At 42.0% G+C, this 72,089-nt stretch overlaps 1 protein-coding gene across 2 annotated transcripts; it reads left to right on the forward strand.

Annotated features, from left to right (window-relative positions):
- The first annotated feature begins 976 nt into the window (after positions 1-976).
- Positions 977-52,172, forward strand: NUAK1 (NUAK family kinase 1). 2 transcript variants are annotated; one of them, XM_026117954.2, is made up of 8 exons: positions 1,319-1,439; positions 13,220-13,281; positions 26,737-26,857; positions 37,711-37,862; positions 39,135-39,200; positions 46,449-46,568; positions 46,850-46,982; positions 48,075-52,172. In XM_026117954.2, the coding sequence occupies exons 3-8, from the start codon at positions 26,785-26,787 to the stop codon at positions 49,226-49,228; spliced, it is 1,698 nt and encodes a 565-aa protein (XP_025973739.1). In that variant the 5' UTR covers positions 1,319-1,439; positions 13,220-13,281; positions 26,737-26,784; the 3' UTR covers positions 49,229-52,172. The 2 variants fall into 2 exon arrangements, with proteins under 2 accessions (XP_025973740.2, XP_025973739.1); XM_026117955.2 differs by lacking the exon at positions 13,220-13,281 and having other exon boundaries at positions 977-1,439.
- The last annotated feature ends 19,917 nt before the right edge of the window (positions 52,173-72,089 follow it).

The raw sequence follows: 72,089 nt of genomic DNA on the forward strand, positions 1-72,089 counted from the left end.
AAACTACACATGTCGAAAAATGGCGAAGTGATTTCACTCCACATAAAAAATTTCCCACTTCTGCTAAAACAGAGACCATCAATCTTCCAGTCACAGATTTGGGAAGGGCGCCTTTTCTAAAGGAAACATCTGATACATTTTAACCCTGGCAATAATTTATATGCCTGCATTGGTTTAAGTTTTCAAGATGCCTTTGCAAGAGAAATAACCAGCTTACTTTAAAACGAGGAAAAGTGTAAAATTGACACTCATTTGCATTTCAAAGTCCCTGGAAGCAGAGGTGAGGGCTCCGTCTGCCCCAGATCTTGGCACTGGGCTGTGTGAAGGTAAATCACAGCAGGGTTTGGGCCCAGGGAGGTTTCTTGCTGGTGAAAAACTCCCGGAGCGGGTAACAGTGCCCGCTCCCTGCCAAGGGCTGGGTGCGCCTGTGTTTTCCTAGCAGGCCTAATCACACGGCAACCCTACAGGAAACCCTCGCCCGCTCGGCTACTGGGGAAAACCAGCGTTTTCTGGAAAAGCAACTTTCTGGCCCTCAACTGCATAGAGTTTCACTCGGGCCTCCATCCAGCCGGGGGGGGGGGGCGGGGGCAGGCGGGTGGCTGCACGCACACACCCGTCCATGGCCATGCACCGCAGGTGTGAGCATGGTGCCATACGGGGCCGAGCCCCGGTGGATGGGTGGGTGGGTGCCCACCTGCAGGTGGGCTTCCCCACTGCGGGACAACCCGGCCGGGCCCAGGAGAGCGCGAGGCCGGCGCGGCGGCACGGCGAGGGGCCGTTGGGCTCCGCCGCCCGGGGCAACGGCCGCCCGGCGGCGCGAGGAGGGCAGGAGGCGGCGGCAGGGCCCCGTCCGCTGGCAACGCCGCCGCCTCAGCGCTGCCGCCGCACAAAGGAGGCCCCGACCCGGCCGCTGCCGCCGGGGCGCGGCCGCCGGCACCGCCCCTCCCCGCCCCCCTCCGCTGGCCGCCGGCGGGGGCAACGGTGGCGGCGCGGGCTCCCCGCGGAGAGCGCCGCCGGGGCGGGGAGCCGGGGCGCCGCCCCCCGCCCGCCCCGCCCCGCGGTGGCGGCGCGGGGCTGAGGCAGAGGCTGCGAGGCCGGCGGGGCGCGCACACCCGCGCCCGCCGCCGCGGGGCATGGAGGGCGCCGAGCCGGCCGCCCGCGGCTGCGGCAGCGGCAGCGGCAGCAGTGGCAGCAGCAGTCCCGCGCAGCCCTGCCGCATCGCCGGCGGCTCCGGGGCGGCGGCGGCCATGGAGGAGCCGCTCGCGGAGGCTCCGCGCCCGCAGGCGGCGGCGGCAGCCCCGGAGCCGAGGAAGCAGCAGGGGGTGAAGCGGCATCACCACAAGCACAACCTAAAGCACCGCTACGAGCTGCAGGAGACGCTGGGCAAAGGCACCTACGGCAAAGTCAAGCGGGCCATCGAGAGGTTTTCCGGCAGAGTGGTAAGGCGGGCTGCTCCCTTCGGCTTGGGGATTTTTTTTTAAACACTTATTTCAGAATAAAGCCGATTTGGGGCATCCCGGTAGAGCCCCGAGAGAGCAATTTTATTTTTTTATTTTTTGGGAGGGGGGAGAGGTATTGTAGTCACACACCAGTGCTTTTAAAAATGGTGTATTATTATTGGAAAAATCGGGTGGCTCATTGTTTTTATTTTTACACATGGGCGCACCACTGCTAGTTATTCTTTCCCACCTGGAAATTAACGCTCTAGCGAAACCTGTCACGTTCCCCGGCAGCTCATAAAGCACCGCCGGCATGCTCACGGTTGCTCCTTAAATTAAAAACGCTGTGATTCAGTCATACTTTTGTGACCTGAACTTTGCTGACACCTAAAAAAGCTGCAGGGACTGCAGCCCAGCCCCGGTGGTTTTTACGATCTGCTTCACCGCTCGGTTGTGCCGGCAGGCTCGGGAATTAAAGCAGCCTGAGACTGTCCTGTAATAACTCAGCCTCGGCGTTTCCTCGTCAGTGCAGTGCTCCAGCAGAGCACAAAAATGCGATTGAAGAAGTGTACATATTAGTCAGAGTTATTGTCATTTTCCCTTCGCTGAAATATGTAACCGGTCACAGTGGACAGGCGAGTGAGAGGCAGGGATTGCTTTAAAGCCCGCCCGGAGAAATAGATGCTTTTCTAAAGAGCTCTTAATGCAGCCTTTCAGACGAAGCAGACTAATTGATTCTTCACTAGACTTCATATAAAAGCAAGGCATTTCCCCAGTGACGTTACAGGTTTTGTTTCATTTATCTTTTTCTTGTTTCGGCTGTCTGCGAGCTCAACATGCACCGAGAGGCAGAAGCAACTGTAAAACAGCAAAAGAAATTGGAGATGCAATGGCTTTAATAAGGGACGTTTACTTTGCAACTGAATATCTTTGTGTCGACAGTGAAAATGAGAGTTTCAGCCAAGCTGTAGAGTCATATCATGTATGCTTGCAGTTTATTAGCTCATTTGGAGGCTGGCTAAAGAGAAACCAGAGATGGACATCTTTGCACATGCTCACTCCAAGTGTATGATTTTTAAAGTTTGCTGTCTTGGCTATTTTACAGTTTTAGGCTAAAAAAGCTTCTAAGGCTGTATTACTTGCGAAGTATCATTTTATAGGTAGATAACTTTGAGGTGGATTACACAATCTAGCAAATGAACAAATAGGTTGAAAACACCTCTTTTAAAGATTTGATCAATTGAAAAAAATGGTCTGTAGTTTAAACCAGATATGGTTTTGGGAAGGGTCCTCTCAGAGGAAAGGATGTAGTGTAGACCTATCTCTACTCCAAGCTAACAACGTATCAGGTCTTTCCATGTTTTGTTAGCTGTCAAGCACTTAAGCTATACAGCAAATGACGCTTAGACGATACGGTCTGAGCAGAAATGGAGAGAGTGAAAATAAAAATACTCATAGAATCTTAAGTGCAATAAAAATGTAACACCCACGCTATCAACTGGTATGTAGAAACTAAAGAAATCCTTACGGGGGTGTTAGTTTTATATTGTAGTAATATAACCCTTGGCGTATGGCACTTCATAATTATTAACTAGTCTATGGCTGAGTTTGGGTGTAATGTTTCTATCTGAACTTCCACATCTGTGAGTATACGTAAAATATCCACATTTCGTCTGTCTACAGAATAAAAGCCAGTTGTCAGGAATCCAGCCAGACCAAAGTGAATAGAAAACACTTCTTGTTTTCTGACGGTTTCCTTGTCTGACTGTCACAGTGAACATTAATTTGTCCCCTGCAGATGGCTTTCTGTCGATGACCAGTCTGCCTGTCAGGGTTCCCTGCTCAGAGAGAGACAGTTTTCCTTCAGGTTTTGTCCTTCCCTTCCCCTTCTTCTCCTCTGTTCTTATTAGTCACCAGCATTTACAGCGTGAAAAAGCTTGCCTGGATGCTGCGGTGTGTCCAGCAGGGGATGCACAGAGAGAGCAATGTGGTAGGCACCGTTCCTGCCGGGACTTCCAATGCAAAGTGTCTAAAACCAGAAGCTAGGTAGCAAGAGTCCCAAGGTCACTCTAGTTTAGTCTGTTTGCTTCCCATTCTGTTACTGGTTTAGCTAATCATCTTTTTCTTTACTCAGTGGTAAGCAGGTATTTGAAGCTGGATGGTAACAGATTGCAAACCTGGACCTTGGAAGCAACATTGTGTTCCCAGTAGTCAGCCCTGTCCAAGTTATACTCATATTTGGCCTTTCCGCTTTTTGTGCGCTAACAACCTCTTCAGCTGTACAGCGTTTCATAGAGATATTTGCATGATCAGCCAGGCTTTAATATGAAACATTAACTTTGGATTTGCTGCCATCTGTGTGGCTGCAATAAACAGCTCAAGCGTGAAGCAGAAATTGGCAAATTTGAATTAATGAAATAAAAGGGTGAGAAGACAGTTCAGTCTGAGGTATATACATGCTTTAGTCTTGGGCCATTCAAAATCAATAGCAAGATCCCTGTTGACTTGGATGGAAGTAATATTTGGCACTTTTCAACACGTTATGTTTGTTCAAACTGGTATAGTATCTTTATCTTTCCTTTTATCTCCCTGAAATGTGATCATAAAGTTTCCTGCAGTAAAGCTCCAGGCTAGATTGTATGATATATTTAGTTTGTTATTGGAAACAACTTATGTGAATTTGTGTATTAGTTACCACAGTGACTACAGACAGTATTGTGTGCTGCACGAAGCAGTTAAAGTAATGCCCACCACATGACGTATGAGGTGCCTGATTTTGCCAGCAAGATTTCCTTCATTATTACTGGCTCAGTGTACGCTGTGTAACTTACGATATTTTAAATTAATGCACCTGTTAGTAAGTGTAAGAATGAAGAGATGATATTGCAAGCCTGTGAAGTAGCACTCATGTTGACATTTCTGTGGCTGCTTTCTCCACTTGTCATCTTGCACATGTTAAACTAAAGAACTGAACTTTTGTTCATGTTACACATTCGGTATTTGTTAGCCAAGAAATCCAGTTACCCTTATGTCAGCATAAGATTTGCTGGATATCGAAGATTTGAGGGATATCGACTGTCTCTTGCCGTTGGCATGCAACGTACGCAGAGAAGGTAGATGCTGCTCGGTTCTGTTGCAAGCAAAGGGTCCCACTGGAGTACGTACTCCTTGCAATGCAGCTCTAAGTAACAGATAGGCATTTCCAGTCTGTTTGTCTGTCTTTTTTCAGTTCTGAAATTGTACAGAAGGCACTGCCTAGTGTTGCATGGATACATTTTTGTTAATCTTAGTAAAGCAGTATGTTGCTCTGTAAAACAGGGAAGACAGCAGATGAAAGAAAGCCCGTTGTGCTGCCTAAAGCACTCGCAGCAGAGCTGAGCTCAGTAGTTTAATACCCTGGCATCTTTGGGAGTCTTGCGTTCTCCCTTCCAGCACTGGACGGGGAGCTTGCTGGCGTTGCCTGTCGTTCTTTATAACCTCTCATGAAGCAGCCAGCGTTACCTACATTTCCTTTCAGTTATCATCTGTCTGCAACACAGATATTCCTCTCTGCAAAAGCAAGGAGCTTTTCTCCCTTTCCTTCCTGAGGCTGCACATGGGAGGCAATAGGGAATAGCTGTGGGGGCCTCTGCACAAGCCCCCCCCCCCCCCGCCGCAGAGCCGGGACATCTTTTCTTCCTCCTCACCAGCAGGTGGAGGAAGCACTATTCTTCTCTAGCCATTCCTCTAGCAAGTTAATTATTTGGGGAAATGATGACAAGCTGCAGCCTAATATGAAAACCAGGCATGTGGTGCATATTTGTGCAGGCGTGTTATGGTTAGTGGTGCGTGTTATTTATCTTTTTTGTGTAGAAATGCAGGTGGAAAGATGTTGCCAGGTGAAATTGGTTTCCAAATTCAAATTTTGTTAAAAAAAAAAAAAAAACCCTTAATCAACAGAACTATTTTCATATGCTATTCCAGTGAAAACCTTTCACTTTGAAATAACTCTTCTTTGTGATGATTCTGGAAATCCACACAGGGTTTTTGAAACTCTGAAACAGAAACATTATATATTGAAGGAAGACTTTGGTTTGCAGATTGTATTTCTCTGTATTTTGGCAAAACCAAAGCGTGAATACCAGCAATGACAGCTCTGTCATGTCAGGAATTAAGGCCTTCTTCGCCACACAGCCGTTCATTTGTTTGCAGTGTGGTTTTTTACAATTCCAAGTGACAAGATAAAAGTGTGCCCATGGGTCACCAGGGACAGTGAAAGCCAGGTAGGACATTTGTCCCAATTCTCTTGTCTGCTTTGCTGGTGCCATAAGGCAGAAGGTGGCTGTCTGTGGCTTTCAAGTGCCTCAGCCAGGAGCCTCAAGCCTGGTTAGCGGTCAATGTGCTGTGATTCAGTGGCTCACTACTGACTGCCTGGACACACAAATTCTCCTTTGTTTTCTCAGCGTATCTTCCGTACGAGGAACTGGAAGCATTCTGGCAGCCTTCAAGAACTGGACTCTCCCAGTTAATAAAAAAAGTTATGTTGAAAGCATGTTAACGTTGCAAAGTCAAACATTCCACAAATAGAAAGTGTCAGTATCCCGCTCTTCCCTCTTACGCATGTGAATTATCATATGATTGTAATGGCATGATATACTTCCATTTTTCCCTCAGACCTTCTGCTTCATTTAGCACATGGGCCACTACTTCATATTTATTTTTATCTTGGTCATTCAGTATGCATCTTTTGCAGAATAATGTCCAAATGTGGCACAGAACTGTTTATTCTTTGGAGATTTTCTTTGTTTTTATTAAAATATCTCCCTTTATTGCAGACACTAGTGGAAGTATCTACTCAACACTGCTGTGATGTGAAGCGCCTGTACAGTGCTTTGCACAGCAGGATCTTGATTCCTGAATGTGGCTTCTACAGCTATGATAATACACATGAATAACAGTAATAATGACTTGTATCACTAACCCCATTTTATACATGAGAAAGAAAAATTTGTAGATTAAAGCCAAAATCATCAGAAGTGTCTGCTAGTTTTGAGTGCACAACCTAATACCTGATTTTCCAGGCATGCGGAGTAGGTAACATCAGAGTCTGGCAGATGACAGCTGAGCAGCAGAGCTCAGTCTCTCCTTCTTTTGGCATTCTGCTCGCTCTCTTTGCCTGGAGCTTTTGTCCCTGCATGACATTCAGCTTCGCTCTTCGTTGCTGACCCCTCTGCGCTTGTGCTGCTGCCTCTGCCTTTGTTCTGCATGCCAGCGCCGTGACCCGCGCGGAAGGCGCTGCTTTGCTCGCCGCTGCTCGTAGCTGCCTGCAGGCTGCAGTGGGTCCTGCATGCACCTCTCCAGCCGCCTGACAGCTATGCAGGGCCAGAGATTCCTCAGTGGAAGAGGGGTTCTTGCAAAACATGGGTGCCAAAACCTAACTCTTTTTTTTTTTTTTCCCTGAAGATGTGCAGACTGTGTTCTTTTAGAGACTCATAACGTGGCTAAGTTTGGACACGTTTTCACAGTGCTGGTAAAGGCATGTTCCTGAAACTTCAGTCGTCTTCTGTACAATTTGTACCAAAGCATGGAAATTCTGGATCTGGAATGCATGGAAATTGGAAAGGGCATAGGGGCTTGCATATAGTTTGTTGTTAATTTGTTATTTGTTCCATCCCTAATTATTAGCTATGTTCTGAGACCCTGAATTAAAGGTAACAGAGAAAAAAAACACCAAATTTAATCTCATGTGATTTGTAGTGAATATTGTAGGCTTACTACAGTAGGAGTTACCATCAGGTTGTAAAAAATTACTTCATTCAGTCTTCACATACATGCTTGTGTAACTGAAATGTCAAGGAAGAACTGAACTTCAAGGGCTGCAAACAGAAATTACTGATTACAGCAGGTTATTAGGTGAAAAACAGTAGTCCAAAATAATTGTATTCTGTGCTCAAAAGTCCTGTTAGAGAAGCAGTTTGGTTCAGAGGAGTACAGTTAAGTGGTATAAAAGTCTGAATTAATGACTAGCCAGTAAGGGGTCATCAAATATATTAGTTTGTCAAATCCTTTACCAAAGTAAAGAACAACATGTTCTTCCTCAGCCTTGACTGAGCAGCAAGTAATATTCCTTCAGAAATGTTGGAGTCTTATAGACGTAAACAAATTAGAAGGTTTTGAGGGTATGTTGCTTCTTTTTTCATTAGATTGAGCAATTTTCGACAGGTCAGTTAACTTTCCTGTGTCTCAGTATATCCCTATGTGAAGGGGTACTACTTAATGTAGGGAAGCTAGATTAATTAATGGGCAAATTTTGGCCTGGTATATGTACACCGTGATCTCACTAAATCTGAAATTCACAGCAGAGTTTGAACCAATGTTTATAATGCAGTCCTCAGCTTAAAACACTGTAAAAATACCTAAGCATTTTTACAAATGGTTTCAAAGCACCATATACGAGAGAACTCAACAGAATGGAAATTGCTTGCACAATGTCTTTTGTTAGATAGAGATAAAATATATTGAGTTTTTGGTGGCATATGTTTTAAAAATTATTATTATTTTTTAAGAACCACAATGCGGATTTGACATGTGGAGACAATTATTGTATATATTGTCGTTCGGGGTCATACATATTGAATAAAACCATTTGGAATGTGCAGTTCTTGCTAGCAGTTGTTTATCCTTTATAGAACTGTAATCGCAGTTAGTCTGTGTTTTGTCTGGTAAATAAATAACTAGAGTTTTTGCTGGATTGAAGAATTGGGAAGAGGCACATGGTGGCCACAGCAGTGCCAGGGAAGAATGCTGTATGTGGGTTAAAAAACAGTCCCAGGTATATCAGTCATGAACACAGGCAGGTCAACATGGGTAAAGGTATGATAATCAAAATGCAGAGCATAAGGGGCACATTTCCAATGCCACGTGCCAGGGATTCATCAACACAGTCTGCCTGACAGCTGACTTTGCCTTTATGTGGGCAGCTCCCTGGCTGGTGGCAGCAACAGGAGCCTCAGTCTCTGGTCTCCTGGACCACAACCAGGAGGCTTGTATCGTAGCATCCCCTCCTACTGTACAAGCAGGTTCTTCATGCTAGGACACTGTTGTTTTACTTGCTGTCCCCTTGCATCCTCTACCTATGCAAAGTGGGACCAAAACCATGTTTTCTGCCTCAGCCCTAGTTGATGCTTCTGAGCCAGAAGTGCAGGTGTGCCTGCAGGCGTGGGGTGGGAGGAAGAAGTGGCGGTGGCCGCTGCCAGCTCCTCCTCTGTGCAGAGTGCCTGGAGCATCCACAGCTCCTGATGTGGGCAGTGGCTGCTGCCAGTGCCCAGCTCTGATGTACAGTTTTACTGGTTTGCTTGCCACCGGGGACGTGCATATTATGGCATGGGAATCTTCGACCTACACAAGGCGCTGATCTCTTCTCTTCCTTGCCTCCTTTCTAAGTCAGGCTTTGTCTCAACTGCCCAGGTGTGCACCTGACACTTTATAGAAAACGTTCTTCTTGTTACCCCTGATGGGTCAATGAGCTTGGAATAGCTGGTATTTCAGAGGAAATGTGTCTCAGATGAAAAGGTCTGTTACTAAATATGCAAATGATATTTGTCAGTGTTTCCCTCAAATATCTTCCAACAGATGTGAGTACCATGTGTGTCCACTTAATAAACTAAACTCAAAATAATTTCCACTTCGCTAGATATATGGGGAAAGCTGGGGGGGGGGGGCAGGGAGTGAACTACAAAGCAAGGTAAAAACTGCGTATGTGTGTTGTTATATTTGATGACCAATTCATTAAAGCCATAAGTGTATCCAGGCTTTCAATAGTGTTCTCCTGCTGTTGCTTCCTGTACTCCCTGGCTACAAAATCAGTTTCTATGGCTCTCATTTGTCTTACCCACATGAAAGACTTCGAGCATCTGCAAGTTATGATTTGAGAAGTATCTGCTTTTAAACAGAATATATTTATCACCATGTCTTCGCAGACAACATGGTACATTGTATAGAGGATCCCAGACCTTTGAACACTAGGGGGCTGGGTGAGATATTGCATGAGGCTATGGTGTCTGGCCATCCTGATTAAACAGCCTGGACCCACACCAAAAATGCCAGATGTTGCATAGATGTAGAGGCCCTCCTGTAACCTTTACTACATGCTACAATGGGAGATGGGTGGAGGGTGCCAGACTGTAGCCATCTATTGCTGATACACTGTTTAATGCTCTCATTTTAGCTCAGTATTTTTCATATTTTAAACTAATCACCATGGATGTCAATCATCCTGAACTAATCACCTCAGTTCATTCTTTTAAACTAATAAATAGTATTAATACTTAACTCTCCAAAGGCAGATAGCATTTGCCACTAGCTTTGATGGTTTATAAGATGTCAGCCCTTAAAACTGTCACTGGCCCACTATTGGATGCAACTCCTGGATCTTTCTCAAGTGTTATTTTTTCAGGCTCTGCTCTTACACATGGAGGAAAATAATAAAATATTGTAATGGTTAGTTCCTCTTACACTTTAAAAAAAAAAAAGATATTCAACAATGAAGCAGCTGTGGGAAAAGGACATGACTGGAATGCTTGAAGTAGTCCTGGCCAGTTGTAGGTAAAGGCAAAATCACAAAATAAATGCAGGTTATTTAGTGGTTTATAACTTATTTCATGGCTGCAGAATCTATTCCAGTGACCTCTACTAACCAGACCAAAAAATGACAGTTGAAGGTGGTCAAGTTAATATTAGACCAATACAGCTGATTTCAGGGTGACTCCTCAGCCTTCCCTTCTAGCTCACTAGCTTTCTCACCTCACCTCAGCCCCAACTATAACAGAAAACCCTTCTCTTCACAACCCTGCTCGCTTCATGTTCCTGCTCAGCCCAGGTCTTTTCTTGCAACTCTACTCAACCCTGTTCAGGCCACTTGCAACCCTCCTTGTTCCCACTATGTCATTTCAGAGTAGATCAAGGACAGTTTTGGATGCTGCAGAAGGGGAGAGGTCCTGCACACTATGCAGAGCTGTCTCTAACACAGCATTAATACTGGAAAGGCAACTCCATCCTTATCGCCTTGCCTTCCTCAGGGACATCCGCTTGTGGTGAGCCCTAGATATTATGTTAAGCCCAGAGCCCCATAGCTACTCTGGCCCCACTGCTGTCATATGGGACAACTTAAGTAGAAATGGTGGAGGAGCCAAATGTCTTCGCTCTGAGGTCTGGCTGCTTGAGGGACCTGCAATTATGCTAATGTCTCGCTGTGATGGAGAGCTGAGTCAGCATGTTTGGGTTTAAGCACTAGTGCCTTGGAATAGGGACAGTAGTTAGGGGATATTAGACTTAAAAAAGAAAAGAAATTCATTGTTCCTGTGAAAAGACACTATTCCAAGTTTGGAGACTAAATTTAGCCATTCATGGATAGATCAGAAAGATTTAGGTCTTGGAAATTACAAAGCCTCCATATCATGTTTCCCATACACAAAAAAGGGATTTCATCTCTGTTACAATTTCTAATCTCCACAAAACCCCTGATGATGAATGATATCTCCCTTTTCTTGAGATACCAATGTTATTTTAAAAGTGAGTATGAATATTTTTTATGGTGCTGATAACAAAAGGTAGCAACAAGGATTGGATAAAAATATCTGTTTGATCTTTCTGGTACTAAACAGATGTTCGTTTTTGTTAAACACAGTGTTCTGTTGTCATTGATACCAAAAGATTAAGCCTTTTGCACATAAGTTTAATGGAGAAAGATTGCTAAGCATTTGTTAAAAAAAACCAACTCCTATGGCATATGTTTGGAATTTTCATTTATTTGTTTATTTTTGCCTTTGCATTCTACATAAATCAAATCAAGTTACTTCTAGAATGGAGTTTAATTATGTCTGTTGCAAGGCATGAATGCCTGTTAGCCCATTGGGTAGTCCTGGAAGCTAGAGCACCTGAAGATGTCCTTAAACTTGAAACAACGTCATTCTTAGCAGTGATTTCAGCAGTGCCATGCTGCAGTTCATTGTTCCTGCTGAAACATTTTGGCACAGGAAAAAGGGAAATACAGAAGAGTGAAACCTCCCTGGTTGTTGAATGCTCTAACCCTGCACAGCCTAGAGCATGAAATAGCTGCATAGTAATATAAGACAAGAATGCTGGTAAAATATCTGCTAGAAGGCAATACTACTATTTGAGCACAAGGGTATTTCAGATACAGTAGTAAGCAGGACATTTGGACCTATACTTGACAACCGTAATGTGATAGTTAGGATTAGCTGGATTTTTTGGGGAGGCTTAATTGGACTCTATACATATTTTTATAATTCACTTGGTTCGGACGCCAAGAATAGATTTGGCATGGGCTTAGCTGACCTGCATAGGGGTACAGTTGAGAAACATCCACATTACCCTCTCAGGAAGATAAATTTTTAACCAGGCTTATACATGAGTCATGCAGTGTCCTTTATGCTAAGCTGCCTCTTCCTTTTGTACAGTTCAACTTTCCCTCATTTGTATTTATTTATAGGCTTTATGTGTCATTCATCCCCCTAGTATCAGAGCACCTCACAAACTCTTTCATAGCCTCACAGTTCTTTTGTTTAGTAAGTAGAATTATTCCCTCCATTTTTCTGAAGAGGAATTGAGGCAGTATCTATACTTAAATGTTGTATCAGCTTAGCTGGGTCAGCTAGTCAGGTGAAAAAGTTGCACCCTGGGCCAGCCCAGGATGAGCAGGAGCTGAACGGTGGGAGCAGTTCTGGCAAGCACAGATATCCTTTTCTGGTAATATTTATTTTCTTTGGGGTGCCAAAGTAAGGTGAAGTAGAGAAACACTCTTCTGTGGGTTTAAGCTCTGTCCCCTGTTGTTACAGCTGTAGTTTGAGTGCCGAGGGGGTAAGTGGTTTCCCTAAGGTCATCCAGAGCATCTGTGGCAGAGCCACAAAGAGGATGATCTACGATGGCTTCAGCGCTTCACTGAGTCTAGCCTTGTCTCATACGTGTGTAACCATCTCAGTCTTAGGAAGATAACTGGTAAAGTAACATCCTCTTTCGTGGGTCTAGGCACATGCTAGAAGCGATGGTGCCACCTTTTCCATAGCCCCCAGGCTGTTGTATCTCCTTCACATTTGGTCACTACTCCATACTGCTTCAAGTCCTTAGGTCCTGGAAAGAACAAGGGCCTTCAGCTAGACTGCGTGGTGTATTTACATCAAGGCCATGCACTAGCCCTCTTTTTCCACAGCAGGTTTATTCTGTGTACAATATGAGGATTTTCTCTCCGTCTCTTTATTTCTGTGAAACAAATGTGTTCTCTCAGTTCATCCTGTCTGACATTTCATTATGAAAGTGTGTTCTAATGGGACCTATGAAATGCTTCATTGTGGATTGCGTATTACTAGAGAGGAATTCATCAGGGAAAAGAATTTCATTCTGTACTTTAACCTCCTTCCAGCCTTTCTCAGATGAAAAGAAAACTCTGTAGCCATGAATGTGACTGGTTATCATTATTAGATATCATTATTCACTCACTTTGAGTGTAAAACTAAAAAAAAAATCACATCTCTTGTGATGTCTGTGGATAAAATGCTGCTCACAGTTACATTAACACTGTTGTAAACTGAAGAGTAGAATTTGGCCCGTTATTTCAATTGAAATATTTGGTTAACACAGGCAAGGACTAAACAATACACTTGAAAGCAATTTGTGTTATTGTCTGTAGAGCAAAGCTTGTATTTTATGAACTGGCTGATCATAAAGACAGCGTAAATCATGTAAAGCATTCTCATTTACTTTTTCTTTCTTTTTTCTTTTTGCAGGTGGGGCTTGTAGAGTAGAGTTGCAGTCAAATGTCTGCTCCAGGATGTTTTAGTTGAACTGTGTGAGTCCATTAAACAAATGTAATGGCTTTTTGGAAAGAAGTGCTGCGTGTTTCAAACCAAATGTTTTACATAGAGAACATCTGGGTAGTTCTGGGTGTTTGTATGTAGAACGCATCAGACAGCAGCCTTAGTGAGCTCAGCTGGGAGGTTGCCTGGGATGTAGTCGTAGGATATGACAGTTCAGTTGTTACAGAGAATAATTCCTATGAAGTATTGCCATGAACTGAATGCTTGGCACAAACAGCTGTATCTTTGTTTCGCTGTACACACAAGTTATTCTTCTTATCTGCCCAGCAAAACTCTAAACGGTGCTTAAACAACCCAGTAAACGTTGACACCTCTAGGCCGCGACGTGCACGTTAAAGCAGGCTTCACAAAGCAGTTGTTGTTAAGGGGGAACTAAGCTTGCTCTATTGGCAGCAAGGCGCTTGTGTAGTTCTGTTGATTCCTGCCCTGGGCAACGGGGTGCGAGGGAGTGAGTTACGTGGTATGTGCAAGCGCTATGGCAGGACCAAGTTGGAAATGATCAGCGCTACAGTGATGTGATGTGTTGCTGTTTTGAGGAATGTGAAAATTTTGTTTGCAAGGCGAGTGAAATCCAAGTAGTTAGCTTGACATTTGAGTTTATTGGGGCTACTAAAAGAATTTTAACTCACCTAAATTAGTACATCTCCTTTTAGTTTGCAACATCAGAGGTAATATATTTCCAGGAAACGCAGGAAATGTTGAAAGGGGTCTTATTTGGGAGTTGGTCTTAAATTATTTCTGCAGTTTAGCTGAGGAATACGTGGCTCAAATGAGATGAAGGTGGTAATTTCCAGAGTAGCAATGCAGCTTCCCCTTTCAGGCTTGTTTAAGGAAAAGTTAAACAAAATGGGTTAGGCAGTCTCTCGCTCCGGTCCCTTGTGGACAGCAATTCACATTGCACAGCACCACTTTAATAGTCCTCCTCGGCATGACATGATTTGTGGTATTTGCTGAGATGAATTTCTGGACTGAGCAGTGTGAGAGGGAATTGTTCCTCACCCTGAGGAAGGTGATATATCCAAGTCTGTGCGAAGGTCACTGGCAGGGTGAAGTGGGAAGCCTGTGCTGCTGCTGTAGCACTACCTAACATCTTAGCTTTTGGCAAAGGGAGCCCAGAAATCTGAGTGCTAATTCTCCCTTGTTCGACTGACCCTGGCCAAAGTGCGTGCCAAAAGAGGTGTTTGTGCATGCTGAAGAAGGTGGCAGCAGTCCTGGAGATCACACAGTCTGGGGGAGTCCTTTGCCAAAAGCTTTTTCCTCTAGAAAAAAGAAAATTGGTTTGCCGTTTCTCCCCTCCAAAGTTAACTCTCCCCGTAACTACTTGTAACAACAGCCAGTATCCATGAGCTTCTCTCGTAGCAGGGAAAGCAAGAATTATACTTTTAAGGCTGCAAAATTGCTTGATAGCCAACCACTTCATTGTAGGAAAGCATAATTCATTCTTCACCCTGTCACAGCGCTCTCTATTCCAAGCCCAACTGGCCGCAGGGAGCCAGAGTGTTCCTGTTTCTATATTACTCTCTCCACTGAGCCGTTGGGGTGGCCCTGGTAATTTACTTTTGATAAATACAAAGGAACAACAGGAGGTTCCTTTACCTTCAGGAGTATAAATATTTCTTAGAAATCAGAGATGGATGGGGAAGAAATATTAGCAAAGTCTTTTCCTCCCTCTGTAGCAATTCTACCATATTCTGCCATAAATTCGAGGACAGTCCCTTCCAAAAAGGTAATGTTAAATAGGTAACGTCCAGGCTGGACAATGTGATGCTGAAGTAGTGCTTTTACAAAAACAAATTTAATATTACAAAGCAATCCGCAAGCCCTGGAGCAAAATAACCTGGGTGAGGCTTCATACACACAGTTGCCAATCTTTTTGTTTTTGAAAGTATTTTTCCAGATAGGATGTGGGACTATGGTTCACTAGATTCCCACCAGGAAGCAGCGTTTATCTTTTGACCCATTTGAGACTAATTTAGAGAATTATACTGGTTATAGTTGCTTCTGAGTTTCTAGTCCTGTGTCATTAACCCCTCCGACTATCCCATTTGCATACATCTGTGTATATTCTGTCATATGATCTCTGTGGTCCACCATCCTTGCATAATGAATGCCAACTCATGAATGTTAACCCAAAAGCCTGAACTCTAAACTTGACTTTAAAATCTTGGCAGACTTAAAAGTCTCGCTAAGTTAATTAGGAATTTGAAGTGGTCAGGCAGCATGGTACTAGATTTTAATTACTGTTGTTGTGCCCAAAAGTATGGAAATTCTCTGAAAAGAAGGAATCTTCCCAAGTTTTCCAAGTTCTGCTGTAATTCTCACAGTGAAACAATACTTTCTCTCTCAGTTGAATTAACTCTTAATCTGCTTTGAAGGGCTGCAGAACCAGGAGAGCAAAATTAAAATGTTCATACAAGACTTACCACTTGTGACAGAAGAGATGTTGTAAAGATGTACAAACCTCTCAGTGATTCTGAGGCTTCTCTGAACTCATAAAATGCTCTAGTGAAAGAGAGAATAAGCTGACTTACATTTATTTACCCAGTTTCCTTCAGTAGGACTTACTAATGAATGAAAATGTGCTGTCAGGTGGCTTGCTGGAAAAAAACAGTTGTAAGAAAGACTTTAAACAGTGTCCAACCCCCTCCTTTGTTTAATGTGAATTGCAGTCTTGCATTGATATAGCACCTTTCACCTAAACATATGCAAAATCACTTTAGAGACTCTGGTAACTGGTGAGGTTACCATTATTTGGCAATTATTTAGCAGCACATTGCAATAGTTTGCAACAGTTGCTTAGAGGGTGTGAATAACTCCATTTCCAATTTAAATTATTGGGAGGAATTGCAGGACACTTATTTTCCACCTGGAACTAGATCCAGGCTGCTTAAGAAAGTCATAAAGGGCTTTTTCTAAGAAAGTAGTCAGAATCTTGGTTTTGCATTTCATCCCCAAATCAGTGCCTTGAACAGTGTGCACTCCCACTTCAGGGGATTACTTCAGTGTGGTTCACTGCTTATTCACAATGAAAAAAACAACATTGAATTAAAATCCCTCACTGCTGCCCCAGGTTAGCATTTTTCATTACATCAGCAGCTATGGTAGTTGTGAGATCAAGCCTCAAATTAATGTGAAATCTATCTTCCAGTTTTTGGAAGAGGAATCTGTAATACCTATATAACACTGGGAACAGTAAACTTGGGGCTTGTGAATTCTTTCACTCCTCTTTAACCTGACTTCCCAGTAATTTAATTAGTGCTAAACAGTTTGCACATAGACTTGCAGAAGTTAAAAGACTGACACATGATTCACTTCCAGTGACTTTTCCTCTTTTGCACATGTGCTGGATGTAGTTGTGCTGCAGTTGGAAGTTGATCAATAATAATTGCACAATTCTAACCTTATTTAAACTATGATATAAACAGACATGATAGAAACGGATGCTACCAGATTTTTTTCCAATTTATAAGTGAAGTCAGCTTTTCTTTTTCTTTTGTTCCAATGAAATTGTAACCTGGAAGAAAAGCAGTTAGACTTTGTGAAATTCCAATACAGTGTAGCATTTGGCTTTAGTAGATGTGGAAGCCAAAAATAAACATCTGCTTGGCAACTTCACCAGAAATTAACTATAAATGCAGTTTTCATCTTTTCAGTGAATGTGGCATTCTGTCCTGGTTAACATCTATTAAGGAGTGATCCACAGTTGAGGTTGTAAAACATTTTTTTCTTTTAATTACAATTATGAACCTCCATTGTCTCAGGGAAATCCCCTACCCCAGTTTCTTTCCAGATATAATTTCTAATGTGCCAAGACATGAACTTCCCTTGAAAGCTTGAAGGTAGTTGGATGGGATATTTGTGTGTTATTAGACTCTGGAATATAGATGGTGTTCCATCAATCTGTGAGTGACAACCCCAAAACTTCAACTTGGCCATTTTTTTCTCTCTTCTTTAGTCCTTCTTCAGGCTTAGATCATTAGACTGGTTTTTTTTTGCAGACTAGGTTATGAATATTTTAAAGTACTAGATATTGCATCTTGGATATTCAGACAGGTCTGGCCAGTAGTTCCAGGTTTCTTTCCACTTCATTTAGAAGTAAATTAGGAAAAAAGTAAGTACTCTTGATCTTTTTGCCAGGAACCCTATCTTGTCAGATCCCTGCTTTTCAGCAGATCCTTTGTAACCTTTGCTGCTACCAGGGCAAATTTGTTTCAGTGTATATCATGCAAGATTGAAGTGGATGTAGCCATGCAGTAGCATGCCTTTGGGACAGTGGGAAGGGGTGAGAGGAGGGAACTTGATTTAGCACCATGGGAGACACTTTGTTATTACAGAGAGTAGTGATGACCTGCAAGATCTTTCTTCTAAAACTGAACATTTCTACAACTTGGGACTTCATTAATGCCATGCTAAAAATTTCTGTTTTGGAAAGAGAAAGGTGTTTTTCAGTAGAGTCCTGACATACATCAGTAGAAGTGTTGGTTTGAGGGGTACATTCTTGTCCTTTGGGAATGCAGTTAACACTAAAATTCAAAAGTCATCAAATGATGGCTAAGTTGATCTGGGCTGGAACCACTGACAATCTAGAAAGAAAGGGATGGACTTCCTTTTCGAATTCTGCAGCCCTCCCTTCTTCTCACTGTTTTGAAGAATCACTACCACAAAATGAAAAATCAATAGCCGTGTTGTTGACCTACATTTTTAAATGCTATTGGACAGAAGATCTCTGCTAAAACAGATGAACAATTTATTTTTACTCTTAAGGGTAATTCAGTCCTGAAATGATTACTACAGAGCTGTCAGATCCATCTGGAAGTAAGGACGAATCAAGGCCAAGCTTCTCAGCATTAAAAGAAAAAAGGCCTGCCAGGTAAATTTGTCAGAGGATGCATGGGGTAAATAAGCCAGGCTTCATATACACAGCTGAGGATAGCCGGTACCAAACAATGAAGGGATATAAATTTTCCAGTCAGGCAGTAGTTACTCAGGAAATGTGCACACAAATTTTGTTAACAGGCACTGTATGCCAGGGTGAGGAAAGAAGTGGAGGAAGGGTGTTGTACATGTTCCTCCTGGCACCCACTTTGTATATGTACAGCATAAATGTGTTAATCTGGTACCTTCCACTGCTCATTAAAACTTGGTTCCACAGGCAGTTTTCTTTGTGAATAAAGGTGGAACTAGAAAGAAGATATAAACCCCTTGCCTGTTGTTTATGATTAATAAATTCCTCCTCACTTGCTGAATCACCATTTGTGATATGGTAACAGCAACTGCATGCAGCACAGTTGGAAAAGGAGGATTAAAATAGAGATAAAAGTATCCTGGCTCTTACCAGCAGCCCTGGCACATTGTGCCTCAGCTTATGTAAATAAAATTTTGATTTAACATTTATCACATAGACTTGAGACGTCTAGTTCCTTGAGTGAGTTTCTCTACAGGTCATGATACAGTAGTGGCTTCAGTTTTCAGAAATAAAATCTTTTTTAGGTGATACACTGGAAGAGAGAGATGAAGCAGAGAACTCCTGCTGTTTGCTATATGCTTTTGCCATATAGAATGAGGCAGTTGTGAAAGATACCTTTGCCTCTTGAAAGCAACTGGTGCATTGTGGCACCTGCACCCTCACCCTTTATGTGCTTGCAGATGCAGCTGCTGGCTTTTGAACAACAGCGTTTTGTCTTTGGTAACATCCATGTAATGACATGAAAAAGCATGCAGTGGAAAAGAGAAACGTGCAGAAGCCCTGAGGTTTAAGCCAGCAGGGTCTTATTAGGTGCAGATGGCACCGTTTACTGCTTAGAGCAACTTGCCTGATTATTAGGTAGTTTGCCAACCTACCAGACAATAGAGTTGGGTTGTTTATAAATAATTAATTAGGATTTTGCTGCATGCTTGTCTCCCAGGCAGTATCACCATGGAGATGATCTGGCTTTCAGGATCTGAAAAGTAACAGTCTCCAAAACAATAGCATTGTGCTGACCTTACTCTTTCTCTCCGAAAGAGAGAGCTCTTGGAGACATGTTAGCCAAATGCACAAGGCCAGGCACTAACTTTGCATCGGCTCACAATGCTCTTTTGTCCAACTTTTCAGTCAGTGCATGAAGTGTTTTCTATGACTGTGCAGAAGCTGGTTCTTAGACTTGCACAGTCTGCATGCTGCTGTTTATTATTGAATTTGGCCTGGGATTGGATTCTCAAGATTGCCTTTTTCCTGCACCTCAGGGAACACAGTAAAGAAATACTTACGGGGGAAAGAGGCTTATGAGAAGAAGTCTGCATGAGGGTAGCCTTGCAGCACCCTCTGGGTGCTTGACTTCCCTGTAGAAATATCCATGGCTCCCATTCGCAACCTGGAAGGTCCAGACACCTGGTCAGCACTTTTTCAGCCCATCCCCTGCCTTTCCTTGCCCAGCCTCTGGCAGTGCCATTTCAGTGCAACTGCGTTATCAGCATCCTCTTCCTTATCATCCGATAGCAGGGACCTCAGGGACCACCCAGTTTCAGAGCTTTGTTTCTTTTCCTCTTGCATTGATGATGTCTGGGCCAAGAACCGTAGGCAGAGACTCCCCTAAAAAAACCTAACACAATGCCAGGCTTTATTCTTCCTTGCTAAGCTCCGTGGAGGTGGAGAAGGAACAATGTGCCCTTTCTCTCCCCACCCCCAAACATCCTCCGCTCTCCCCTTCTCTTCCCCCCTGCTACTCGATCCACCTATTCTTTACCTCCCCACCCTTGTTGGCACTTGCCCCATTGCACTTCCCACCTAGGAGTCTCAAAGAAAGGAAACAGAGCTGTGAAACTGGCTGGGCTCACCCATTTCCCATTGCTGGGTGGGGATGGCCTCAATTCACAGCTTTAGGGAAGTAGAGGTTTATATATATTTAACCCAACCCCAGCAAGAAAATTGCTTCCAATAATTTGCTTTAAGCTGCTTTTCTGATATGTCTCACAGTGACAGTGAGTTGGTTTCCGGATCTCGGGGGACTGCATTCCCTTTCCTGACGTCGTTTTCCCTGCGCTCCAGAGCACCATTGCAATAACCCGTTGGAATTTGCTCCAGAGCATGACTGGTATGCACAAGAGCTGGAACCAGCTTAAAATTCACAGCCCCCGCAGTGGAAAAAAGCAGTTTGTTAATATCTAGACACGGTCCTAAAAATAGCGTTGATAGATAATAGAGTGAAAGATTGTTTTCGATGAAACTGAATGTGCTGCGTGCAGAAACTGCTGGGGCAGGGTCCCTAGCTTGTGTCATCCAGGTGCTCAGTCTAGGTTACAGCACTAGCTGACTTTAAAAATCTGTAGGTTTATGCAGTGTGGCTATTTCTACCTTTGTTTCTATTCACACATCTCATGCGGAAGACATAGGTTCATTACATTAAAACAAAGAAACACGTGAACCAAATTCCTGAAAACAAGAGAAATAACTTTATGCTTTGATGAAAATATGATTTTGTTGCTCATCCCGTGATGCTTCAGCCATGCAGCTACACTGGTGAAATCGCAATGCCAGCAATGACTGTGTGGACGTAGAGTTTTGGTATGGAAATGGCCACATGCTGGCTGCTGTGTCCTTTGATGGATGTTTAAAGTTTGAGATATTTTGCTGTACATGATGGTCTTGATCTGCCTCTGTAAAGGAAAATTCCAACCATTTTGCTTTGCCCAGCAGCCTAGAAGCCTGTGAAGGAGGAGAGACATTTCTCGTACAGATAGAACTGAATGTGCAGAGACCGTTGCAACTGTCATGTTTTTGAAGTATTTATAGCTCAGTTCAAGTTATTTGTACCAAAGAAAAGCAAAGAAGCATGAAGTGTATTGGAAAATACTTCATAATCTCTCTACACCAGTTCAGAGAGTAAGTATAAATCCTCTTTCCAGCAAATGGAGACAGGTAATTTATTGCAGCCTTGAAGAGAGCAGCTTATTTCTCCACGCTTCCTGTCCAGCAAGCTCTGCAAGCTGACTCATGGAGGGTTAGGAAGCCAAAAATTGCGCTCCCTCTTTCCTTTCTGCTTATTGACGGCAGAGCAATGGCTGAGCAGGAGCTGTGCTCTTGCAGAGCCATCTGGAAACGCCTGGCGATAGTAGAGAACCACGGCCCCCACTTTCTCTCTGCTGCACCATACATTTTGGACAGGATGTTCTCTCTGCCTGCTCTTGAGCTGAAGCTGGAGCCAAAACTGGCAGCACAGGTGAAGGTGCTTTGGTCCGTCTCTGGTGCTGTCCTTCCCTGTGGTCCTTTCCCCTCTCTAATCCTGTGTGTAGCTGGGGGACCAGAATACCGTCAGGGTTGCCAAGGCAGTACCGAGGGTGTTGGTTACCTCCAGCCAGATAGGGAGTTTGATACAGTCATTTTGTTCTTTTGCTCTCAGGCTTCAGGCTTATTGCTTGTCCGAAAGTTTAATTTCCAGGTCTCTTACAGGGATGGCTGCCCTGCAGAACCCTCTCACCTCCCAAGTTCCTATTCTGAGTCTGTGATTTGAGACATATTTTCTTTTCTTGTCAGTGGGCAAGCAGCCCTCTTCCAAACTCTTACCACTGGAAGTGTCAAGCTTATTTTCGTGAGAGTGGGTAACCACTGCTAGATGGTTTTGCTTTAATTTTCATTCATGTTTGGAGTGAATGTAGCTGTTCTGGAAGGTGTGCAGGATTTATGCTAGTTACACCTCTTTCCCTTTCTTGGAGAGAGAAGGGTATGGGGTTGAATCTTCCTCAGACCCACCAGACGAATGTGATTTGATTCTGACCAGTTCAGCGTTGAAGGGGTAGTCCACATGGTCTATCCATATAAACCTTTGTTTAATATGTATCTATCTCACAAGGGTTCTCCTAGTGTTAACTGGGAAAGCGTGTACGTGTACTGGCATGCATGCATGTAGGCAGCAAACTCTAGCAGCTAGATCAAGGCCATCAAATCATTCAGTATCGATCCCCGTAGGGACCATCACGTGGTCTAGTTCTGAGCTGTGACCTTGATGCTTATGCACATATTTAATTTTGTGTGTGTGAGCTATCCCACAAAAGTCAATGGTCCGCTCACATATGTGAAGTTAGGCATGTGCTAAAGTGCTTTGCCAGACTGGATCCTTTGTCTGTAGGGACTATGGGTGAACTTGAACCTGTTTTGCTGGGGTAAGAGGCCTTAGATTTCATTATTAAGAATCTGATATGTAACTCTGTCTGAAAGCAAGGCCTTGGAGTTATCTGAAATTCTCATCAGGACAAGAAGCTAGGAAAAAATACAAATTGCTCTACTAGTAAAGTTACTAAAAATACAGTAATTAAATAATCTAAGTCTTAAAACCAGTAAAGTGCAGGCAGAGAGTATGATAGAGGTGTAAGTACAGTGTTCTGAGAATACTAGAGTGACTAATAGCACTTTCTCTGCAGCTCTTGAATGGGAATATTTCGAGTAGTTAATGTAGCTGATGTAAAAAAGCATATTGTGTTTGTCCTACTGCTGATTCATATACTGTGATGCTTAATAAATTGTCATGGTGAACACAGTGGAGCTGTTGCTTTCAGAGAAAGCAAGGAAAGCGAGCAAGCAAGCAAGCAAGAACAGGACCCAAAGAATGAACAAACAAGTTCTTTCACAATGTTTTTCTCAATTGAGATTATTTCTCCTTAGGCTTAAGTTGTTCAGGTTCATCATGTACCGTATCTGGCACCAGTCCTGTAAGTGAGGTTTTGAAAAATGGAGCCAGCTCTGTCTGGTGTTAAAAGCATAAGCCTATGCTGAACATATTTTTTTCCAGAATATATTTCTGAGTAAAATACAGTTCATAAAAGAAATTCTATTATTGATCTTTTAGACTATTTAGAAGAGAGACGTGTTTTACAAGCTGATGTCATAACAAACAGACAGGGATCTTATTTTGCTCAAAGAGATGAAAACAATGAATTTATTATATAAATAAATATCTAAAATGTGACCTTGACATGTAATGCTTCTGTGAAATATTAAAAAAAAAGCACCGGACTGCACTCTTGTTTGTATTATTCTTTCAAATCAATAGACTTAAGCCCGCATACCCCTGCTGACACAGTCTAGGTAGATTGATGCAGGCGAAAGACACTTGGCTGGCAGAAATCTCTTACAGAGGAAGAGCTGAAACGAATGCCAGTATAAACTGCTGTGCACTGTTCTGCAGCTCTGCTAATCCCGTTTTGGGAAGCCACCTCTGCCAGTGAAAGTCTGCTGACAGTGATCACTCACTGCTCGGCCTTTGGGTAAGGGTCGCCCACAAGGCTGTTTGCTATTGATAGCATTTGCGATGGGGAACCTGTCCATCTGGGAAGCGAGGCAGAGGAACGGGCAGGCCACCAGGCAGACGTCGCAGGATAAAAATGTTTATCGAGCTGTATTTGAACCTAGAAGTGGAAGACTCCTTATTCTGTCTGAGCCACAGAGATGCACCTTTCACTTCCCTGCAGCTCTTTTTGAGGGGAAAAATTAGCAACTGAGCAGGGGAAAGATATTGGAAACTAGCCTTTAATAATTCTATGATTTGCTGAGCAGGGCAAAAAAAGTTTGGGAGGGAGAGGCAGACAACTATTTCTGAGATGCTACTGTCCTTGTTTCCTTTAGGAATGACATCAGCTTTCTGTTTCAGTTTCCCCATCTCCAAAAGTGAATGGTGCTGCTTCACCACTTGCCTCCTAAGTTTTAAATAATTCATGGCTGTACTGCACTTTGAGCGTAGTAATGTGCTATGCATGTATAAAACACTATTATGTGCAAGTGTCTAGAGTCTTCCTTCAATACAGAAAGCTCATACTGGCAAGTTACTGTATCTCAGTTAAGGGGCATTACCTGCTGGTTGTCACTCCCTGTTTCTAAATGGCAGTCACTGCTGTCTGAAGCAGTGCAGGGAGAGAAGAGAAGTCAAACTGTTTGTTAGCGCCTTGAATATTAAACCCCAGTGGTATATTTGACATCTTTCTTTCTCTGTGGTGGGAGGAAGTATTGGACCTTGGGTGTCACCAACAAAATCCCAAGTACTTCAACTACGTTGGTAAATCCCCCTCCTAGATTTTAAGTCTTGGAGTTCAAGATGAGAAGTAGCATTTTCAGGAGAGCTTAAGTACCATTTTCAAAATGCATTTAAACTTTTAGAAATAGCCTTTATAAATTAAGACTCCTAGGTGTCTTAATCACTTTTGAAACTCTCTGGCCCATTTGAAATATATGTTCCCAGGCAACACATCTGTTTGCATTTGAAGATACATTCAAACATATATTACAACATTTATAGCACTGCCACTCTTTGAATCATATTTGCATTTTTTTAATCTAAAAAAATGTTTTCACACATAAAATTATTCCAGAGAGACTATTTGCAGTAATTATATATAGACTTACAAAAAATGCTGTCTGTGAAGCTCAGCATCAAGTTAGTGGGAGACTGGCATGCCCTCCTGGATGCCGTTATTACTTTACCAGCCGTGAATGGTGAAGAATTTGCTCCCCGTTGTATATTTGACAATGAAAGCCTTCTTAAATTCTTCCTCAGAGCCAAGTACAAGGCTGTCTTTTAATAAAAAAATGTGTTTTTACCCATGTCTATATTTACTTCTTGCAGGAATGCACATGCTGCTCCAAGAGCCACCCACATCCTTCTTGTATACAGGGTTTATTTGCATTCACAGCCTGTCCCAGTGCAAGCATGGGATGGGGAAAAAAATCCAACTTTGTCTGTACTGTTAGCTGCTTTATCCATCTCTAGAACTGTTTGGTGATTATCCTGATCACTCAGTCAATTAAGATCTGTTGTATTACCTTTGCTAGAAATATGTACACTGTAGATAAGAACAAAGCTATGTTGTTACTTTTAAAATCTGTATACCAAATGTTTGGGCCAAGAGGAAGAAAAGAATTGTTTTGGTTTTGACATACAAATATGTTTGTCCCTTATGCTCTGCTTTTGGTTCTGTTGTCTGCATGGGTCCCAAAGCAGGGTAGCGCTTGAGCATGTGCTTTATTTTAAGCATGTGCTGAAATCTTTGGGAGTTCAAGGGGATCGGGCATGTGCTTAATGTTTTTCTTGAACAATGTTGCTTTTCAGAGTTGAAGCCTTTGTAGGAAACCTGATCCTTTAAACTAGCTCCTGTTTATGTACATTTCAATTTTATAATATTGTAAGTTTTCCCCTTCTTTCTTCAATATCCTTGATGCTACATCATATAATGAAAACAATACTGGTCATGCCACTTGCAATTACTGAAGTAGGCAGTGAAATTATTTTTGCGCAGGAACCAGGGAAATCACATAAATGACAGACTTACAAATGTTTTCCCAGGAGAGGTCCACAGTAGTTGGCTGCAGAGAATGACAAAAGTGTTGTTTACTCATAAAAGGGTGGTCATCTCAGCAGGTCAGTGATGTTTTTCAAAGGCTTACTGTTGATTTTAAACTAGCTGGTAATTTATTCCTTGAACTCTGGCTTACGCAAATAAAATAGGGTAAATATTTATTACAGTGAAGGCTGTGCTGCCACTCAGAATGCGCATTACCTCTCACACTAGCTCCTCTCCTTTGTTGGGTTGGGCATTTCTTGTGGGGCATGATCTGACCCCTGCAATTATTTATGGGGTTGTTCAGATAAGCTCTTTTTTCACAGGCGACACATACACACATTCACAAGGGCTGTTATAATTTGAATTTATACTGCAAGTTCAGCTATCACTTCCTCTGTTCCCACCCTGCCTTTTGGAAAGATACCCAGTCACACGATGTGCTTGTAAAAAGGTTGCTGATTGAGGAAGGATGCAGGAAGGATATGGTTTTGCAGTGATTGCATAAGTGCTCTGCAGGACATGAAAGTCTAGGGTTTATATGAGGACGAGTTTAGATGTGAATTTCAAAGAATCATTTTTTCTGACTCCTGAGCCTGCTTTAGAGAACAGTGGAGCAACCTGTATTAATGTGGTCCTCATTCTATAAACATGGCCAAATAATTTGTAATCATCACCCAAGATCATCTGCCTGCTTTCCATCAGAGATCTTAACTCTACTTCAGAGAAGTTGTCTCCAAAGCTTCTGTTTGAAATTGTCAGATGTAATCATGTCTAACCAAATGCTGTTCCCATCAGTCTTTGGGGATTGTTACCATTTACGTCAGCTGAAGAAGATTTAGGCTAACACAAAGCTCCTTTTCAAAAATCCTGCATTCCCCCTCAATGAAGCCCTAATACCTAAAGACCTTAAAACTTCATGTCACCCATTACTGTAATGAGAGTGTACTTACTACTATAAAATGAAGGAGCTGGGGCATGGAGGTTTGTATTTTAAAGCCTTGTTTTGGTCATTCCACATTCTGCCAACATCTAACATCTGTATTTGTTTTTTGAACTCTCCTTAATGGATTATGTGCATCTGTTCAGTTCCAAGAGTAATGCTTGATTTCCTGAATTTATAGGTTGCAATAAAATCCATTCGTAAGGACAAAATTAAGGATGAACAAGATATGGTTCACATCAGACGGGAGATTGAGATCATGTCATCCCTCAGCCACCCTCATATCATCACCATATACGAAGGTTAGTGAATGTGATTCTCTTCCCCAACTGCTCTATTATGTTCTTGCAGACCTAATGTTTGTATTTCTTGAGAACATGCACCAAACTCTTACTCCTAATGTAACCCATCTTTTACCAAAGAGATTGTTTCGAGCACTACCTTCCTTCTAAACCATAATCTTTCGCAATGGTGTAAGCCCTTGCCTGCAGGAACTTGTTTATAAGTGACTTAAGAGCTGTATCCATGGAGGATGGGAAAGTATTGCATGTACCATCTAATTTTCTTGCTCCCACTGGAAAGTTCAGTTTAATTTCACCCTCACTCACACACCAGCCTGATGTCATCTTGTGTTCCCCAACTCCAGAACTGATCCTCATATATTTTATGGGACTAAGACCAGTCACAAGAGCAGTCTTGTTTGGTCTAGGTCTTTGGTCCTTCCTTGCCTGCCTGTTTGTCTTGCTGGTTCTGTTATAGCTGCTTTTCTCACATGAATCTGAGCATCTGCTTCCTATCCATCTCTGTACTATTTCCTGTCAGTCTGGTTGCTGGCTTAGCATTCCTGTTTCCTAATCCTGCCTTTGCTCTCTAACTGCTTTCTTCCTGGGACATGGCAGCGAAGCTGGTAATTCCTGGCTCCAGAGTTGCTCCCTAATTTGGAGACAAGAGCAGGAAGCCAGAGACATTCTTCATTTATTTGCTTGTTTGTTTGTTTATATATTTATAGAATATCACCATGTAGTAAAATCTCCTCCTCCTCCTTCCTTCCTTCCTTAAGTCTGTAACATCCCAACTAGAGCTAAATATTCAGGCTGGGTACGTGCTAAAAGATGCTGGCCAAGAGGTCTGCTCCCAGGGCCCCAGCTAGGTTCTCAGTTGCACAGAGGACACCGGGTGTGAATTCCAGAGACTCTGAAGGATGTGAGCCTAACGGCTTCATCTCAGGGGATCACATCCTTCCTTATATGCAGAAGAGGCAGCCTGCATTTAGCCCTTCATATTTACATACCCATAAGGTAAATGCACAAGGTGATGATATGTATATGGCAGCTCGTTTCTGAGACTTGATATGACTGATTAAAACAAGAACTGGCGTGGAATACTGTTACAGTATCACATATTGAGTTATTCAAAAGCATGTTCTTTTACTTGAAAAGAGAAGAATATCTGTCTTTTTATTGAATAAACTCAAAACAGGATCTGGGAACAGAAAAGGGGAGGGATGCTGTGTCAGCATGTGGGTTGCAAATGGAACAAAAATTATTTCAAATGTGCACGGGAACTCAGAAAGAAAAAAGATTAAGCATGCTGCAGTCATTTGACCAATTGTCCTTCTCATCCTTACTTTATATAGTTTTTACTGAGTTAAAACATTTGTAAAAGTTAAAAAGATTACAGAATTTTTAAGAAGCAGACAGTGAAATCCTGTGGGAGCAAAACTTTCCCCTCCAGCCCTGGGGAGGGAGGCGCATTGCTTCCACAGCCCAACCAGTCAAGTTTTGCAATGGAGGTTTCATCCAGTCTCCAGTAGGGCAAGTGCAGATGGCAAGTGACATTGTTTCCTTCCACGAACTTCAGCAGCCTGGTGCTTTTGTGATCCATTAGCCAGCAGCAACACTTTGCAGTGGCAGACCTGGAGGCAGCTTTTCTCTAATTTCTGGGAAGCTTTTTGTTCTGCTTTGTTTCTGGTTTGTTTTCTTTTAGAATGATCTCTGAGGAAAAAGCTATTCTTTTACTGTAACACAATAGTTATCTAGAAAGCAGAGCAGCCTTTCATGGCTCTTTATGTTTAATTCATGGCCTGAAGGGATGAGCAGCAGAAGTCAGCTTATTGGTTTGACAGTAGTCCAATGGAACAAGGAATTATGTATAACAGAGGCAGAGCTGCTATATAGCTCATCAAGTCTTTCCAGGCAGTCAGAATTGATGTTCTGCCTTTAGCAGCCAATATTGTCACGTATATATATATTCTAGTACTGGGAAGACGTGTGGATGCACAGCCAAATCCAGAGGTGAGGTTACATACTGCCCAGAGATTAGGATGTAAGTTCAGTGACCCTTAAGCATGTGCTTCATTTTAAGCCTAAAAGTACTTGTGGTGAAGCTGTGGAACTACATTTATGACTGAAATATTTGTATCCTATTGAAGCTGTATTTTGAATGTGTGGCCATTCCTCTGGAATGATGCATAAAAAAATGATGATATTGCTCTCCTCTGGCACTAAATATTGAAGTTACTCAGTCCTCAGGAGTGGGCTTCATCTCAACAGGTTTAAGTCATCCAACATGTAGGCAGTTGGTGTACATTAGAGGTCTAGTTTCCCTCTGTAGTCAAGAGAGATCAACATCAGCAAAAGGTGGTTTGCTCTCTCCTGGGACAGACTTTCCAGATAGGAGGGAGAAATGACATGCTGGAACTGCTTCTCTCTCTCTGTTGGCTATAGATGGAGTCTAGCTAATTAACTTAGATCAGATGCTTAACTTTTAGACTGGAGTAGCCCCACAGATATTTTTCTCATCTCTCACTATTTTTTAATGTAGGTATTCAGACTACCATTACACTCCTGACGGTGTTTGCTGTAGGTGCCAGGTTGCAGTGAGTCTATCTAGCATGGGCAGTGCTTCATCTCTCTCGAATATCTTTGTAAGCTCTTTGTATTGCATTTACAAACATGTTTTCCTTAAGTGGGATCCTTGTTTAGGTATCCTTTTGACCTGCCTGGTTAAAGGCAATTAACCTCTGAATTTGTCAACTTGATGCAAACACAAGCTTATCTTTTTTTTGCTACTGAGCAAATCCAAATGTATGGATACAAAGCTTTCCAGTTTAATGATATTTTTTGTAACCTAACCAAAAGGAAGACATCTTGCCCATTACTGCAAGGGTAGACATACAATTCTGAGCCCAAAGGAATTCCATCTTCTCAGCAGGGCTGTAATTGGCAATCTGTTGAGTGCGGCTGCAAGAGAAGTGCTCTTTCAAATGACTTTAAACTCCTTGAAAGGGATTGGATAAATGAAGCTGGCTTTGCTAGAACTGTTCTGATTTCAGAGCATAAATTTTAATTTATAGAATAATGCCTCTGTCCATTCGTCTGCCCATCTGCCCCCCCCCCCCCCACTCCTTACCCTATTTCTTTTTCCTCACGAAAACTCCAGGATTCAATAATAAAGCCTTTGAGAGCTAACATATTTTTCCAGGGGTAGCCTGAGTGCAAATTCTATCCCATCTGGCAATACTTTATAAAAGTTAAACCAGGGGAAGAGCATAGGGCCTGATCCTGCAAACACTTAAACATGTGTTGGACCAATCATGAGAGTAAAGTTATGCTTGGGACCTGCAGGGGTGAGCTTTTGTGTCTTTGTAGTATGAAATACAGTGCCTGCCTGAGAGTTTCTGTGCATAGGAAGACCTATGCTGGCCTTTTTCAGCGTAACCATACAGAAAAGTCCATCCATTTGCAAAATACACTTACAAAATAAACAGATTTTTTTGCTAACAGGTTTGTAGAAGTAGTTTAATGAAGATATTCTCTGATGAATTAATAAATATTAGGATCACAATTCAGTGCCCATGAAAGGTGATGGCATTAACAGGAACAAGTAACTAAAGGAAAGCACGTGCTTAAGTGCTTTGCTGGATTGGGGCCAGGCTGCTCAGCACTCTGCTGGACTCTTTACAACAGCAAAGCTCTAAAAATGAACTTCCCATGTAAAAGGGACTTCTTATTTTTGTAGGTTGCACTTTTGGAATTCATAGGAAAAAGAAATTAAAAAAAAAGAACACACAGATTCTCCATCATGTATCTATAAGTACAGAGTGACTTGAGCTAGTTCACATGTTTTGGTTAATCAGGAATTTATTTCAGCGCTCATACTTTTGAAGCCCAAAGACAATTAAAGAAAACCTGACAGTATATAACAGTGGATGTGCAGTATTACGCTATACTAATTTTACTTGCGAGATGCGTGTTCACTCTTACACTCCAAAACATACTTCTGTGAAACAAAAAGAAAATCAACATTTGACATTTCAGATGCACACAGGCCTGTCGTCAATGCAGTATTGTTTGATTCTTGTCTGCCAGCTCGCCGTGTTGTGAGTGAAAGCAGCCACATTGCAAAAAAAGGGCACACGAGTGCCTGGGTAGCAGCTGGCAAGGTGCGCTGTCCTGAGCCACTGCTTGCAACCCGCCTCCCCACAGCAGTGCTGCCTCCGGCAAGTACTGCCAGCACGTCAGCTGCAGCGCATATCCTCGGATGAGCCAGGCAGCTCAAGACTGAAATTGTGGTTTGCTAACTCTAGAGATTTTTGTGTGTGTATAACAGTCTGGCTAAGTGCAGCACTTAAGTTATGTGTCTCAGGCTAACAATACTGTCAAGGCAGTGCCAACCTTTGCTATCTTGTATTTTTCAGACATAATCAAAACAAAGTTTAGTGCCTAATTGTGCGATCCCTTCTGTGTACAAAACACCTGAAAAGGTCACTAAAAGTCCCTTGCAATGTCACACGAAGGACTGGGCTTTTAACAAGAATGATGAAAGTTGGAAAGCTGGAATGACTTTTTGACGTTTAGCCAAAAGAAAGTATTTCAGCAGTGACACTATTTAACTGCATTTCTAATTGGCTTCCTCTAATTATGTAAGTTTTTGACCTTAGAGGGTGTTAGCTCCATTGTTTTCAGTTGATAACAAGAACATAAAGTAGTATTTCTAGAGTCTGCTGAGAGTAATGAAACAAGTATAAACAAACTTAACTCTTTAGTTACCATACGCCACCTTTATGAATTTCCTTTCATTCAGGACGATCCCCTAAACAATTCTTCTTCTGACATGGTATGAACCCAAATGTGTGAGGACACTGGCAAGCTCAGTTCAGATGTCTACATGATTCCAAGCAATGATAAAATTTGTTTCCATCCCTTCACTTAAACAGGCCTCCCACTGCAATGTAAATGTTTGCTTGTTTGAGGTTCCTCAGCAGTTTGTAATCATAATTAAAAATAAAAGGGGAATTAGCTCTTGTATTCTTTGCTGAAACAAAAGGCAATTAGTGTAACATGTAGTATTGTGGCTGAATTAGCAAGTCTCATTTTTCCTTTTTAAATAGTAGACCATCAAAATCTGTGTATCCTCATTCTCTGAGAAACAAAATTGGCAAGGATAATGGTTCTCATTTTGGTTTAATCTCCTCACTGGGGATTAATTCTAGCATGCTGTCTGATTTAAAATGATTATTGCAGGATCTTAACTGCATTCCTTTAATTTAAGAACAGAACTGAATAAGGCCATCATTCAAGAAAGCAATTTAGCACATGCTTGACTTTAAAACATATACTTTGTACCTCGCTAACTTGTAATTAAGCGTATGCATAATTGTGAGCATATGCACACAAGTGGTTTACTAAATTGGACATTGGAGGGAGAAAACCTGCTTGACATTTTCATGCCTGCTGTATGCTCTATTTAAAAACAGTCATAAATGAATAATAATGCTAAATAAAATTACAAAAAATACGGTTCTGAAGTATCTTGACATTAAGGGGCTACAAAGCTTTCCAAGTATTTATGAACACAGAAGAAGCATAGGACTGAAATTCTAACATAAAAAAATGCTTTTCAGCATTCAGATATCTTTTTGAGGAGTAATTTGTGCATTATTACACAAGTGAGGTAATTGGGTCATACATGACTTTTCTGAATGAAAAGATTATTCTAGTCTGCATCTCTAAAATTAAAAACAAACTTGCTTGTTCTTTTGATTTGGCTGACCTTTAATAAAAGAGCATTTTGTAGCAATGGAAAGGTACTTCTGTCTGCGGCTGTTAGGAGAGTAATAAAAATACCGCTGAATGGAAAGACACCAGATGGAAGGAATGTCAACATACTGGAACTAATTTAGGAGATTGCTCTGATAGAGAGCAAAGGCATGAGGAGAATTCAAATGGTTCCAATGCAAAGAGATTGGCCACCCCTCTTAAACTAACAAACTAAAATTCTTACCCCAGGGTTACATGTAAACCAAATGGAATCAGCCCACGAGGAGGTCGTCCATTGAGGGGAAAAAAAAATCCACCCCCCCCACCCCCCCGCCCTCAGTCTGCCTTTAGCATCCTGTGTGCTTGGAGGAAGGGAACAAGAATTTCATTTTGCCTTTTAAATTTGATGGTAAATGAGTCCAAAGTGAACTATGCTAATAGAGGGATGTCCAATGTACCATGAAATCTTTCTGATTGATCTTTGCACCATGTCTCTGTGTGTTTTCAACACTTTGGCCTAAATTTCATCTTCAGGAGCATTTAAGACAAATACTGAATATGTTCATCCAGTGTGAAATTTGTCCTGTGGAGTTTCAGCGGAGCTGACTCCTGTGTAGCTAATGGGAAGAATTTAGCAACAGAGTTGAAAAGAAGAGTGCTGATGAAAGAGAGGTCTCTACACTACCACTGCTATTTGGAATATGTAAAGCTGTAGATAGAAACTGAGCTCATCATTTCATGGCCTCTAAATATAGATAAGTGGAGAGATTATATCCAAAAATTATTACCGTAGTAGAACAGACTGTGAAAGAGATTGATTGTTGATGTTACAAGATGTACTTTGTCTCAGATATGTCTTTGGTAGCAAGAAGTTAAGTTCCTTCCCAGTTTCACATTTGTGTTCTTCAATGAGCTCTGAAGCCAAACAGATTTGGTTTCAATTATCTGTTTCTTTAAATAAACAAATCATGTTACAGTTAAGGGGAGAAATTAAAGGAAAGCTGTAAGAAATTTTTACTTGACCACTGGAACTTAAGCGCCCTTTACTGATTTTGCAAAGCCCTGTTCTTAGCTTCTGCTAAGGCTCTTTGGGATGGACAGAGATTTGAAGCAAGTTCATAGCCCATGGGAAAATACTCTTTTTCTGCGATGCCTTGAGCCATGTCTTCATACATTAACACGGTACTCTTGCTCATGTCCTGGGGATACAGTCACGTTATTCCTCATACCCTGTGGTACGTCCTGTTACTGCTCCCTGTTCCCCAATTTCTGATGTGCCTTCACGTGCTGTCCCTCCCTCCTCATCAAGGGTCAGGTGGAAGTGTAGCAGTCTCAGAAGTCAGTCTTTCATCCTGTCTGAAAAGGAGTACTAACATACTGCAACCACTGCATTACACCACTTGAACACTACAGCTCAGGTGGTACAGCTTCCCTCCCACCGCACCAAGGTCCTGCTGCAGCTCTCTTAGCATAATGCAGCTTGCAGAGTGGCACGAAGTAAACACAGGCGGTGTGACACACAGCTTGGAGCAAGTATTTCTTCTGTTGCTTTCTCCTCTAATATGTGGAGCCTGTCTCATATCTAGGCAACCCTCAGCTTTTGATTTTTGATTGACAGAGCATCTCTCCTCCTACCACCTGGCTGGGTGTTGATGCTGGCAGTTCTCCATTTATTTTATTTGGTCAGCTCTGTTTGCAGAGTACTGATGCTTTGAAAGAAGCAAGAGCAGCCCCACCTTTCTTATAAATAACGTCCCTCATTCCCTTGACCTTAATCAGGGGTTGAGATCTGTTGAAGGCAGACTTTTATGACGTCCCACCACTAGCAAGCTGTGGAGCATTCCTGGAGTGTGATATCCTGCCTAAATCATGCTGCTCTGTAATCGGTGGCTGCAGCCAGGGCTCAGGCGTGCTTCTAGATGGAAGCGAGTTGCGGTATGAATATGCACTAGGATGGCAGATAATAAATCATATGCAATGAAAACAAAGAGTGAACCAAGCAGTCCCAGAAGCTATATAGAGGCAATCCGTCCGTCATCAGCCTGCAGGTTACAACCCAGGTGTTAACAGGGCAGTATATTTATTACCTCATTATTATTTGCAGTAAGTAAATCCAGCCTTTAATGAATGCCCTCCTCTCTTCCCCCAACCACTGGCCACAATGCTTTCTTGGAGCATATGGTTATAAAACTACATACTGTGCTCAGAAGGGAAATCTAGAAGTGTCTGTATGAAACCTGTCTGGCATCCTATTGCCTTTCCACTCCCTACTCCTTCGGTGGCAGCTCCCATTTAAAGCATTTTTGTCCACTGTTCAGTTCCCTTTCAGGAGAAAAGTAGCCACACACCTTCTCATGAAATTCAGCTAATTGGATGGGTGTCCTCTCATTCCTAATTTCTGAATTCCTCCCACCTCTTTGAAAAGAAAGATTCTCCCTCCACCGTTTTTCCTTGGTGAAGAGTTGGATGGGTGTTCAATTCTGTAATCATTCAGCTATGATTATACTGAGGCTACCTGTGTAGAGTTATTTAGGGTATCTATCCAAGGGTAGTGTCCTTGTCACAATGCTACCTCACAAAGAAAGAGGACATGTCTGTACTGAGGTGCTTGTATTCTCGTTGATTCTATTGTATTTTTGTGAAAAAAGTTCAAAATTCAGAACAGTGATTTATCATTTCCTAAATTCAATCTTTAGAGTATGAATTATCTGAGTTTGCTCGAGGGCCATAAAAGAGCATTTGAAATGGGAAATATCTTTAAATGCATGTTCCTTCAACCAAGTGCTCCCTGCTTCATTTCTGTATACATGTAGGAAAATATTTCTTGATCAGGACTGTTATTGATATGGCACATTGTAGTCCAGAGAAATTTGATATCAGAATATAACAATTTGGAATATCAAGGATGATTTGAGGAGACTCACCTGACTGAGCAATGAAGGCAAAACTTGAAGAAAAACATGCACTGGAAAAATGCCCTGTTGTAGGAGAATGTCATTCTCATATGCAACAGTAAACACTTTCTAGGGCACCAGCAGTCAGGACATGGTGTTGGGAAGGGTTGAGGACCCCCTTTCCCTGATCAGGGAAAAGCAAATGTCCTCCTGAGCACAGGATGGTCCTTGCCTGGTATCGCTTGGAGTATGTGCTCCTGTGAGATACCATTGAGATCAGTATGGCTAGTTTTCTTATCCATGAATGATGCAATAATCCCTAACTCATTAAATCAGCTGCTTTTTTTTTTAATTAAATCTCTTGAATAAAAACATTTTTAGCGATTTGTCTCAGCTTAATGAAACTACTTCTTTTTCCCTTTCTAAGCAACTCTGTAGTTCGCAACCCTTTCCAAGCTTAGACATGAGAGTATGCACATTACTGCTGCACTGGTAACACATCACTTCTGTACATGACACAGGGTATGTTCAGTTTTTCCCAGGGAATATCAATCTATCATTCTTGGAGAGGATACTGTAAATATAATCCATCCAGAGACAACTCTTCCAGTTTCCGAAGTTTATTGTTAATGAGGATGCACATAGGATGTAATCACTGGCAGGAGTCTATGCTTCAGGGTACAGTAAGGCCAGCAGACGAGTAAGCGGCCAATTTTATCTGGCTTTTCACTCTCCCTTTTATCAGAGCTGTTTGGCTGGGGTTCAGGGGTGTCAGAGGGAACTGCGGAGGCTTTGGCTTGTAGAATGGAGCAACAAGGTGTGAGAGGACATGAGACAAAGCCTGCGAGCAGCAAATATCTCTGTGTTGAGAGGGGCGGCTTTGCATTTCACTGCAAAAGCTAAAGTGTTCTTTCTTTCTTTTTAAACACTAAGGACTACTGGCTGAGGTGTGCTAAAGAGATATTGGAAGGCATCGCTCCAGTATGGCTGGTTAAAACTAGCATCCGTTTGTAATAACCTCTATAATCTCATTAATTTGCAGAAGCGTTGTTGCCAGTGCGACCTGGCTTCAGCAGGCTGCTGCCATAGAAAAAAAGAGAAAGAAAATCTCTATATTTTAATGTGAACAGTGTTTATTTATGGCAGGTGCAGGAACTTCCCAGTGAGTTGCAGAGAATTTTCAGTGTCAGAAAGGAAAAATAATATTTAGCAGCCAGTGCATTATGGCAATCTGAGACTACTCGCAGCCTGTTTTACTAGCTTAAGTGTTTAGTTATCTGCAACTTCCAGTAGAGTCCTTGACAGCATGTGGCACAAAGTACCCAGAGCCCCGAAGGAACAGTCAAGTTATGACGTGTATTAAATGAATGTGCCTTGCGCTCTTTACGTCAGAGCTGCGCATTGCTGTTGGCTCTGTGCAAGTGTCAAAAGACATACCTATGGCATGCAAGGAAACATGAGGCAGAGGCACCCAATCTGGTAAGTACCCTACGCTGTGAGGAGATAACTGAGTTAAAGGATGGGTTAGGTGCACGAGATAGGGTGCAGAGCCATGCTGACAAGAGATTGGATGCCAGCCTTTGGATTCAGGTTGCAGCCCTGGCTCACTCTGGTGTCAGTGCCCACCACGCTCTCACACAGAGTTATGCCCAAGAAGGACACAAGCATCAATTCTTTTGGTTTCTGAGGGAAGGCGAAAGCAAACCAGCAGTCATTCTGGATCAGCCAAATGACTATTCTGTATCAGCCAGTCCGTGAAGATAGAGGTTGTTATCTCTTTTATTAACACTTTTCAAATGATGTGATACCTTCTGATACGTATAGCCCCAAGAGGACTACTGGTAATAGACAATCGGAGCCAGGGTTCAAACGCAGGCATTGCTGGCACAAAAGCCCACCTCACCCCATTATGATCAAGTTGACTTTACCACCCTGTGACCCCATGTTATAGTGGCAAAGTCCTTCTTTCATCTAGCCACGTGAAAGTGAAGGTAGTCGCAACTTCCTTCTCTTGATCTTGAAAGGGGTAATCTTCTTCCGGAAAAGATTAGCTTTGGAACTTGCCTTTTTTGATGGGGTTGGTAGTACATCTCTCTAGGCTGCAGTGATGACATGGGATGTGTTCAGTCATCCTAATTCCTTTTCTGCCTCTGAAGTGTCAATTTTTAAATGTACTAGATCAACTGTTTTCTTTTTTATTTTCTTTTTTAACTTGTGCAGTGTTTGAAAATAAAGATAAGATTGTGATCATCATGGAGTATGCAAGTAAAGGAGAGTTGTATGATTACATCAGTGAGAGGCGGCGGTTGAGTGAGAGAGAGACAAGACACTTCTTTCGACAGATAGTCTCTGCTGTACATTACTGCCACAAGGTGAGCAAAGGATTTGATATTAAAAAAGGCTGTTTGTTTGAACACTGTATAGTGTCTTACATGTTTGAAAGCATGACTGAGGCAACAGCATTCATTCATTATTAAGTATGACAGCATGCGATTGTATCAGTACAACAGGAGATCTTGAGTCAAATTGCTGACAGGAGTTCACTGCTTGCTTTTCAAGACCAATATATTTTGCTGTGCTATGGCATATACCAGCAACTCCCTTACACTAGACCTACATCCCATTTTTGCTTTGAAAGTTAGTCTCCTGACATAACAAAATGATTGACATTAACAAAAAAGGCACCCCATAGTACTTCTAGAACATTAGTGCTTATGATACATTCAAATAAATGATAGTTTGCAATTTGAATATGCAAGTGTTCAACTTTAGATAAAATATATAAAAGAAAATTCCAGAGAAAGGTATAACTGTTCAAATTCTAGCATGTACTCACTCCACATGTGCAAAAGTAACTCTCCAGATGTAGTAGGAGCATGAGAAAGATATCCTTTGCTATTGTCTTCAACCCTCACAGCACCCACTAGAATGACAATTTACGCAATTAAAAACAAGTAACCGACTGGTTATCTTCATGGACCTTTTATCCTTGCTTATGAACCAATTGCATAGAGACAGACTTGCATGCAGCTAAAGGCAATGAGCAGTTAACAATTTCTTATTTCAATTCTCAAATGTTTTAATCACTGCTTGAATTCTGATAAGTGAGGGAGGTTTGTGAAGTCCTCATTGCACAGTGCTGAAAAGCTACAGTGGCCTTCTCTGCACAGTTAATTTTTTCCAAATTTCTTTAAAGAAGGCTCTGACCTAAACCCAGCTTGTGAGTTTCCATCCCTAACATTTACAGTCTTTTAGGATTATAACTCCCTTGATCCAAGCGGCTGCACACTGGAGAAACAAGAGCTTTTGTAAGGACTAACGTCATTGACAGATATTGTTTTCTGGTGCCTGGGAAGAATATATTGCTTTCACACAGTGGGGGTAGGATACGAGTTGGAATTAAGTTCCGAAAAGAATCCCCCCGCTGTTTTACAGGCTTTGTGGGAGGACAGATTCCAGTCATTCTTCTCTTAACCACACACCAAGTGACTAATACATCTCCTGTCACTAGTCACTGGGCCGTGAGTGTTATGACAGTGAAATCAGCCCTGAAATGTAGATGCAAAGACCACCCTGCCAGTTCACCTTTAATTTGTTCAATATTTTCTTATCTTCTCTCCCCTGTTTTTTCCTCCTTATTTCAGAATGGTGTTGTCCACAGGGACCTAAAATTGGAAAACATCCTTCTTGATGACAGTTTTAACATTAAGGTAGGATTCGTTCTCTCAGCTTCTCTGAATGGAATTGCATATTTTGTAACACTTTTATCCAAGGTATTAGAAGAACCAGTGTTATGGCAACAGCTACTAAGCAACAGCATCTGGCAAGAGACTCAAGGGTTTGGAGCTTGGGGAAAGAGCACCACTTGTGACTAGGCGTAAACACCAAATGAAGCTTTGTGTAATCTGGGGGAGAAGACCCTGTCCTGCCACCCTAGGGCCATAATTCATGAAGCAATCTATCTATTTATCAGTAGAAAACAGCAAGGCATTTTGTGCAATCGGGGTAATTTTACAAATGGTATTGTTGCTGGCTGTTGCCAAGGCTAGGAAAAACTCTCCTGATCTACAGGGTTTAAGTGCCTCCTACAGAACACTCTGAATGTCCTTTTGATCATGTCTGGAAAATAAGCAAATAGAGTTTCAAAATAAACCTAGTAAAGCACATGTGCTTCGTTAGGAAATGGCCTTGGAAGTCCAGACACAAACGTATACTTTGGGTAGTGATGGCAGTGATGTCATTTCCATGTCATTTCTCCCCAGTGAAAGGATGAGAATGACCTTTTTTCCCTTTTTCGTCTTTTTTTCCTAATAGCTGTAGCACAAAGATAAATAATGCAGAGATTAGTGAAGTTTCCAGGTGGCTGAACCTGTTTCACTTTCAACTTTGTTCTTGCCTGGGCAGCTAGATGAGTGAGTGGCTGGGTGCGCTGATCTATAGACAAACAAGCACAGGGAGGGATGGTGAAGTTTCTGCCGACTCCGGGGCCTCCTTGCTTATTTATCAAAGCAAAGCAATGAAGGAACTGTCTCTGTAGCCAGGCTTCTAAACAGCCTGGATTTTGATTTGGTCTCCACTGAAAGTCACAAGGCTGCATGCGCTGCTTTTTGGGTTTTACGCTGGCGAGTTTGTCTTCATTTTAAGCTGATGTGCAATGGAAATGGAAAGTAACATATGGTAGCTGCTATCTGTGTAAAACTGATGACAGAAGCTAACTTGGATCAACCAGTGGATTAAAGACACGTAAATATGTGGTCTCTAAAAATAGGCTTTTGCAGAAGACACATCCTATGCAATGCTTGGACATTTTGCTGTTAAGATCCAGTGTTAGAATGAACCTCTCCACTTCTGTTCCAAAAGTATCACTAGTTGCAGTAGTCTCAACTGTTTTCAGCAGTGCTGAAAACAAAAAGTTGCCTTTATAGGACATTGTATACGAAACAGACTTCCGCAGGCAGGATGACCTTTCTTTCCACATTACGCACCAAACTATCTTCCCAGCTAATCAGAGTATTCTTGAGAGAAAAGAAGAATTTGGGGAATTTGCTAACTGTGGTGGTGCAGACCTCAGAAGTGTAGTCATCATATGCAAAACCAATCACTTTCCCAAGCCTCTAGGGAGCTGCTCTTTGTCAAAAGACTCAATCCTCCTCCTGTGTCTTTTTTATGAGAGCCTAATCTTTGTGCTGGGGAGAGCGGGAGGAAGGGGCAGGGACAGTTAGCTTTGTGTTTATATCCAGACCATTTAGATGACCAAGGGACTTCAGAACTACAGGTGTATTTTGGCTGTCGTAGTGACTGGCACTACTGGGGAAAGATGGACACGCGAAAGGAAAAAATGTTAGAGGGCTCCAGCACACACGCTCTTCACTCACCTGTTGGCTGTTGCAAGGAAGAGCCAGGCTTTTTTTGCAGCCAGCGGTCTGGACTCGTGTCCATGTCCATCCCATTAAAAACAGTATTCTCTCGGTGACCTCAGAGGGACCAAGCTTTTCCAACTTGGTCCTAAGTATTTTAAGTACTGCTGCAGTCGTTTGAAGTAAATGCGGTACTCAGGAAACACATGAAGAAATTCTGTTAGGTGCAACTCCACACATCCCCTCCAATAATTTGAACTCATCTTTTTCTTGAAGGTTCGCCTTTCCTGAACCGAGGTCTGTTTAAGTTGCCATGTAGGTATTTTGCCTGTTTCCAGCCTTTTCTCAGTTACTATTCTCAGTCACTTTTCTCCGTTACGGCGAACTGCAAGGCGTGCCTATGAATGGGCAAGAATGCCTGGGCATGGATATATGCATACAGGGGGCTGCAAGCTGTCTTGCTGTCTCCTGATAACTATTTCCCCAAAGGGTCTAACAAAGCTGATAGACTGAGCTTGGGAGGCGGTTTGTATTTCATACATCTGACTAGCAATAGCACTAAAATCAGGATTACTTCAAGAGATGACTTTTTATGTTGTATTTCTTTTTTTCACCTTTCCTACCACATGACTAAGATCGGTGCTGAGTACTTGATGTTAGACATACTGACACTGTCTGCTTTGATACTGAAGCTTTGAATGTGTTATTGTGGTTTCTGTGTTACTTATATAGAATTTTATTTCCCACTTTTTCTTTGTTTCACTAAACAATAACTGTTGGCAAGGAAACACATATGGAGCTGCAAACTATTTGCAGTTGAGTAAATCTATCAGGTCCTGATTCTGAAAGTATTTATATATAGTTTATTCAGGCACAAAAAGAGAAATATGCAATTTAGGGTTTGGTATGGATGGTTGGCTTCAAATAGTCAGTGGAAGACATTTTCTAGAAATGGGGTGATAGTTGTATCTGTACTTTCCCAGACCTGTATTTATATTTCATTCAATAGACTACAGAGCACTTACGAACTTTGCAGATTGATTTTAAGAATGGAAAAATGAAAGGAATCCCTTTGTTCCTGGGTGCAATATATAATTAAATACATATTTCTGAAGAAGCCAGTGATCTACACATTATGGTTTACACAAACATGCCATAGTAATGTGAGAAAAAAAACCATAAAAATAGATCCATGTATATAGCAACTTAAGCAGTATTTTCAGAACAGGAAATACAGAGGGTAATTAATCCATTAGAAATTATTGTCTTGCCTAAAATGGTCCATGAGCCAATTTATATAATACAATGCTAAATTTGGAACCATTCTTAAATGTTAGCTAATTAAATATAAGTCATGTAATAGATGAGCAGTGCATGGAGACATAATGAGCTTTTTTTAGTTTAAACAGTGAGCAAAAGTCTCTGGAAACAGAGTCATGTGTTGAAGCACAGCAACTAGGAAACACCAGTGGCTGAAGGTGACAAAAACTTACAAGTTTTGAAGAGTTCTGCAGGCCAGAGTTGGAGGATGATTAGGGGGAGCTGACCTGTATTATGTAATAATGTTTTCAAGAGACTGGGTGTCTGCATGGTAGTATTTCCTGCAAACCATTATTTAATGGTTTATTATGCTAAATACTGCAAACGCAAATAAATAAAATGAGTTTTAAACACTCATGGGACTGAATATGCACATGGATCTGTTGGGTACAAGGAGTTCATCCAGCCAGTCCATCAAACAGTGCCTTGTCTTTCTCCCCAGAGGTACACCCATGTACCTAACAGAAACCCCAAATCTGAATGTTTCTCCTGGGAACCAGTCTGTCTGTCGAGGTCAATAGTGGGGCAGAATCCTAAAATTAACCTTCCCAAGACACTGCCGCCTCTCAGGGTAGAAAAATATTATTTACTTTCTTGCCTTGTTCATAGTGCCACATACTTAAAACAAATATTTAAATAACACAACGTTGAAATTAGGGACTCTGTCACACGTACAAGCCTCTTCCTTCCTCATATTCATGTGCCAGCTACTGACAGCACAGATCAGCTTAAAATTACTCTCTCTACTTTCAGCTCCCACGGCTTTCTTCTTTCCACCCTCCAGCTCTAGGTGACTTGGAGCTGCCCCCTCTGCTTGCCCTGGATTCCCACGGGGAATACAGCTGCTGCCTCAACAGTGCAAACCTGACATTTTTATACCATCAAGAGGACATCATCTTTCATAATCGTAACAAAAATGCACATGGGCAGGTTTAGATAGATAGCAGGGCTAAAGCAATCCCAAAGCATCAAAAGAGCTCTTCTGAACTGGTGAATTAGAAAGTTATGTGCAGGAAGAATTTCACACCAACTTTAGGCATCTGCCTTTGGTGGTCTTAAAAGCCTTCTGGTGGCACCATCTTCTCACCATTAGTTTTAAAGGGACAGAGGATGCTCATTTTTGGTACACTGTAGGTGTGAATTTACTCAAAGAAATAGCAGCAAGGTGAGGGTATAGTACCCCCATTAACTCGTAGCTCCTGCAGTTTAGCATGATGAGGGCTGGTGTGGTCCCAGTGTGGCCTTGCAGCTCCTCTCTAGTACCAAAATCCTGTGCGCAGCCAGCTGGAGAGAAACTGCTGCACAATGCAGCAGCCAGGGAATCAGTGCAGCAGCCAGGGAATCAGTGCCTCTTGCAGGCTTATCCGAATGCTGTATCTCTGCCTGCATCCCACAGCCTACCCCCAGGGGAGGCCACTGTCATGTATGTAACCTGGTGCGATGGAGAAAAAACCTCCCTGTTCACGGTAGGGCTGTTGCGACTCCTGGGCTGGGAATCACACCTAAAAGAGATGCCTAGCACAGCTTGAAGTAAACTACATGAACCATCCTGAAGTGATAGAAGGAGAGAAAAATGCGAGTATAGTAGTAACGTAATCCTGCTAACTATGCTTTCTCTTGGGCTGGTAAGGGGACACCAATCAGACTAACCACTAAAAACCCATGAGGGTTTCAAATATACTCAGTAAGTATATGTAATTGGGATTTACCTTGCTGGAAGTCTCACCCACTGCACATAAGTTTCATTTGCTTTGAGAGACCTAATTATTTGTCTATCTGGAAGTACAAAGAGCCAGATTCTTAAGTACTGTAAAATTGGCAATTTCCATGAGTGGAAATTCATGGAATTTCTAGTCCAAACTTAAGCAACAAAATTACATCTGATTTATCATAGCTCACAGTAAATATGAAACATACACCTCCTGAGGCAAAGGGAATAAATTCCACTTCCCAGCTCCTCCCAATTTAGGAAGTTTTTTGACTTGATGCCTTAGTTCCATTAAAGTGCCAAGAACATGAAGTAATGTTGGCTTCTATTAATCTTGTTTGGGGGGGGCATGACAGTTTTAATGGGAAAAGCTGATAAACATCAGTCTGTGAGTATGGGAGTGGACTGTAACATAAATACTCTTTTCCTGAATGGTCAAAATGAAAACATGAATGTCCAAGTCTGAGAGTTTCTTAGTGTGAAGAATGGTATGTGTATCTCTATATATATTCATGCACATCTACTTGCATTTTATACATTCCATGGTGTTAAGGGAATATATTTTCTTAAGGAAGCATACTGTGCAGTGTTTGCCCCTGTCTTAGCTGCATCCTGAACTAAAATAAAACTCAATGAGCAGCACAAAGTTTTAACACTGAAATGATCCCATTCTTCCCCTGATTGACAGGGCACACTTCATAAGACTTAAAACCAACTTCCTGCAAGCCAGTCTGGGTGACTTGATAAGAAAGTGGAATTTAGGGCAATTAAGTGCAATCTGAGCCATGAGAATATGTTTGCAGACTGCAATTGTACACCAGCTGTTTTCAATGACATTCCAGGCATACAATGAAGATTTTACAAACCATGTGTATTTAAGGGTTGAATTTTCTGTCCTGGGTTGATAATACCCTATTTGGGGGACTGAATAAATTGAAACTATGAATGGACATGGTGAGATGAATTAACATTAATGAACAGGAATCGGTGGCTCTTTGTGCTGGATATTATGAGTCCAAATTTTCAGCGGAACACCTGCAAATGCAGGACATCAAAATAGGAGTGTGTGAAGCGTGAAATCCTGTCTTTGCTCTGTGACTTTAAAAAATTATGTGGAAATATTTTTTAACATAAATACATATATCTTTATATATCTTGCTACGTTAGGGTAAAAGAAAGGAAATCTAGATCTCTTGTCCATACCTCACCAACTTTTTTTATTTTTGATCTTGACTGTCATTTTTTTGGTGTAGTTGTAGGCGTTCGGATGGTTAATAGAGACAAAGGCATTATGTCTCCCAAGAGTTCGCTTGATCTTGCAGGTAGAAAGCTATTAGCAGCAATAATGACACATATTTTAAAAAGCCAGGAGTGAATGGTGCTGTTGGTAAATCCCTTTCCTTTCTTATCACTTTGTCTTTTCCTGACTTTTCTGTTGTGATATCAATTAATCACTACTTCTTCCTGGGTTTTAATTTCTTTCTGGTATAAAAGACCTGAATAAGGTGAAGAAAACCCAGCAGAAAACTTCTGTTGCTTATAGTTACAAATTGATAATACTTTTTTATGCATGTGCTTTATATCTTTTATGTATGTCTTATGTCAATAGTGAGCAGTAATAAAAGTATCTTTTGGAAAACAGAAATGTTTTGGTTTTAAACAAGATAAAAATTGAGATGTGCTGCCTTATGCTAGAGAAACAAAGGAAATGCAAAGATTGTGGGAGTATTTAGCGTTGCTATCCTCAGCTTTTGTTTTACAAGAACAAGAGCAGAGAATTGAAGTAAACAAACTATTTGGACTTAATCCTGCAATTCCTATATGGGCAAAATTCCCAACAGTCTCAAGGGGAGTTTTACTTGTGTTGGGAAAGCCGGATTTGGGCCCATTGTTTCCAGTTAGGAACCGGACTTGTGTTTATTATCTTGTGATAGACATCTTGTTTGTTTAACGACTCAGATTCCTCAGTGTAGAGTCCCTGAATCTGGAACACTTAGTGAGTACCTCACTCTCCCATTTTTTCTAGTGGAGTTCAGTTCCAGATGAATTAAAAAATCCCTTTCTTCTGTAATCTCGCACTTAGTTTCCTATGACACTCGTGCCTCACTCGTCCTGTTGAATTTGAAGGTCCTGGCTCTAGGTTTGCATGTACAGGAACATGTATTGCTTTTCCTTGATATTAACGATTATACACGATGAACAGCAATCAATGGTGAATATGCCCAGTGCCTTCTAGTATAAGATTGTCTTTGCAAATATATGCATTTCATCCTGGACAACTGATGGTTATGCAGTTAGTCAGCAACCTGACTATGAATAGAACCCAAGTCTCTTTGTTCCTAATCTGGAGGACTTAAGTTGGGGATCCTTCTTCCTCTCTAGAATATAATTAGAGAGAAGTGTCATAAAATCACAGAAAAAATGGGCTAAGAAGGCAACTTGAGAGATTATCCAAGTTGAGATTCCTGCCCTACAGCATGGTCAAGTGTAGCTAAGTCTTTCCTGATAAAATTTTTTCTATTATATTAAAAGATTGATAATGCTACTGAAACCTTGTGTAATTGTCTTTGCAGATTGCTGATTTTGGACTCTCCAACCTTTATCACAAAGACAAGTTTCTACAGACCTTTTGTGGAAGCCCACTGTATGCTTCTCCTGAAATAGTTAATGGACGACCTTACAGAGGCCCAGAGGTAAGAAAGATCAGATTTTCAGTAGGGATATGAGGATGGCTTGCCTTTGATGGTAGTGCCTTGTGCTAGTACTATTGCACATGTGGGCTAGAGTGGTTGATAGTTCTCAAGCTGCCTTCATTTGCTTTCATTTGCTTTGCTTGTGGTTTGTCAGATGTTAGATACCTGTATGCTGTAAGTAAGCACAGCTGGACTTGATGCTGCTATTGTGGTGCTAATAGTTTGGAAGATGGTGGGGATCAACTTTCCCAGCTTTTACATGCATTGTCTCTGTATTTCAGGTTGACAGCTGGGCCCTTGGTGTATTGCTTTACACTCTGGTTTATGGAACGATGCCCTTTGACGGCTTTGATCACAAAAATCTCATCAGGCAGATCAGCAGTGGAGAGTATCGTGAGCCAACACAGACCTCAGGTATATAAAAAGAGTGAGGGTAATGTATTGAGCTGACAGGATTTCAGAATGGAGGGTTTACCCTGCCTCTTCCAACATGTTTTGGTGTCACATTAGAATGACAAAGAAAAAAAATCTCTCATTCCCCTACTGACTTCATCTGCTATCAATTCCCATCTGGGTACAGCATTTACCAAAAGCCCTTTTGAAATGAAAGTTTTATAGCAGATAGATTTTATTGCCTTGGGGAAGCTTTAACAGGCTCTTTTAACTAGATCTATGACAGTGGAAGTCTGTTAGCTATTGCAAGTGGAATTGTTCAGACAAGCTGTAAACCGATACAACATACTGGTACAGATCAGTCCTCTACTCTAACTACACTGTAGTATATCACAAGCAGAGAGAAGATGGATGGTCAGAGGGAAGCAGTCTCTTATCCAAGAAGCCACTCCAAAATCTAAATTAAATACCACTATTTTCACAGTTACTTCTACTTAGGGGATAACACATTTATTAGATACCTGACAGAAAAGCATCAACTAAGTCCAGCTCATCGCTTATAATGACTCTTTCCACCCTTAAGCATCTGTGTATATATTATTATGTTTAACCAGACATTTATCTTTCATCATTTGTTTGCCATCTCTTTCCATTTTCTCCTTCCTGGTTCCTCTCTTTACAAAAATATGCCTTTAAAATATACAGAAGGCTACATTTTTTGGAAAAAATAAATATAAAAACAGTAATATGTAGATTGTGTTAAATATCCCAATTCCCCTTTGTTTTCCTGCAAGTTTTATGATAAGGAGAGTTGATAGAAAGGTCAGTGACTTCCTTCAGTAATATGGAACTATTCATTGATTTAACAGTACAAATATTAATTACTTTGACAACCTGGTGTACATTTCCCTGGGTGGTTCTTCTGATAAGAAATAATATTCAAACACATTTCCCAAGGTTGACTGATGGCCAAAGCCTTGCCCCCTTTCACTTCTCCTATAGTGAGAAGCATTATTTTTGTTCATTTGGTTGGCTTCACATTTCCATTTTAAACTGATGAAACCCAACCGTGCCTATATTCTAAATATTTTATATTCCATTCTTTGTCCATAGATGCTCGTGGTCTTATCAGATGGATGCTGATGGTGAACCCTGAACGCCGAGCAACCATTGAAGACATTGCCAATCACTGGTGGGTTAACTGGGGCTACAAGAGTAGTGTTTGTGACTGTGATGCCATGAGGGACTCTGAGTCCCCGTTGCTGGCAAGGTTCATTGATTGGCATCACCGTTCCACTGGCCTCCAACCAGAGACTGATACCAAAATTAAGTGCCTTTCTAAGCCCAAAGGTCCTGAAGTCACACTAGAGAGACAAAGGTCTCTGAAAAAATCAAAAAAGGAAAATGACATTGCACAGTCCATCCAGGAAGGAGGAAATGAAAATGCATCTAAACCCACCTCCAAGAGACCCAAAGGCATCCTGAAGAAAAGGAGCAACAGTGAACATCGATCTCACAGTGCAGGGTTCATTGAAGGAGTGGTCAACCCAGTGTTACCCTCCGCTTTTAAGTTGGAGCAAGAGTTGTGTAGAACTGGTGTAGCCATTAAAAGTGTTGTGGAGGGAGAGGTAGCAGGCAAATATGGCACTAAGCAGTCTTCACTAATGCCAAAAAAAGGAATCTTAAAGAAGACTCAGCAGAGAGAGTCTGGCTATTACTCCTCTCCAGAACGAAGTGAATCGTCTGAACTCTTGGACAATAATGATGAGACGGTAAACAGTGACACTTCTCCAGGGGTCACAGAGCCATCCAGAAATGGGTCTTTTAGCCATTCTTGCAGGCGTAAAGGCATCTTAAAGCATAACAGCAAGTATTCTACAAGCAGCACTGAATCTGCTTTGATTAGCCCTGATACACCAACTCTGGATACCATGGAAGAAGTGGTCCTGCCTGGGGATGGGTTACCTCGAAGTTACAGTCGCCCTTCCAGCGTGATTAGTGATGACAGTATTTTGTCCAGTGACTCCTTTGATTTGCTGGATTTGCAAGAGAATAGGCCAAACAGACAGAGGATAAGGAGCTGTGTCTCTGCTGAAAATTTCCTCCAGATCCAAGACTTCGAAGGACTTCAGAACCGCCCACGGCCACAGTATCTAAAACGTTATCGCAACCGTCTGGGGGACAGCAGTTTTTCCCTTCTCACAGACATGGATGATGTGACTCAGGTCTACAAGAAAGCCCTAGAGATCTGCAACAAGCTCAACTAGCAGAGAGAAGATGGAAATGGAGGGAGGGGAGTTGTTCTGTGTACCTTTATGTTGGAGTAAGCCAGGTTACTGTTTTGCTGACAATGGTAGGTTTTCCTTCAAAGAACCTGACTGTACCTACATAGCTGAGCTCATAGCAAAGTGTAAAATAACCCCAAAGTCATCTCACACTTCTCTGGTTTTGTTTCCTCAAGGTGTTACCTAGCTACCCAGAGAAAACCTGTGGCCTTTGTAAATGTGATGAAAGCATATCAGGATCTAGCAAGCAAAAGCATTGAGATCTAATGGCTCAAATTTAAAGTTAGATAAAATTCAAACTGGAAGTGAGGCACACACATTTTGAGTAGTTTGTAATTAATATTAGATCAGTTCTATCAAGAGATGAGCTGAATTCTTCAAGTCAGTTTTGATGTCTTTTAGAAAGAGAACTTTTATTTCCCCTTGAAGTTATTTATCTGGGTACAAAAATTGCACATTGAGAATCTTTGGCATGCATTATGCAGGAGACTAGGCTAGATGGTCACCACAGTCAAATGGTCTTCTGGCAGGGAGACCTGGGAAGTTCTGAACCCATTCGGGGACAGATAATTTGAGAGGATCACCTCAGTATAATTTCATGTGATGTACATGGACAAGCGGTGGAGCTAGGCATTCACGTGTAGTTCTTCCCACAGGCATTGCTCTTCACTGAGCAGGAGGCCCTCAAATCTTTTCCGATTACCACTCCTGCCAGCCAGAAATGCAATCACAGAAATGATAATGGGAAGTAAAAAGACATGGACATTATAAACAGCTTTTAAAAGCATTTCAACCTGTATGTTTGATTTGTGACTTTTTCTAAATTGCCTGCCAGATGAGTGCCCAGAGAAAGGTAGATCTAACAAACTGTTTCAAGGGTTAAACTAACCTTGCAACCTAGAGTTCGGTCACTGTCAGCAAATGGTGCCACCTTGCTATTAGCTTGTAGTATCTGAAGGTGACAGATAGTTTGCTATCAGAAAGTTAGCTAAAGAAAAAGTTGTAGCAAGTAGGAAATGGATAGAGGTCAGAAAGTTGGTGGGAATGTGCCTTTCTCCAAATGAAAATGTTTCTAAGTAGGTAGTAATGGAGCAGAAAGAATTGAACGATGAAATGATAATGGTAGATTTGATAACAGGGTTAGTGTAAAAATGCAGGCCTCTATGTACAGTGTAGCTAGTACTGCATGTGTGATGATATCAATTTGAAAAAAAAGAGAAGGATATGTGTATGTATTCTTAGACATATCTAAATATCTAGACTGAAGGCTTCAACTCCCATAAAGGTACCACATGGGTCTACTGGATTACCTGAATGTAAGCCTATGTTAGAAAGGCACTGTGTGTTTGACAGGCCTGGGCAAACTGGAATCTTAAGGCCCATTTCAGTCTCATTTACATGAGCACATAGCCCTTGGCTTTCTTGGAGGTGCACTGTTGTGAATAAATGGCAGATTTCAGCCTATGATGTCAAATGATCTGCAGCTCTAAAATTTGTGTGTGCACATACACCCAGAGCAGAGGAGCATGGGGCAAACTCTGTTCTCATTCCTACTTCGTAACTACAACTAAAAGCAGAATTTGGACCACTGTGTCCAAAATCCTGGAGAGCATGAGGAATGAGAATCGAGTTCCGTTGGGGATTCCTGGAGAATCAAGAATAACCCATAAATGATTGGAAGCTGGGGCAGAGAGCGATTTCCCTTCTTGTTTCCCAACTTGGAAATTCCTTATTTGGTTTGTCATGGTACCTAAGTCTGCCAGTTGCTCCTAAAAATAGACTGGAAAGTCCAGCGTAAAGATGAATGAACTTTAGTTTCCTTTATCAGCTCATCTGATTCTGTGGAGAACCTTTCCTTGTTGTGAAACACTGGACCAAATTTGGCCCTGGAGTAAATGGCTTCAGTACCCTTGAAATCTATGAGAGATGTGCTCTCAGGCAGTAAAGTGAAATTTGGCTCACTGTTCATTTGCTCAAGAAGGGCGACTTCAGGTCATTTCTCTGTTGATGTATACCTTTCTATGATACTCAGATGTCCTGTCTTCTCACAGGGCCTGTATGTGCTCTTTCAGCCCACTTGAATTCAATACCCTGTTTTGCAGTGTATTCAGTTAACAAGTTTGCTGTGCTGCATTATAACAACTTGACACAGTTTGCATGGCAGTTCTGAAAAATGGTTGTGCTTTACAGCCATGGCTTTTAACTTGTGCCCCAGAGCATAAGAGCCAGATCTTCTGCCAGTGTAAATCAGTGCTGTTGTGTTGACATAATGGAGCATTACTTCAGTGGCGTTACACTGATTGACACCTCCCTTGCAGATCTGGTGCTAAACCTTTAATTGATTTCTATAGGTTTCAAGATGAAGGGAAGGGAACTCGAGTGACTGTTGCAGGGAACTGAAAAGCACTCTAAAGGCTCATATCTACCTAGGCTTTTGCCCAGGCCTGCTTCCTTGTGTACAAATGTGAATGAATGAGTGACTGCTTGCTGCCAAACTGGAAATGTTATGTAGGGATTTACTGGCATGTTACTGGCATGTTACATGTTTACTGGCATGTTATCATTCCTAGAAGAGAAGAAAAAAACTTGACTGCACATTGTTATTATTAGTGTTGTGATTTTTATTTAATTTTTTTGTAATACAAAGTTGACTTTTTTATTTGAATTTGTCTTTTTTTATTTATTGGTCTGAAAGCCATTTCAAAGGTATAATAATATATTTGGTGTAATTTAATTGGTGCAACATTATTTTACAGCTCCGGCCAAAATTGGTGTTATTTTTTGTTTTTTTGTTTTTGTTTTTTCCCAATCCTTGGTTGGTTTGAGCTCTTCAAGGCACACAGGGGAAAACGCTGGATAATCACCCAAAGTGTTTGTATTTTTAATCTGATACTGTTTTTTATTAAATAAAATGAAATTAATGTAACTGTGAAGACTCTCTCTCTTTTCTTTTTCACTGTACATCGTCATAAGCTGAGGCCAAACAGTACTGAACTTGTTATGCAGAATTACAGCAGCATTTCAGTGAATTGTACTAAGTTGTTTATGCAAAATTTCTTGGCTCATTTGTGCATTTGAATATAATGTAGGTGGCCACAGAGACTCCTGTGCTATGAGCGATTTGGCACTGCAAAACAATCAAGGCTTTCAGCTATGTTAATGTTTCCTGGAGAAGAATAGCTGACTGGGGTTTCTCTCCTGGAAATTAATGAGATTTGTGGGCCAGGTGTGCTGCAGGTGAGACAGAAAAGGCTGTCTGGCAAATAGACACAGTGCAACTCATCTGTAGCCCAAAGACATGCTGCAACATCTCTCTTTCCTTTCTCTGGTGAGGGGAAGGACAGTTTATTACCAATTTTAATGTTCCTGTTGGTATCATTTAGGGGGTTGTTTGGACAAAAGACTGGTGGCCATCTGCTACTGTCAGATGTAGGATGGTTTAAGTCAGATGGCTTTCAGCAATCAGAGAAATCAGCTGGTGGGAGGAAAAAAGGAGTCAGCTTTCATATTTTGGAGTCCCCTTGATAACCGGAAGGCTTTAGATTGTTTTTGTTGGAAAATGGGTGGGCATCATAAGGGAAACTGGGTGTTAGATATACTGGATGTGCTCGGGACCTGTTTCAATAAAGGAAATCGTTGGCACTGTCCTAAAGTTGGCTCTGAGCAAGACACCATTAAACTTCACCCTTGATTCAGTCAGCCAAGATACCTGTGGTGTGTATTTATTCTGCTTTTTAAATTACAGGAGGTTTGCATTAGGATCCAATGTTTGGAAACCATGCAAAATAGGCTTTCATTTTTTTCTAATTCCAAGCTCTCTCTTGAGCTTTTTGAAGCAAGGAACCATGGCTGTAGGTGCTCGATTTATTTATCATCAGCACTTAACAGCCCCCGGGAATAGAGGGAACAAGCAAATGATGCAGAAAGGCAAATAGCCATTAATACATTGCACAGGGAATGATTAGCTGCTGTGTGCTAGTAGACGCAGAAAGTGTTCGGCAGATATTCAGAGTCAGCACGTGTGTTCTTGTACCTGAGGTGAATAAGGTCTAACTGTGTGGGTGCTGGATGGTGGAAAATGTAATGCAAGTCTCTTCTGCAATAGCAATTATGAAACTTTTTTCTTCATGTACTAGGAAAAAGGGAAGTTGAGGGCAAACCATTTATTTTGTTTTGTTTTAAAAAGAATGACTTTTAGAAAGAAAATTCTGGATGGCTGGATATTGTGCACATATGTGGGGAGCCCTGAGAAGTAATTAGGTACATGTTTATACATCTGTGAGGGCACGCATTTCTGGGGTGTGGTGGGAAAGTGGGTGTCTAATTTTCCTATTTAGTAAAGGAAATCAGTGTACAGTGCTATGCCCTATTCCAAGTAACATAGCAAGTCTGTTGCCAGACCTGGTCTTCTTTTATGCCTGTTCCATAGGGACTCCAGCGTTTCTCAGGAATCACCAAAGTTTTACGTCTTGGGCAAGACAGGAGCAAAGAAGCAAGGGAGGAGCCTTGGGAGTTATGCAGTACAGTGACAAAGCAGTAGTGTGTTTTCATAGCAGCCACAAATACTCTTGGTCCTTTGTAACTCTTTACCTTGAAAAGTTGCCAAACTCAAACGCTGATTCTCCAAAGCACATAATTTGATAATGCCAGAGATCCCTCTGACTTCTATGGCACTCTTACTGAAGTCCAGCGTCCAGATCACGAGTGGCACTGCCTTACGGTGAGCGATGCTGCCATACGGCCATAGAGCACTTAGATGTCAACATGGGAACTTGCAGGGCAGCCTGTTTCTCTTGAAGCTCACCAATCCTAAATCACTAATGCAGGGGAAGAGGATTTGTACCAAGACAATGGGAGGCAGCTCTCTCTAATGCTGTCACAGCCTTTAAGGAGGAGCACACAACCACTTTGTAGTGCTGGCAAGAGAAACAAAATTCAGAGCAAAGCAAAATAGCACTTTTTCCAGCCATAGAAATTCTCATTTATTTTTTGATTTGTATTTGTGTCTCTTCTTACAGGTCAGTCTAGTCTCTATTTAGACACTTCAGAGACGGTGATGTTAAGGTGCTACATCAAGGTGAAGATATGGCATTTTCAGGTATTACATATGAACATATTTACAGACAAATTTGCTAGTGAGTCTATAAGCATGTGTAATAATAAATTTTGCAAGACCAGAACCTGAGTTATAGCTACAGGGTAAGTCATAACCTGTCCAGGGAAGGGAGAAGTTCAATTCCAATGTAATTTTGGTGTGTATGAGAAGCTTATCAATTTAGTCAGGCATTTATCTTGGTGATTTACATCTCATTTTAATGAGATGCTTCTGGAGACAAAGCTACAGAAAATGCATTTACTGAGCCAATAGAAAATTAGGTGTAGGCTAGCATGAGCCCAGGCTCTCTGGTACTTGTTGCAGGGTTCCTGGTTTTAGGGTTTCAATCCAAAGTTCTACCACAGGAGAGAACAGGTCATATTTCCCCTTGAATAATGGTATTTAGTATTCAGATAGGGCTTCCTTTTTTATTATTGTCTGGTGGAGCTGTCTTTTGCTCCTTGCCAAACCAAGACATCTTTCTCATGAAAGACTGAATAATTTGGCTGGAGAAGCAACTTTTTTGGATAGATCATCTGAGCATTTTGTTTCTGGCTATCTAACTCTAGCTCTTCCCCCCCACCCCAAATTTCCTGGAATTTCATCAGTGCAGAAAAACCTTTGATCATCTAGCCATACAGAACCCTGCACTTTTATGGCCATGATACATATTTGCACAGATGCTTAATGTTCTTGAAAAAACATTTTTAAAGGCAATTTTATGCAATACCGGAAGGCTCCTTCTCATGGCCAGCCTATCTGCTGGTCTTAGGGTTCACACTGAGAAGTGTACCAAGCTCAGCTCCACAAAGGGATTAGATAGTCAAATGCCATAAAAATAAGAAAACGAAACAGCTGTGGATGTTGGTCACAGGTATACTTGCGGGTCAGGGTCCTAAGCATCTGTTTATGCAGTGAAGCAGCGCTACTACCAGCTCACTCTCACTGGGTTTTAGATACTGAACATCCTCGAAAATCAGGCCTGGGCTTTCTCAAGATGGGCATCCAGAATTAGAACCTTTGCTATCAGAGACTGTGCAGAAATGTTGGCATCGATGAGCCTGGATTTTTCTTTTTGTTCTTTCTCCATTCATCTTATACTATTTATTTAACACCAATAATTGTTCTTTCTCTCTCTCTTAGTTTAAATCTTGTTTGCAGTCCTGTTTAGTTTTACTTCATAGGCATAATCCCCGGTCAGTATGGTGCATTGAATTTTACTCACTAGATGCTTTTGTAGCACTTACCATGGCCTTGGCGTTGACCCTGTGTTGAAGGCCATTTAGATCTTTGGCCTAAGGCATGATCCTGTTCTGTGCGATGGCTCCAGTTCTAATGCCTTTTAGCAGATATAGATAATTTTTCTTCCTTGAGGTTGAATTAGAGGAGGGAAACGGCAAATGAGACCTCAAGCTAGTAGCAGACTGCTCTCTGAAAAAGACACCATGCGGAGGAACAATTAAAAAGCGGGACTCCCAGGACAAATGGGTTAGGCCAATTGAATATAAATCAGTAGAAGTTGTGATGAGATTATACAGTACCCAGCAGGAATCCACTTAGAAAACTGTACCCCTTTCGTACACTGGGAAGATACTATTGCACTTAGGAAGGAATAAGCAAGGAACAGCTGTAGACCTGGCTGAAAAGCAAAGTAGGAGGGAGGGTTTGTATTGTCGTTCTGCAGTGATACAGTTTATTAACAGACCCTTCCAAATTTCAATCTCAGAGATAATAGGACAAGGCATACTCTAAATAGAACCAAAGGGAAAACAAATTCAAAACAGATGCTAGGAAGTATGTAAATATATGTTTATATTTACATATAAAGCCCTAACTGCCTGCCAAGTGAGACTGCTAGAACTAGAGTGCATGTCATCATTCTGGCTGCACTGGGAATTATCAAAAATATTTCTTTATATGTTCCTTCAAACTCTGTTGTTCTGTTTAGCTGCACGTCCCAGAGCCTGACAGTTTAATCCCTCAGATGAGGGATCTGCTGCCTGAGAAGAGGGAGTAGGTAAGTGTTTGTATAGCCCAGTGCCACAAGGAACGCTCAGTCAACTCTGGTCCTTAGAGCCCCCAAGGCAGTTAGCCCCCCTTGCACTCCCAGGAGCAACTTATGTGCCCGTGGAAAGAGGCAATGGTTCAAATAGTAGATACCCGGCCAGTGCAAATTCATACTGACCAAACCAAGAGGAACATCTAGCCTTAAAAAGTAAATTGACATTTACACCACTGTGATATTCTGATTAGATTCAATGGGAACAGCTTCAAGTCCTGAATGCTGACCATTACATTTCCTGTATGAAGAATTCCAGATTTTCAAAAGTTGTTTTAGAAATGTCTGTTTCTGAGAAGCCAGTTTGAGATGCCTTGACCTGAATCTTAGAAATAGAGGACCAGCTTCTGTTTCCCATGTCTTCAGCCAGAGCTAGTCACTTGGTACTTACAAGGAAAAGGCGTACTGAACCTCAGGCTGGACACTCCAAAATGGAGATACTCCAGACCAGTGGCTTACACTGAAACCATTAGCCTTGCCTTAGCTGTCAGGAGTCTTTCGAATCATTGACACACCATGGAATTGTATAAATAAGTCCCTGCTTCCAAGATTTTGGGGAATTACACAATTCTTCAGATGAAATGGGATTAATCATTACCGGCTTTTTTAGGGGAAATCAAACGTTTTTCATTTAGTGGGACTGAATGGCTCAGCATACTGCTCAGAGGACAGAGGACTGGCCAGCCCCAGGACTGCAGATGAAATGCTTGCAAGGTTCCCAGCAGCCTAAAACTTTCGTTATAGTTTCATGAATCTGCTGTTTTCCCAAGGAAACGAAGTGGTGCCTTTGGTCAAGTTTCTAATGTGGTCTTAACCCAGAGTATCCCAGTAAGGCTGCAACCATTCATGGCAACAGCATATAGATCAATCCATGTCTGGATGGACACAGAAATTGCCCGCCTTTGACATTGGTAGACATGGTACAAACAGCTCAGCTAGTGCATGAAAGTTGTCACCTCATCTGTAAAAAATGACCGCAATGCCCAGGCTTGTTGTTGTAGTTCTTTTTCGCTAGACCAGTAACACTGTTATCAGAAAAGTACCAAATTAAAACCCTGATCTAGCAATGACTTAGGTACCTCTCTTTTACAAGATATTGAGATTCAATAGTATTGCTTATGGAAGCAACAGGACTATTGACAATTACAAAAAAAAGGCGAAGAATGGAGGCTACATTTCATCTCAGTGAAAGGAAAAAGGGAGATTCTTTTCTTGCAACTGAGATACATGAATAAATCAAAATTTCCTGTGTTCCATTCTAAAGTCAGAGCAGATTCAGTGGACCCCCGCTCATTACTTCTCCTACAGCAAATAAAAGTGGTTACGTGTGCTCACAAGAATACTTGCAAGTTTGTATATTGTGACTATTTGCGGCAGAACTACAATACTGCACGTAGGATAGGATCCTGCTTGATACAGCCAGAGGTCAAGCTCTTTGAGCCCTGGTACAAAGACAATTGTAGCATGAGAGAGGGATCAAAGCCCATAACGTGCTTGAATAGGGCTCTCAGGGACATCCTTTGTTAAAGTTCTGCCATGTAAAGAGAGGAAGATTTGTATATTTTTCCCTCTGACATAAGCACACTTTCCCCCCTCTCCCAACACCTGCTAAATCACCCTTGCCCCAGAAACCACACCTAAAAATACTGCAAAAAATACATGTGCTGTGAAAGAACCAGATTGCTTCAAACAACAGAAAAGCCATTTGTGTCAACACACTCACTAAAACTTAATTAAAACTGTGCACCCATTCCACCACAAAGTTATCTGACTTATCTTTTGGCAAAGCTGGCACAGCTGGGAAAGGAACTCCCTCATCTGGTTTGTAGGCATTCACTTCTTAAACCATTTCTTCTCCTGGAGCAGCACTGGTCAAAAGCTGAAGCAAGTTCCTCCAGTCATAGAAAAGATGCTCACTTCAGTCTGAGAAATGAAACAGAAAATACATGACTTCTTTGACCAGTCAGAGCTTTTCCATGCAGCCTGTGCTGAGCATTGCATAGCTAGAAAATTCCTTGTGATCAATTCCTTCTATGAAAAGAAGGCACAGAAATACTGTGAAGCCATACCAACTAACAAGCACACTAGTGGGAAGTGAATTTTGCTCATCTGACACTGAGGCAGCATCAAAGGATGCTAGATTAATTTGGTCAACTGTTCTGGTATATAGACTCCTTACTTCTGGTAAACACTCCAAACAAACATTTAGCTGGCTGTTTTCTGAAAGGACAGTGAAACCCTCAGAGATGCTACAATTAGCCCATCCACTGCAAAGTTCAAAAGAGAGATTTGATCTTTCACCACAAAAATATCCACACTCTCTTTCACATGCATGTGAATAGAAAGCCTTTGTTCAGATCAAGCCAAGAAGAAATAAACTATTGTTAGAAGGTCATCTCAGCTTGCTTCGAGGGGTGGGGAAGAATTACAAAAAATAACCAAATGTGGTCTTCTTACCAGTGATTACAGATATTGTCTTTCAGCAAAACAGACATGTTTTTGTTAAAGAGATCTATTCTTGTGTGGGACTAATTCATTATAGGTTCAGGCTAGGGCTTTAGAAAATGTCTAGTGGTTTTAGGTACCATAATTCCTGAATGTCCCACTTGAGACACCTTAACAAAGCTTTTTTTTAGAGAATGAGTGGTTCCTATTAGAAAACAAAAAATGTAGGCACTCATATTCCTTTGCAACTCTTGGAGGTTGTTTCTTTCACTGGCGTTTGTCAGCATTCAGAAAATCACGAGTCTGATTTGCTACTAAAACAGGAAAGACTTCCAGTAATCTGTTCAGTATCGATATTTGGAGGCTTTGTTTGGAATTCAGTCCACTTTTACTAAGTCTACCACCAGGCTGGCAGCATTTGCATTCAGTCCAACTTCCAGCAAACCACCACCACTTTCATAAAGAAGAGTTTTGCTATAACTAATAAATTCTTTAAAGAGGTGGGGGGGGGGGGGGACACAACATGTGACATTCCAAACATAACTCTGCCAGAATTTCCTATAGTTTAGTCTTTTTATGAAATCTTCCTCCTTATCTCTCTCATATGAGGCCTGATTCAGTAAATTACTCCTATAAATCACTTTCACATGTTTAAAGGTAGGCCTGTTAGTTCCTTGCTGACTCAGGGGTACAGCCTTCTATCTGAGGATGAAATGCTATCCAGGAAAATCCCCAAAGGTCAGTTTTCAGTATTATTTTTTGACATGAACTCAAAGAGGCTGGCAAAAACTCTTTAGTAGTGGTTTTCTAGAAAAAAACTGAGGAATATTATATATCTGTCTCTCAGCAAATCTGAAGCTTTGGTACAAACCACAGCTTGCCTGTCTGTGTCCTGTTTTGTTCTATTTTGAGTATTTATTTCTGTGGATAAATGGCTTGCAGTAGTCCATCATACAAATGGTCATTAACAAATCAAAGCTGAGATTTTTCAAAAACATTCAGCATAAGCCCAGCTCTGTTCTTGTTCAAGTAACTGGCAAAACCCCCAGTGATTTTTTTTTTTCTGCAGATATCCCTGCAAAAGCATATCCTATGCCTCTGCCCCAGAAGAAAACTTCAATTTCTGATGGGATACATATAGGAGTTACTGTATAGAGAGTGAACACTTTGACAAGATTAAAATGGCAGCCCTGATATTTTCTTATATGAATTCAGAAATAATTCAATCAACAAGTTTAGTGATGGAGGGAAAAGCCAGGGAGATTGTTTGAGAATATCCATGGTCGCTATGGGTTTTTATTTTGCAACCCATATAAATTGTCTTCTGTGGTGGATAAAGCATCCTCACCTACCTCACAAATGAATGGTTTTATACGAAGATTTTTTTCTTCCAAATGGCAAAGATAATCTCTTTAGGCCATGGTTTAAACTTCTTAAAAAACAACAAAAGTAATAAAGCTGACCTTTAACCCGTTTGATATCACCTTAAGTGGCAAAGTAAAGTAAACAGATTTTGAAGGAAAGAAAAGGGACAAAGCCAAAGCTCAAATAAAATGGCTATTCCAATGGTGCCTAACCACCCGGAGATGTTTCTTTTCATCCTGTGGGCCATTTGGCACAGCATGGTGCAGGTGGACACCCCAGCACAGCAGCAGCGGCTTCTGCTCCCAGTTCTGAACTTCCTCCCCTCAGAAAGTCCCAGCACAACCAGGAAACCTCCCAGGTCCCCACCTCATCCTCCTGCATCGCCCTGGCGCCACACACTTGCTGAGCTGAACTACTTCTGGGATCTCCTTTGGGGTGTCCTCATACTCCTCTTCCTCCACTGGGCTTTTCTCCTTGGAACTCCCCCCTTGTTAATTGACAGCCAGGGCTCCAAGACCACAATTTTTCCTCAGTTACTTCTGGCCTAATCCCCTCCCAAAATAAATTGATTCATAGGTTTGCACAGGCCACAGTCAACAGCAGAGGCTGAATCTTAGCTGGACATCAGATCCAGTGGTTTCTTTTCACTGGCTCCCCCAATACAGGCTGGCTAATTTATCCCTTTTGCTGGGGCAGGTAATTCCCTTCAAAAGCAGAAAGCCAAAGACTGGAAGGCAGGAAGGGCTGGAGAGGCCCAAGTAGTTGGTTTCTGTGCTGGGAATCCCCTTTTGGCCAAATGAAGGCTATCTGGTTTCCTGAGATGCAGAGCAGGAAGAAAGAGTTGTGTTGGGATGCCTTAGACCTGAAATAACCTGCCGAGCCAGCGGCCTTCTTTCCACTGTCTAAATCAGACGGCAAAGGCAGTTTTCCTTCCTCCAGATGTATTTCTTTCAGTCAAGTGTCTGTTCCTGGCCATGGGTCCAGCTTTCTTCCTATTCTTAAAAATGGGTAACGTTATAATATATATTTTTTAAAAAGGCAAACTAAGAAAGAGAGCTGTAGGCTCCATCTTCCGTACACCCTCCCATATTTTTTGATTATTGTCATCTGTGTGGAGCATATTGCAGTTGCATGCTCCTTGCAGGGGGTGACCTGATATATGCGTAGCTATGCAATTTTTCTGCACATTTATATTACAGTCCTTAGTTGAGCACAGCCCTGACTGATGTTGTGATTACTCACTCCAGACTTCTCATGGTAGTGTTCAGGCTTTTGGTCCACTTTCTTCATGACTATGCGGAATGTCATTGGGCACATCTTGTAAGAGAAGCATGATCATCAGGAAAAGAACTGATAATCAGCTAGAATCTTGCTTCTGTCAGTGTGTGAAAACTGCTGCTTAGGGCATTTTGATCTACTATAACAACAACAGCAGTTCCCTCTCTTTTGATTTTCATTTGCTTGGGCTTTGATCTTTCGCTTAACATTTCCACGCTTGTATTCCTTATGAACTCATCACGAGCTAAACCAAAGAAACCTGGAGATCTGCACTGCACAAATGCTGTCCAGCTGATTTTGAGTAGAGACAGAGTGACCATGGTAGCTGGCTGGTAGGGCATGAGATGTCAGACAAAAATCACCTGACTGCCCCACATCTGCACATTTTGCAAGAGCTCTTTCCAAACAGCTCAACATGCTTTTACTGCCAGTGAATATACACATAAAAGGGATAAAAAAATATTTTTTCCACATTCTCTTTGAAAGAACTGTGAAAACAATAAAGTCTGGAAAAATGGAGACATTTTTCTGCTTCTCCTAAAATAGTAATTAAAACATTTAGTCTTGATTCCAAAATTTCAAAAATCTTCAAGCAGCCACACTGATCACTCAGCCTGCAGCTGTATTTAGAGGAGACTTGGGAGTCTGTAAATAAGAGGCCTGAAGAACAAAGACTTCTGCCCTCAGGAAGGATATTAAAATTGAAGGAGGCCTATACTTGAGCATGCTTCTACCCTTGCTTCAGGGGATTTTCTTGCAGCAGGGCTTTTCCTGCTTCATTTGCTACTTTCCCTGAAGGCATTTTGACGAGTCAGATTCTTCTTTACATTTTTCACCATAGCTATGGTATTTTAGCAAGACAAAGTGAAAATCTATGAATCTGTACATACACAATGAAGGAAGGAGCTGTTAGAAAATGCTTAAGGGCAAAGAAAGGATTAGCTTCTAATCTATCCTTTTTGCTAAACAGAAGTTATAGAGTTTTACCAGGCATGACTTGCATCTGTTTAAATTACAGCTTATCGTTTAGAAAGTAACAGCCAGCCTTGGTACAAGCATTCCAAAGGGCGAAAAATCAATTGCATTCCTTAGAAAATTGTTCTAGTCAGGTATTACTATTATATGAAACTGAGATTTTTAGAGTCACCTTGAGAACTGAGCAGCCAAAGTCCTGAAAGCAGTCCATCTTTAAAATCTCTGTATGGATGTATTTCTTTAGTATTTCAATAACGTCCCTCTGGAACATGTCTGAAATGGAATCTTATTAAGCCCCTGAAGTCTTTTGATCTCAAGGAGAAATTTTAAAATGGTTGAAGAATATGAATACTCAAAGTGTATCCACTGGGTCCACTTAACCCCCTGCCCTTTCCTCCTCCAAAATCTGGCTATAGACTAAATAATGACTAAATAAGTAAATAGATGTTGCCTGCAATCAGAGTCAATAGTCATGCAAAACATTTTTCTGGTTAAGTTCTGGTCTACTCCTGGGGATGCATATGTTGGGAAATACTTCCCTCTCATTTACACAGCTCCAAAAAATGGGGCTTGAGGGTAAAATAGCCAATGCTTGCCATGGCCAGCGTGTAGGCACTGGGGCAAATGAGTACTTGCTTCACTCATGTTAAACAAAAAACTGTCCTGGTAACATTTTCTGAATTGTTTGAGTAGCTCCTATTTGATGAAACGTAATTTTTCTCCATCACTTAGCAAATTTTTGTGATAGGTAAATGAATCTTCCCTGTTTTCTACTGCTATACACTATACCTATAAAATGTACACAAAATTCTGAATTAATTTCCTACAGCCATTAGCTTTCAAAATATTGTACAGGGTTTGAGTTTTATGAATGTGCATTGTTTTACATATTCAAAGGAAAGCCTAAGTTATTTGACAGTGAAGCTAAGTTCATATTACAAAGAGCAGAAAATTTACCTGGAATAGAAACCATCCTGGATCTACTGCTTGACTTTCTGATGTCTCTTCCTACTGGTACCAGTGATGGCATGTGAAAAACAACCACAAAGTATGTAGCTTCATCATTCCAAAAAGGCACTTAAACAGAAGAAGGAGGCTGGATCTCAGGAAAGCAAACTGGATTTATGGAGGAAGATTAAAAAAGCTAATTATGTTTAACTTGGCTGCCAGACAGCTAAAAAGGGGATATGATAACTGTCTACAAATATTTGAAAGATGCAAAATACACCAACGAGTTTAAGATGAAGTCTGGTAAAGCATAATTTAGGCTGGTTAGAATGCTAATAATGAGACCTATCAGACTGTAGAATAGTTTCCCAAGGGAATTAGTAGACACCTCCTTAAAAATACCTTGGACAATATGCACCAGGAGGGAGTGCAGGGAATAATCCTTCGCTGAGAAGGTCACGGACCAGAGAGATTCAGAGGTCATATTCTGCTCTAATGTCAGTGCTATTGTCTATAGCATGTGATTTTAAAGGTTCTTCCAACAATATTTTTGAAGTGAGAGACATAGTACCAACCAGACAAACTGTAGGTGCAGGGAAACTTTTTGAGGGAAGTCAGTTTTCTCACAGGAAATCTGAAACATGAAGGGAACGTCATTATATTTGGAACTGAAGCTCTGCAGCACACCAAACTGGTGTTGTAGCTACCTTTCCCTTCCCCAGGAAGGTTCAGTGTGTCTGACAGGATTGCTCAGGTTAAAATGCCAGTGAATTTGAGACAATCTGGGTTTTGAATTACGTAAGTAACTCCGGTTCAACATGAGCTCCGTGGCAGACTTGCACTTGAGCAGCTATCCTGTGTCAAAAGCCAAGTTGCCTTGAGTTTGTGGGTTTTTTTAACCTAAATCAGCTAATTTGATTTTGTCAGCCCAGCTCCAGAGCACATTACCTTTTTGCAGTCTAGACCTTCACTATTAGGGGTGCAATTTCTATGCCAGAAATACCAGCCTATATTTTTTCCCGGGACTGGCTCCCCCACATGATCTACCACAAGTGACATTTAACATGGCTGCATTGGAGCAACTGTGCATCTACTTAGTGTTGGTCTTACTAAAGTCAGTAGAAACATGCTGACCCTATAAAAAGAGAACAGAACCAGTGTGTCACTACACATTTATGCCAGGGCAACTCCTCTGCCTCATACTAGGATAAACTGTATTTAGACAGCAGTGAACCAGACTTAATATGTTTAGTACTTCTATGCTGAATTTACGAGGCACCCAGTGACATTTGCCTTATGTAAAATGGTAGCACTCCCAGCAGGATGATCTAATCATTCATGAGGATTTATGTTATGATGTTGCAGTTTATTTAATGCTTACTGTTCACAACAGCCTCCAGAATTGGCTTTAATCTTGTTGCTGCATACATTGTGAAACCGATGTCTGTGCGGCAGCAGCAGAAATCTCAACTGCAGCCCATACAGGGTGGCATATATCAGCAGTACGAGGTTGTGCTGTTTTTCTGACAAGCAGAGGAAGCAGGATTGATTCACGCACCAGAACAATTCCTCTCAGCAAGGGCCCTAGGAATGCAGCAAAGGAAACCGGACTTTCTCGGCAAGCTTCCTCTGAGCAACTGCTTACTGTAAGTCTGAAGAAAAGAAGAATAGCGCTTTTTAAAATGGTATGCTTGACCAAAAAAACCCAGGAAAGCACATGGAAATTTGGATCCAGCAGAAAGGAAGTGCACATTAAGGTGTTAATTTTGCAGTGCATATTTGGACTGCTGCATGTTTCTGCTTCTTACATCGTATTCCCTCTGGAAGGGAGATTTGGGCTCAGATAGTTCTCTGCCTGCAAGAGATTCACTGTCCTTTAAAAAGAATCAAGGATGGAAAAAAAGGAGGAAGGAGGATGTTCTTCCAAACTCAATACAGTTCTAGGGAAAGGATTTCAAATGAGCGAAAGAGCTTCTCATAACCCAAATTCCCTCTTGTGGTCCCTGCTGTTTTGAGCTGGAACATGGCTGGTTCGTGTTGCCTCGGAGTCATTTTAACAGCAAATATTTCCCGAGCAGGAAGGGCAAATTGTCCTGCTAGTGGAATTCAGTCACAAGATTTTAGGGAAATAACATTAATATTCACAACTGCTGTGTCAGTGCCACAGAGAAGAAGAATCTTCTGGAGGATGACTGGTGTGTACTGCATCCAGCCTTCGGCCAGGCTTGGCAAGCTCATTTTACTGATTTTCCCCCAGAGAGATCACTGCTTTATACCCTCAATGATTTCTTCAGCTACTTGCTTAAGAAAAGTATTTACATGGCATCTGTTTGTGTGATTGATTGTTCTTATGACTTGTTGCTTGGCAGCCGTTTAAATATTACATTGGGAAAAAAAAAAGAAAAGAATTAAAAATTCCCTTCATGGTAACTTAAAGTTACATTAAGACGATTCTCACATTTAACGCTCTCTTGTGACCACATGTGACAACGTGGTAAGCGACAGGACCCATCCAGTTTGTTTGCCTTGGGCTGTAAGAGAAACAAATGGCCCTAAACTTTCCCTAAAGAAGCTCCTACCATCATCTCAAATGTCAGGGGGCACCCGCCAAGGTTTGTGTATTCTCCAGACGAAAATACACTGCCTTTATTTATCCACTACCGCTGCAGACCCTGGTTTCTGGCTAGCAGGGGAAGCAACCGTGCTGCATCTCCCGCAACTGTGGAAGCAGCCAGCGCAGCGTGGTGGCCGGCGGGTGATGGGTGGCCACTGCGCTGGGCGTAGGGGCACGTTCACCGCCTCAGCAGCGCTGCCCTCCCAGGCCTTGCGGCTGCTCATGGTCGCAGCCACGTGCCGGCTCAGCCGGTCACCCGGGGCATGTCCAACCCTGCCGCTGGCAGAGCTGCCCCATGCCTGATCCCCACTGCACGGGCAAAGTGGCCCTCAGCATCTCCGCCCGAAGGGACAAGCTGTGCCTAGACCCTCCAGCGGGCTCCAGGGAAGCTTTCTTCCATGGGGGCCGCCGCTGTGCCCCGCAGCTCCTCTGGTGCCCCGGCAGGTCCCCACATGCCAACCCGGGATGGTGCCGCACAGGGACACGGGGCCTCCGCCCCGGGCTGCACGAGGAGAAAATGGAGTTGGCAGCAAGGATGTGAGCATGAGATGGTGGCGCGAGTGAGGTGGGGCGTGGCAGAACCTTCCAGAAGGCAGAGGCGGCCATGTTTCTGACCCTGCCGCCTGCAAGGTTTGGGCTAACCCCATTTAACTTGACAAGGGATGGGACTTCCCTGGGCACACCTGGGCTGCTCCCCCAGGCAGCCATCGGACGGCTGGAGCTCGCCGGCAGTGGCGGCGGCCACGGAGGCGGCTCCTGGCAGCTAACGCTACCGATCAGCGACGCTGCAGCCAGCGAGCACGGCTCCTGTGCCTGCGAGCCAGCACTGGTGCGCACGAGCTGCCGAGGAACAGCACTATTATCAGGTAACCTGTCTGGTTACTTTATAGACCCAGTTAACAAGAAAGGGGGGAAATTCCTACACTGTGCAAAGAACTCTTTTCTGCCCCCCGCCCCGCCTTGTTTGGACCTTTGCCACTGTTTAAATTTAAGCAGATTTGCTATCCCAACATCTGCAGTTTGATTATTTGACTATTGCCTGGCTCTCGGTCAAACCACAGCAGAGCACACTAGTCTCTGATTTACAGCCTGGGCTGTGATTATAATGGTTTTATTTTAGTTGGACCCCTATTTACAAGCTCATTTGTATTAGTGCACCGTGTTATAATAACAATGGCAGAATTATTAGGTCTCGCAGAAACAATCGCACATAGTAAATGGCTGCGACTCACAGTGTGCTGCTTGAGTGCTCTAGCAGCCCAGTCATGTCTGTAACCCAGGGGTTTCCATTTTAATAGCTAGGTGGGGGAGGGAGCAGAAAGAGGGGAGGAAGGACAGGGGAGAGGGAAAGGGCCGAGGAGAACGTGGTTATTATTCATTCTTTTCTAAGTAAATAGAGAGGATGTGTGTTTCCTGGATTAGCAACTGAAAACAAATGCTGCGAGGGGAAAACGCTGGTGTTTCCCTCACCAGGGTTATATAAGGTACTCTGCTGCAGCGCTTGAGGCCGTCAGCGGTTCGGAGACCTGCTCGCAGCCACCGGGAGGGTTCGCGTGCAGCTGCAGCTGTGCCCCGCTCGCCGGGAGAAAGCCAGCGGCCAGCCACGGCAGAGGTGTTGGCGATGCAGAAGTTGGGTCCCGAAGGCTTTCATTAGCACTGGGCTCCCAGATGGACAAGGCGAGAGCGGGCGCTCTGGCCTGGAAAGCTGTGTGGCATCCCAGGTGGACATATGCTTAAGGGCCATCTGCAAGCGCTGACGCGGTTTGGTGTGAACCCACACGGTACCTCGTGGCCGCACATGGCTGACTCAGTAATTTGCAGACATTTACGTGTTTTGTCTTGGGACCAGTATCTCATGAAAAACCTCCTTTTTTTAATAGCAAAAATAGTATTCAGGGCTTTGCTTAGCACTTCATGAAGGCTAATGAGCCAGACCTCACAACCAGGCCAAGAAGCAGGAAATGGCTCTTACCCCATATCCAAGAGCAGACCATCATCAGAGACCCTACGTGTTCGATTTGCCAGCGGGAGCAGCACTGACAGCTCCCACTGGCTTTGTGGGTATAGAGCATTTCTGAAAGTTAAGGCCTTACAGCAACTCACTCACAGCCCCAAGGGGGTCAGTGTCAGTGCTGGGACGAACAGACAGAGACGCATGACCCCTGTGCTGAGATCACTGGTTAACGCTGGTATTGCCTGCACACAACAAATAGAAAATCGGGCTTCTGTCCTTGCTCATCTCTTGCTGTCCCTGCAGGATGTCAGGGAAAGAAAAGCTTGCCTCTTTTGAGGAAACACCGCCATCCTCCCCAGTCAAAACATGATTATCAAAAGATGCTGGTTCTCCAAGCTCGAAGGGGAGAAAAAAATTTAATAGATCTCAATTTACTGCCCAGAAATACTAAAATCCCAGCCTTGAGTGTTCTCATTCTTGAGTGAGTGATTTTAAACTGCATTTTTGCTCTAGATTTATAGACCAAAACATGCTGGGTTGGTGCTGTTACTTAGGTTACCAGAAGGAATTAAAAACACCTGTGGCAGGTGAGGTTGAGAGAAGTGGCCAAGGGGAAAATTTAGACTCTGTGAGTTTGAACTCCAGAAGTGGATGCTCTGCCTTGAAGTCAAGGAGGTATTTTGAGTTTGTTTTCTTTTTTTTCTTTTAAAAAAAGCTTATTGCAAAAAAGTTACTTTTTCTGAGGGAAAAAAATGGAAATATACACCAAATGGATTCAAATTCTCCTCACGTCCCTCAGCCACAATAATGAAAATAGTAGCCAATGTTTTCCATATCTGCTGCAAGCAGAAAACTGTATTCATTTCCTCTCATCACGTGACGTTTTAGGCCCTCTTTCTACCATTAGGTAAACAAATATAGAGAGGATATTCACACATGTGAAGTCTCTAGGGTAAAAAAAAAAAAAATACAGCACACATTCCTAACAAGGAATATGAAGAACGGAGCAAGCTAAGCATGTTTCAAGTTCCATATATTTTCAGGAGTCCTCTGAACACATATGACTTAGCTGAGGCTCCTAGAACTGTAGCCACAATACTTGCAGCGGCATTTGCTAGTGGACATAGTAACTGTGCCTCGTGAACATAACAACTTTCCAAGGAGCCCCCTGGAAAGTTTCATTCTAAATAAAATAAATAAAAATGACAAGCCACCATTGCTGGGGTCCTTTACTGCTCCCCTCCAAGGCAAGACCAATACAGAGACTACATTATTATTTATATTACTGTAGTACATGGAGACCTCTACCTATCTGAGAGACTTCCTAATCATGCAGAGAGGTCAAAGAAAGAATGGGTCCAAGAAATGTTATTATTCTTTGCAAAGAATGTAAAACAGGGAAACAGCCCTGACCCAACTTGTAATCCTTAATTTGTCACCTGAGGCTGTACATGAGGAAAAGATGAGCTAGATCATCCTCTCTCCTTTGACTATGGAAGCAGCATAATGGCAACTAAACACTTTATATGGATGTTTCATGTAAATGACTCAAGATACATGGGATTAAACCAGGTTTAAGATAGTCTAGCTAAGATGACAGAAGGACAATTCATGTCTCCTTGATGCTAGTCCTGTGCTTCACTAGAGGCCCACCCTTCCTCTCACAGATGTTGCTTCATTTTGCTGACCAGGTTTGTTCAAGGGTAAAACACTTTAAAGCAAAGAGAAAAAGTAGTATTTCTCTCCCACTATCTAACCTCTAACTGGTTACCTCTATCCACTTAAAATTTGCTGGTTTCCAGGGTGTTTTGGTCTTTTCTGAAAGAAAGATTTTTTAGGGCTTTCTGCAATCTCTTTGTACGAATTGATTCTCTACTGCATTAACATCACCAAAGCTAGATTAATCTTCTTTTTATTTTGGTACTGAGATAAATGTCTCTGTCAACATAGTTTATTGAACTTTGTACTGTTTTACCACTTGCCTTTACCTCCTTTAGGATGGCCTTTCTCTTAAGTATGTCCTGAGAAAGTATCCCTTTTTAAAACTCTCTCTGTCCAGGCTGCAGAGTGGACTTTCTCTCCTGGGGGGCATAATCCAATGCCAAAATCCCTCCAGCTTCATCACAGTCGCCAGATTTCCCAGTAGCTGGGACATCATCCTGCAGCTTTAAGAATCAAGCTGTGTCTTTTTATGAGGGAGAAATTAAGATGGACTCCTCCGCTAAAGGGAAGGGCCAGTGGAAGATACTTTCACATGCCGGCTGTACAGTCTGGGCTCTTCTCACAGATCTAACACAACAGTTCTGCAGTACAAAACTTGTTTTATGACAGAGCCAGATTTCTTTCTTGTATTTTTCAGGTGCCAGTGTATTAATTTCTTCAAAACTTGGCAACAGCCTTTTTCTGTTTTCATTTCTTTTATCATCTGTTTTATCTAGGCCAATTGACGTTTTATGACTTTATTTCCGAAGGAAAATGCTGGGATAGAGTTGGCACCAAGAACAAAGCCCTGAGTCTGCCTGAATAGCCACTGGCTGGTACTGGCAGAACATGATATACTCTCAGATCCAGAGCACGCCACCATGTCTCCGCTGTTCTCTGCCATCTCCATGTAACCTTTTCCCCTGGAGCCTGCTTGTAATGACAGTGCAGGTTAACAACAGTGCTGAAATGCTTAAAAACTGTTCATTCATAGTTGGCTTTGTTATTCTGTATCTCACATTTGGTCTTTGTCTTATATGAGAAAAATCAGGCCAAGAGGTAGTTCCTGTACAGTTACCCAGCTTTATAACAGAGATTGCAGAGAAGAGGATTCGTAGATGGCCTTGCCCAAGCTCATTTGTTTTCATGCCACAATAGTCTGGGAAAAGCAATCTTCCTGCTCATTTAAATGTATGTCACAGGCAGCAGAAGATACAGGCCCTCCTTTGGCTCTGAGTCTGCTTCTGCTGAAACTGGTGGTAAACTGCCCCTGACTTCAGGGGCAGATGGACATGATTTGCTTTTTTGATTGGGTTTGCACTGTTTTCTCTTTCGTTTGCTTATATAATGATCATTCCTGCAAACTTTTTGCAAATCAGTTGCTTCCACTCACTTGAAGGATATACTTGAGTGGATGGAGATTATTCGCTCATATGTAGCTTGCAAGATTAGAGCCAAAGATAAATAATTAAATGCATAAACCTTTCCTTGGAGGGCTGCAATTCAGCTTAGTTCACTCATCTGCTTCTGTCACGTGCAGTGAACCTGACTCTTAGCCCTATTCTGGCTTCAGCATTGTGCTAATCCTTTGCAGCACAGCACTTCCCGAAAGAGCCTGGGACCCCCACATCTGCAGAGAAAACCAAACAAACAGAATGGAGAATTTAATTGTAGAGTTCCCACACGCAGTTCTGCATTTAAAAATAACATAAGCAAACGTATCTGACAAGCTGGGCTACTTAAAAAAGAAACTATCAACGTAAACCAGAGAAAAATCAGTTTGCATTTATGATATTTTAATTATGTATACTGTGATTAAACAAAGCACTTAAGTAGCTCTTATGATTCAATGAAGTTGAAAGGACTAAAGCACATGCTTAAAAGTCTGTAAGTGTTTAAAAGTTTTGCCAGACAAGACTGCAAGTCTTCAAAGTGCTTGGGCTGAGCATGTACTTAAATGTTCTGCTGAATCAGATCCGTGGTGTCACAGAGCCCTGAAGTGAGCTCAGAGGCTTCAGCTTAGATGGCAGTTAAAGCCAAACAGCATAAGAGGAAACACTCTGGATTTTCCAGAGTCTAGTGCATAATTAGATTAAAAATGCAATCCCATTTGGGGGATTTTTGTTTTTTTATCTCATTAAAAAGAGAATAAACCCTCCTTTGCAGATGTATACGGTATCTGCCAGGTAGCTTTTCCTATGCTTGCATGTGTCGCAGTATGTGGCATTTGAAAATTAAGGAAACGTGAGTGACCCTGCAGTTTAGTCCTGAATGACGAATAATGTCCAAATCATTAGGGCAAATCCTTCCTCTATGTTCATCCAGATAGTGTTAAATTCCTTACCAAGTTTCCCTTGAGCAACTACATGGATCGTAATGGTACTGGAAGCACAGCAAAAAATGGACCAT

The sequence above is a fragment of the Dromaius novaehollandiae genome, chromosome 1 (genome assembly GCF_036370855.1).
Source record: "Dromaius novaehollandiae isolate bDroNov1 chromosome 1, bDroNov1.hap1, whole genome shotgun sequence".
Taxonomy (NCBI): Eukaryota; Metazoa; Chordata; class Aves; order Casuariiformes; family Dromaiidae; genus Dromaius; species Dromaius novaehollandiae.

What these genes read in the sequence shown, in the direction of transcription:
- NUAK1 (XM_026117955.2), top strand. Translation starts at nt 1,134, where the DNA reads ATGGAGGGCGCCGAGCCGGCCGCCCGCGGCTGCGGCAGCGGCAGCGGC. An exon ending in AGAGGTTTTCCGGCAGAGTG is followed by an intron (nt 1,440 to 26,736) that starts GTAAGGCGGGCT and finishes CTGAATTTATAG; the next exon opens with GTTGCAATAAAATCCATTCG. An exon ending in ATGACAGTTTTAACATTAAG is followed by an intron (nt 39,201 to 46,448) that starts GTAGGATTCGTT and finishes TTGTCTTTGCAG; the next exon opens with ATTGCTGATTTTGGACTCTC.